This window comes from Hibiscus syriacus, unplaced genomic scaffold (assembly GCF_006381635.1).
Source record: "Hibiscus syriacus cultivar Baekdansim isolate YM2019G1 unplaced genomic scaffold, ASM638163v2 tig00110747_pilon, whole genome shotgun sequence".
NCBI lineage: Eukaryota > Viridiplantae > Streptophyta > Magnoliopsida > Malvales > Malvaceae > Hibiscus > Hibiscus syriacus.
In genome coordinates, this window is record NW_024062848.1 from 32,681 (window position 1) to 104,769 (window position 72,089).

General features: G+C 32.4%; 1 protein-coding gene and 1 pseudogene across 1 annotated transcript; both read right to left on the reverse strand.

Annotated features, from left to right (window-relative positions):
* Nucleotides 1-20,351: 20,351 nt before the first annotated feature.
* On the reverse strand, nt 20,352-26,186 carry LOC120139461 (annotated as a pseudogene).
* A 14,803-nt stretch (nt 26,187-40,989) lies between these two features.
* On the reverse strand, nt 40,990-44,530 carry LOC120139472 (TORTIFOLIA1-like protein 3). Its single transcript, XM_039154674.1, is given in 6 exon segments — nt 40,990-41,375; nt 41,729-42,028; nt 42,031-42,151; nt 42,606-43,126; nt 43,390-43,498; nt 43,649-44,530. Coding segments are annotated over 5 exon segments (1,833 nt in total). The 5' UTR covers nt 44,447-44,530; the 3' UTR covers nt 40,990-41,375; nt 41,729-41,744.
* Nucleotides 44,531-72,089: the final 27,559 nt, after the last annotated feature.

The window sequence follows — 72,089 nt, forward strand, 5'->3', positions numbered from 1 at the left end:
CTTTTTATTTCCTCCTGGATGTATGGTCAAAGGATTATAATAAGCTTCAAAAAGAATATCATTCTTCAATTCTTCATCATTAGAAATACAAAGCCGGCCTCAATAATATAAGCATCCATCAGATTTCAATTCAAAGTCTTTTTTTCACCTTTGTTCACTTGTTCAATTCTTGTTAAACACTTTTCTTCTTTATTTTAAAGATATTTGATCTAATCAACAACGCATTCATTAACTTTAACTTTGCAACAAGTGTACCATCTTTTTCTATTGATAATCGAGCATCCAAAACTCTTAAAGTAGAAAATGTCTTATGGCTGAGTGCATCAGCCACTACATTAGCCTTTCCATGATGGTAGTTGATAATCACATCATAATCATTTAGAAGCTTGATTTATCTCCTTTGTTTCAAATTCAATTATTTTTGAGTTAGTAAATACTTCAGACTTTTATTATCTGTGTAGATATAACACCGCTCACCATATAGCTATTGGCTCCATATTTTCAAAGCAAATATCATAGTTTCTAACTCCAAATCATGAGTTGAATAATTCATTTCATGCCCCTTTAGTTGTCTCGAAGCATAGGCTACAACTTTTCCTTCTTGCATAAGTACATATCCCGAGCCATTATGAGATGCATACTATAAATCACATAATCATTACTTGATTCTGGTTGCACTAAAATTGGTGTCTCTTTCAGAATCTTCTTAAGCATATCGAAGCTTTCTTGGAACATTTTAGTCCATATAAATGTCACATCTTTTCTGAGTAGCTTATTAAGTGGAAAAGCAATCATCGAGAAATTCATCACGAATCTCTGATAATAACCAACTAATCCCAAGAAACTTTAAACTTCATAGATATTTTTCAGAGTCTTTCATTTCACTATCTCTTGTACTTTCTTGGGATCAACTCTGATTCCCTCTGCTGAAATCACGCAGCCTAGAAAAGTAAATTTTGGCAACCATAATTCACATTTCGATAACTTGATATACTTTTTTTATTATGCAATTTCTGAAGTACAATATGGAGAAATGCATCATGTTCTTCTTTAGTCTTGGAATAAACAAAAATATCATCAATAAAAACGACCACAAATTGATCCAAATGAAACGACCGATTCATCAAATCCATAAATTGTGCATGAGCATTAGTCAATCCAAGTGGCATCACTATGAACTCATAATGACCATATTGGGTTCTAAAAGCCATCTTCAAAACATATTCTTTAATCTCTAACTGATGATACCCAGATCGAAGATCAATCTTTGAAAATTATGAAGCATCTTTAATTTGATCAATCATATCATCAATCCTCGGAAGAAGGCATTTATTCTTCTCCATCCCTTTGTTAAAATGATGGTAATCTATGCATAATCTCATAGATCCTTTCTTTTTTTTAACGAAAAGTATCGGTGCACCCCACAAAGATACACTTGGTCTAATGAAGCCCCGATCGAGTAGATATTACAATTGTGCCTTTAATGAAAAGCATAGGTGCAATACTTAAAAAACATCAAGCTTGAACTTTACTTCTCTATCTAGGGGTAATATGGGTAATTCATCAAGAAATACATCTGAAAATTCTTGAAATATCAGAATATTCTCCAATTTGACCTCAGATGCATGAATATCTATCACATTAGCCAGATAAGCTTAACAGCCTTTAGCCATCAATTTCTTAGCATCCACTGCTGCAATCACATTAAGCAATGATTGCGCTTTTTCTTTTATTACTATAATTTTAGAACCCTTTGCATCTTTCAGGAATAATTATTGCATGCTACAATCTACCCAACCATAATATGGATATAACCAATCCATTCCTAAAATGATATCGAACACATCAAGCGATAATTCCATAAGATTCACCAGAAACATAATCCCTTGAATCTTTATTGGATAATTTATGTTTATCAGCTTTACCATGTCACTAACTGGTGGATTTTTCACTATCATATCACTATCAATGGGTTATAATGGAATACCTTTTTCTCTAACTAATTTCCAACTAACATAGCAATGTGTAGAACCTAGATTAATCATAACAAATACATGCTCATCATAGAGATGGAAAGTACCTGCTATAATCTATGGACCATCACGATCCTCCACAGTGTTGATATTTTATACTCTGGTTGGAGCACGTACATCATACTAGGGAGTTATCTCTGAAAATTCCCTCTCTCTACATGTACCTTTACCTCACTAAGAGACTACTATAGACCTTTTTGTCTGTACTAATCTCTCTCCCGAAGCCATCGAATAATCTCTCTCCGGAAGCCATCGAATAATCTCTAATAAAATAACTAGTGTCTCCATACATAAAACAAGCTCTTGAAGCTTCTCTACATGCTCCAGGGTGAGTTTTACAGCAATTCTGACATGCTAAAAAACTGACATTCTGCCTGAGCTGATCCACCAGCTCTAGTAGTTGTTATCTGAGTCTATCGACCTTCATGCTTTGACCTCAAGACTTTTGTGACCAGAAACACCACCGTCAGACTTATTTTGGTACTGAGAACCCAAACCTCGACCACGTTTAGATTGAGATTATGATGATGGTCCTAATCTATTTGTTAATTATTTTCTTTGATCAGTCAAAACTCTTTCATTTTGAGTCATTTCCAAGTCTTTAAGCTTGTTTACCACTTCTTGAGAAGTGGATAGATTTGTAGTTAGCAAAAGCTCCTTTAACGTAGGTCGTAAACCCCGAATAAATCTTTGACAACAATCACTTTCAGTGGGAATCAGCTCTGAAGCATATCGACTTAGCTTATTAAATTCACACTCATTTTCATATACTGTTCTGTTTCCCTAACTCAGATTATAGAAGTCATGTTTCTTTTGCGTGATAAACTACTCTCCAATATACTTTATCTGGAATATCTCTTGAAAAACTGCAAGGTAACTTGCTTTGGATGGGCACACTTAGTTACATTAGTCCACCAAATATGAGTTTGCCTCAAAGCAATGAAATTATGCCCTCCAATTTATTCTTATCAGTATGGTGGAGACTGTCCAGCACAATCTTTACACCATTCAACCATATATCATCCGCTACTGGGTATTTATTCATTTCTCCTTTAAATTCAGGGGCTCCTAAAATTTTTAATTCTTTCGAAATTGGCACCCTCGAAGCTGGGGGAGTAGAAGAAGGAGGAGGAGGAGGGGGAGGTGTTGTTATTCGCTTTATATCGAGCTAAAATAGTCTCAAGAGCCTGAAGAAATGTCCCCTGATCTGGAGTGGACACTCTCTGATGTGCCTATGCTCCCTGTTGATTGGATTAAACAGGAGGCGCATGCTCAATTTCATTGTTGTCACTGCCAACCATACCATATAAGTAATTTCGACATCCTAGTGGTATGCACACATTTCCAACTTAAAAATAAAATCGGATACATCTCAAATTACAAGTTAAAGATGTTACATTAACCATTACAAACTTTCCTTGTATAAAAGCCCTTAAAATTTTGTTTCATTATGAAACATCCGTTTAAAAATTTTAAAACTATTTAACTAATCACTTATAATCATATATTAATAATTTCGTCTAAATACAAATCGATTTTAGGCAATAATTAAGCAGTTTAGTGTTGTTACATAATTTACGTAAAACTGCCTCAACGCTATTTAATTTAAAAACCATTTAAATATCTAGTTGAACCATTACACTATTCATTCATACTTTCAAATATAACTAATGCTAGCCAAAATAGAATAGTCCTAATTTACTATTACAAACCATTTTAAAGAAATCCATCAAAGCAAACATACAGATATATTATACATGCCACTAAAAAGTCAAAAGAACATTAGAGATGTCCTACTGATACTGATAGTAGGTACGGTCTTCAAAAATATGTTAGGGAGGCTCCTCACTTCGTGTCATTTCCTTTATCTGAACCTACACATAAAATCATCATTTGCTAAGTAAAACTTAGTGAAAAAGTAATAACTCAAGGTGAGATAGAATTTAAAAATATTATAAACACTCATGATAATCAATGTCATACATAATTATCATTTTATATTATTTTCCAGTCAGACACATTTTAAGAACTTTCATGTTTCTTTTTTATACCCAATGTATATTTAAGACAATGCAAGTTACATTAGTTAGACAGATGTGCACACTAAGCACTCCATGTGCTATCATCATAATTAGAATATGTACTCTAAGTGACATCATAATAATTGCACCAATGGTGCAATACATAAAATACACGAATGTACCAGATCATAATCAGAATTAGAATTGCTCAACTTCATAGCATGCCAAGTGTACCTACGACTCTCAATGCAATAAACAATGGAGTTTCATGTCTTATTATATTTATTTAATAATCAACATTTCCAAATCAGAATCATTTTCAACTCGTCATCTTAAAAATCATAACTTGGGCAGTTCATACCCTAAAATCATTCATAAAACCTTTATTTAAGCATTATGAAATATTCCATAATTAAAATAAAATCATACGTTAAAAATATATGAGGTTGACTTATCGTAAGTCTTCCTCGATTAGAATTAATAAATAAATAAATTGCACTCACTTTTCCCTCACTATCGAACCCTTTATACAATATCCTTTTAATCCCGTACTTCTTCCCTCCATGTTGTCTCACTCAGATCACTAGGTTTGTCGTAGTTTGAATAACATCATACAGTAACACAATATCCAACATATATGTTAGTATTATACTAACATAATCTAATTCTGATAATATAAATTCTATAAAATATAATCGATACAAAATCCAAATCAAAATCCATTGTAATTTCAACCTTTCCAAAATAACCATTCAATTTCATAATATCATTTCCAGCGTCAATCTTTCAACTTTTACAAACTTTGAATTCAAATCACTATTTATGAATTCTTTAGAATTCACATCATCTTTTCCATTTAGTTCAAAATGATCCTTCACCATTTTCATTTATCTCAAATAAAACATTAAAATTCCAACATGTAAATAATATACCCAATTTAACAATTTAACATTTAAATACTTGCAATTTCATCCTTAATTTTCCGTAACCTTTTTTAATTTAAGCATTTACTTTACCAACTTGCAATTTGATCCCAAGCAAATACTTAAACTTGAAAATCATAATTCAACTAATAATTTCCTTCATTGTATTATCATACTCATATAGTACCATCACATTTACAAACTTGTAAGTAAGTCCTTAATTTCCATGACCATTTGAATTCCACCCTTGTAACTTCATCAATTTTTCACTTTGGTCCCAATTCAACATTCTAACTTAAAATTAAGCATTCCATAATTAATTATTAAAATTGAATACAAATAATTACACAATTTCTCATCAATGTCTCATAATTTCCAAAACATGCAAAATGGTCCTTTTACCATCTGAAGGTTCTAAATTGTTCCAATTCAATCTCCAAACATGTAGAACGCATCTAATATTAAATTTAGACAATTGGAATTTTTTTAACATTTTTCCCCTTATTTTTCTTCCCATGGCTAAATTTCCATAAGCAACTAAAGTAAACTTTTCATTTAATTTAAAACATTAATTCAACCTCCTAACAACAAATTCATTATATTCCAATCATCCTAACATCAAATTAAATAAAAATTCAACCAACTCTATAAACCCTAGCCATAGTCGAATTTCATAAATGCGTATACAATTGATTTTAAACATCAATCATGCTTTAGAATTAATCAACAACATCAATAATATAAAAATTATCCATCAACTCTTCAAAACAAAACATGTTCTTCAACCACCCAATTTATGAAGCTCAACATCTAAGCATGATTTCCATGCAATTTTTATACCAAATGATAGAGAATTTTAAGAGCATTAATTCTCTATCTAATAGTTTAATACAAAAATCAATCATATAACTTTAAAAATCAAATTGAAAATAACCCTTACTTAGCTATGGTGAATTCGAAAGCTTGAAGAATATGGTTTTTTGTTTCTTGATTTTTCTAACAAAATATTAACATAATACACATGGCTTTACCTAACATAATTGAATTTAAAATTCAATTATTGAGAATTCCCAACTTTTCCATTAATGAATTAAGATAATTACAACTTGCCATTGGGATATCTTTCATTTTAATATTCCAAACTCAAAGATGGACCTATATAAAGTTGACTTTCATTTTAATATTCCATGAAATTTTCAAAAATTGTAATTTAGTCACTAAATTTTCCCAATTTCGACTAAATAGGGAAATTAACTTCAATTCACTGACACATGCTAAACTTTAATTTTTTAATTTTGGTCCTTAAACTTTTGCAAAGTTTATACTTTAACCACTAAACTTTCAAAACTTATATTTTAGTCACTAACCAAAATTAGGAGTATTACAGGGGTATTGTAATTCTTCATCTTTAGAAAATTCATCCTCGAGTAATCTGGAAAGGCTAATCTGGAATCGGTTCCCTATGAGCAATCTGGAATTTTTGGCTTTAAAATGGTTCGAAATACTTTGAAAGATTATTTTGAAATTGTTTTAAGATTAAAACTTAATTTTACACTTAAGTAAGGATTAAAAATGATTTTTGAAATATTTGGAGTAATGTTTTGATATTCGAATAATTATATCGAATATACTTAGAAAATCATTTTGGAAAATCTTAAAATTCATTTAACTTAATTTGTTATATCGAAATATCAAAATGTTTTCAACAATCTCCCCCTTTTTGATATAACAAAACATTTTAGTAATTTTAAGATTTTGAAATCAAGTTTTGAAATTACTCCCCCTTCTTTAACACTTCTCCCATTTATCATTTTAAAACACACTTAAAACACACAACATACTTCTCCCCCTTTTTTTTAAATCAAAAAGATTCAAAGAAACGTGAAAAACATTTAGCCAATTGATTAGGTATATGTATGCATAAGGTGCTAAGATCACAATCAAGAGAAACGTTAGCCATTAGTTCCATAATCAATATTCATAAACAATGTGATATGGTAAAATTGGTCATATTGCTAATAATGATAAATGATGCAATAATGAATAAATCACACCAAACATATAAGTTCACACCATCCATAAATCCAAACAAATTCACAATCCACAAATTCAAACATTCCAAAATATTCAAAATGTTAAAACAATAAGTTTGGAGTTCAAAGTAAAACATTAATCACATGTCCGGATCAGGAGGAGGAAAACTAGCTCGCATAGCGGCCATATCGTTAGTGAGGTCATTAATACGTGCGTTGGTTGCTTCATTATTTGCATGCATTTCCTGAAGAATTTCTAATTGTTGAGTTCCCATTGTGGATAAATGAGACTCTATACAATTAAAGCGCGAATCCATGGTCGCATATCGGTAATCAAATGTCTCCATAAAAGATTGAAAATATGGAGGCATTTGAGTTGATTGTTGTGCTTGCTCTTCGGGATGCTCCTCGGGCTGCTCAGGTTCATCTTCAGCTTCATCGATGTCTCGCATTAATTGCTCAAGCTCGAGATCTTCGTCAGCTTCGGGTGGAGCTTGTGAAGAACTAGCTCCCGGAGTAGTTGCAGAAGATCGAACCCATTCACCGGTTCTTTATTTTTGACCCATCCCGCTCTTGTTAAGAAAGAAGATTGATTTGTTTCTTAAGAGGAAAAGCGGCATCTAGACCAACTCGAAGCTCAGCTTTAGAAAAGAGATTACTAAGGATACAACCGTAAACTAGTGAAGAACAGAGTTTCTTATTTGGCACTAGGTTAACGGTTTCAACGATCTCAGCAAAGATAATCTCGAAATGGTTTTTTTTATGTTGTGTTCAAAACAATGCAACCACCAAAGGTCTAAAGCTCTGAGAGTATAATAACGACCCCCGGATGGTCGAAACCACCAAGTGATCATAAGATGAAGAAAACGCTCATGAAGATCTAGAACACTTGCACTATCATTTCGTTTATATCGTGAGCCTAAAACTTGTTTTTCATTTGATAAACCTTCATTATCCAAGCCTAAGGCATTCTCTATGTAAGCCGGATCAAGATGGAAATATTGACCTAGGAGGTAGGAACGTACTCCTATGGTTTTGGTTTTGTCACGATTTTTGATACAAACGGCATTACAATAGAAGATACGAACAAGTTGATGATAGACAACGGGTTCAAGTTCGAAAAGTTTATCAAATTTCCATTCGTGCAAGATAGGGAGATATTTAAAGTTAATAGCAACCATAGCTTGAAGAGATGGGATACGTTCTTCCCTAATCTTATACGAGTCAAAATATTGGTAAAACCAATAACGATAATCTTTAGGATCCGGTTGATTGAAACAAGAATTTTGGATAGTCAAGTTAGGATCAAGATTTGGAATAGGATTTTGAGGAATAGGAGGAGGATTTGGAGGAGGATTTGGTTGACGACTAGAACGACTAGATGAAGACCTAGCACGTTTAGGATTAGACATGGTGAAGGAAATCGAAATAGATTGGATAACCTGCAATTTTAAAAACAAATGTATGCAATTCAATTAATCCCAAAACTCAATTGAGTCCTCAATATTTCAAGGTTCTCTAAATCAATCCTAATGGGCAAAGTTTTTGAAAAACTTTTGAAAAATATGGTTTTGAGAAACAATATATGTATAGTTTTCATAACAACAACATAATCTAATCAAAACACAATAATTTGAAAAACAACAAAAAAAAATTTATTAATTTCGAAAATTTAAAATTTTTGGAAAATTCTTGTTTTTGATGAAATTAGTTGTAACATCTAGTTTCTAATCACTAAACAATCAATGTCCGATCACTATTTTAACCTAGAACTAATTAAAACTAATCCTATGTTCAAAATCAATGAAATAGAGAGTTTAGAAAAATTTGCCTTGAAAGATGAAGATTGCGGGGATTTAGATGTTGTTTGCAAGATTTTAATGATAATTGCAAGTTTAGGAGATGATATTTGAAGTGAATTCCGATTAAAATCAATGATTTGAGGAAAGAATAGAGATTTGAGTGTTTGAGGGTGAGAAACGGCGAAATAGGTTTTGGGGTTTTGGGGTGTTATGCCCGATTTTAACTGAACCCCAGGGGGTATCGATTTCCCTGTGGGGGAATCGGTTCCCCTTCAAAGGGGGAATCGGTTCCCTCATGGGGGGGATCGATTCCCTCTGCACCAAAATACTAAAATCTGACTTTTAAGCACACAAAATGCTAAATTAATCTTCTCTAGTGGTATAGGCAACTCATATATTGAAAAATAATTATGTTCAAACAATTAAATTAATCTTTAATCAATATTTGAACATAAAGTTAATTTTTCATCAAGAATCATAAACTCCCCCTAACTAATAGTAATGAATTCAATCAAAAAGTACTATTATGAGCATTTTTCAGTATTTATTAAAAGTGCTGAATTATTTTAAACACTAAGTGAAGATAGATCAGTTAAACCTAATTCTCTCCTAAGTGTCCAAAATCTTTCCTTATCTAAGGGTTTTGTAAAAATATCCGCTAATTGATGCAAAGTATCAACAAATTCTAGAACTACATCTTCCTTAGTGACATGGTCTCTAATGAAGTGATGTCTAATTTTAATGTGTTTAGTTCTAGAGTGTTGGATGGGATTTTTAGTGAGACAAATAGCACTAGTATTGTCACACTTGATAGGAATAGTACCTACTTCAATTCCATAATCAAAAAGTTGTTGTTTCATCCATAAAACTTGTGCACAACAACTACCGGCTAAAATATATTCTGCTTCAGTGGTAGATAATGCAACACAATTTTGTTTCTTTGAAAACCAAGAAATAAGTATATTTCCAAGGAATTGGCAAGTACCGGAGGTGCTTTCCCTACCTAATTTACATCCTCCATAATCCGCATGAGAAAAAGCATGCAAGCTAAGCTAGAGTCTCTAGGATACCAAAGTCCTAAACTAGGAGTGTCCTTAAGGTATCTAAAGATTCTCTTAACAGCTAGTAAATGTGATTCCTTAGGGCATGATTGAAATCTAGCACATAAGCAAACACTAAACATAATGTCTGGTCTACTTACAGTTAGATAAAGTAGAGATCCAATCATTGACCTATATAATTTAACATCTACATATTTACCTCCTTCATCTAAGTCAAGCTTTGTTGAAGAGCTCATTGGAGTGTCATGAGGTTTCCCATTTTCCAGTCCAAACTTCTTGAGCATATCTTTGACGTACTTAGCTTGATTAATGAAGATGACATATTTTCTTTGCTTGATTTGGAGTCCCAAGAAAAATGAGAGCTCCCCCATCATGCTCATCTCAAACTCACTTTGCATTAGCTTAGAAAATTCTTGGCAAAGAACATCATTAGTAGAACCAAATATTATATCATCAACATAAATTTGAACTACTAATAAATCTTTACCTTTATGCTTTAAAAACAATGTAGTGTCAACCTTTCCTTTTGAAAAACCTTTTTCAATTAAAAAATTTGACAATCTTTCATACCAAGCTCTAGGAGCTTGTTTTAAACCATAAAGAGCTTTTGTCAATTTAAGAACATGATCTGGAAATTTTGAATCTTCAAAACCTGGAGGTTGTTCCACATACACTTCTTCTTTTAAAAAACCATTTAAAAATGCACTTTTAACATCCATTTGATATAATTTAAATTCATGAAAACATGCAAATGCTAATAACATTCTAATTGCTTCCATCCTAGCTACGGGAGCATATGTTTCATCATAGTCTATGCCCTCTTCTTGAGTATACCCTTGAGCAACAAGTCTAGCCTTGTTTCTCACTATATTACCACTCTCATCAAGCTTATTCCTAAATACCCATCTAGTACCTACAGTAGATTTATTACTAGGCCTTTCAACTAATGTTCATACTTTACTTCTCTCAAATTGATTTAATTCTTCTTGCATAGCCATAATCCAATGTTCATCATTTAATGCTTCTTTAATATTCTTAGGCTCTATGCATGAAATAAATGCAACATAATTACAAATATTTCTAAGAGAAGATCGAGTTCTTACCCCTTTGGATGGATCACCTATAATCTCACCACCCTTGACATAGTTGTACTCTCTTGGATAAGATACTTCCCTTTCTTCAATGGTTGGATTCTCAAGAGGATCATGAGTTTCCTCATTTTTCGTTTCTTCCTTTGATGATGGTTCTCCAACTTCATGTCTAACATCATTTGTATTTATAATACCTACATCATCATTCACACAAGAATACTTCATTGGAAGGGGATTATCATCGAAAACAACATGTATAGACTCTTCTACAACTAAAGTTCTTTTATTAAATACTCGATAAGCTTTAGAATTTAAGGAGTAACCCAGAAAAATTTCTTCATCACTTTTAGCATCAAATTTGCCAAGGTTTTTTTTACCGTTGTTTAAAACAAAACATTTACATCCAAAAGGATGAAAATAGCTAATGTTAGGCTTTTTATTTTTGAAAATTTCATATGGATTTTTATTTAAAATTGGCCTAATCATTACTCGATTAACAACATAACAAGCAGTATTTGTGGCTTCTGTCCAAAAATATTTTGGCAAATTATTTTCACAAAGCATGGTTCTAGCCATTTCTTCTAAAGTTCAATTTTTCCTCTCAACAACTCCATTTTGTTGAGGGGTTCTAGGTGCTGAAAAATTATGACTAATACCATTAGAATTACAAAATTCAATAAATCCAAGATTTTCAAATTCAGTGCCATGATCACTCCTAACACTAGTTATAGAGTAACCCTTTTCATTTTGGATTATTTTTGAAAATGTGATGAACTGTTCTAATGCTTCATCTTTAGTACTTAAAAATAGAACCCAAGTATATCTAGAATAGTCATCTACCAAGACAAATGCATATTGTTTTCCACCCAAGCTAGTAGTCCTAGTTGGCCCAAAAAGATCTACATGGATCAGTTGTAATACTCTACTAGTTGATACGTCATTAATGGATTTAAAAGAAACCGCTTTTGTTTTCCTTTAGCACAAGCATCACAGATTTTATTATCAAATTTAAGCTTAGGCAACCCTCGAACTAAATCACCTTGAATTAACCGTTGCAAAACACTAATACTAGCATGTCCTAGTCTCCTATGCCATAACCAACTATCATGTTCATCTTTAGCAACTAGGCATAAATTAGTCATATCAAAAGAATCTAAATGCACCATGTAAATGTTCCCTATTCTATGACCAATAAGCATAATCCGATTAGATGCAATGTCAATGACTTTATAACCATTAATTTCAAATAAGACATTGAATCCTTTATCGCATAATTGACTAATACTCAATAGATTATGCTTTAATCCATTCACATATAAAACATTCTTAATTTGTATGGAAGAGGTATTACCTGTTGTACCAAAACCTTCAATGTGACCTTTTGAATTGTCTCCAAAAGTCACTTCTCCATTTTTGGCGTTAAGCTCAATGAACCGGCTTTTGTCTCCGGTCATGTGTCTTGAGCATCCACTATCAAGGTACCATGAATTTGAATTTGTTTCCCGTGCCTTGTAGCAATGCTCCTTTCCCTACAAACATAGATTAATTTTTGATTTTTGGTACCCAAATTCTTTTTGGTCCATATTCATTAGTTTCCAAAATCCTAGTCCCCTTAGGTATCCATTTGTGTAGGATATTTTTATCTTTAGTAGTAATGAGTTCTTTAGGAACCCACATACTTCTAACGATTTTTCCATTAGAGGTTCTTTGGGGACCTCTATGATTATAGTTTCTAAAACTTTTTCTAACAAAGTTGGATTTTGAATTTCCACCTTTTTCAAAATGTTTTGTTCCAACTTTATCAAAAGAAGTTTTAAGATCATCAATTTTCTTTTGATGATCATCATTTATCTTTGAAAGTAAATTTTGCAAATCTAAATTTTTCTTTTCAAAGTCTTCTAGTTTGATTTGCAAATCTTTGATTTTACTTTCAAGATCATTGTTGGTTTTGGATATGAGTTTGTTTTCATTTTTCAATTTTGAAACATCATTTTTATATTTTAAAAATAATTTCTCATAATCCGAAGCAAACCCATTATATTCCTCTAATAACTCATCATAAGATAAATCATCAAAATCAGATGAGTTAGAAGTTACCTTAGAATCTTTCCCAAATGCCATCAAGCACAAGTTAGCTACTTTTTGTTCCTCTTCATCGGAACTTTCTTCATCGCTCCATGTAGCCACATGAGCCTTGTGCTTATTCTTTGATTGACCCTTTTTCTTCAATTGTGGGCAATCATATTTAACATGCCCTGGCTTTTTGCATTCGTAGCAAATGATTGGGTCCTTCTCTTTCGGTTCATTTTTGAGGCCTTCATTTCGTTTGAATTTTCTTCCTCGATAAGGTCTCATCATTTTTCTGAACCGTTTGGAAAACAATGCCATTTCCTCGTCATCGTCATCGTTATTCGAATCACTCTCATCTTTTGTGGATTTGAGAGCAACTCCAATGTTTTTCTTCTTCTCCTTCTCCTTTGGTGTCTCGTCAATTTTTTCGAGGTCCACCTCATCTTCGAGCATCATTTCATGAGTAACGAGTGACCCAATTAGCTCTTCAAGAGTTAAGGACGTTAAGTCTTTAGACTCAATGATTGCCGTCTTCTTTGATTGCAACGATTTTGGGAGGGAGTAAACTAACTTCCTTACAAGCTTTTCATTTGAAATGATCTCTCCATATGATTTGAGACCATTGACAATCGTTGAAAATCTATCCGTCATAGCTTTGATATCTTCATTTGGTTTAATCCTGAAATTTTCATAGCTATGCGTTAGAATACTAATTTTAGATTTCTTTACCTCATCGGTACCTTCATGAGTGACTTGAAGTTTTTCCCATATTTCTTTGGCTATTGTACACGATGAAACTCTTCCGTATTCATCTGGTCCAAGAGCAAAAAATGATATGGATGGCTTTGGAGTTGAGCTGGAACATTCTTGTCTCTCCTACACTCCATAACCTTGGATGAGTGAGAGGTTTGATGTATCCTTCTTCTACAGCATTTCATGCTCCCATGTCAATTGCTTGAATGAAGTACATCATTCTATTCTTCCAATAAGCATAGTTAGCTCCATTGAAGAAATGAGGCTTGTTGACGGGCATCGAATCGAGACCGGAGTGGAAGTTTGAAGCGGAGGCCATTGATGACTTTGATAATTGATATAACTCTTCCTGAATCGACTCAAGAGGCGATTAAACCTTTAAATGAGTTAGGCTCTGATGCCAATTGTTGAGTTAATCAATTGACGATTTGGCCAAGAGGGGGGTGAATTGGCAATTAAAAATTTGGTGGAAGCTTTTGCAGAAAATTGAAAGTAATTGCACAGCGATTTAGAGTGGTTCGACTTTCTCAATCAAAGTCTACGTCCACTACCTTAGCAATCCACACTAAGGATTTCCCAACAAATTCACTAATTTGTTCTTTCTTTTGAGGCCAAAGAGATAACCTTACAACACCCTTAAGAATATACCCTAATTCTTGAGAACACTCTTTCTCAAAGAGAAGATTACAAATTTGCAAACTTACAAGGAAAACCTCACAAGGTAAGATGTTTGCGCAATTCTAGAACAAGAAAAGAACACTCAAAGATAATTACAAATGAGCACAAATGGTGTTCTTGAAAGCAAAATGAATATTGAAAGGAAAATTGGCTTGATTTTCACAAACTTGGTGTTTGATGCTTTCTCTCTTGTTTCTCTATGATTTCTTGTTGATCAAGGGCTTCAGAACTTGTTTAAATACACCTTGAATCACTTCTGAACGTTGGGGATAATTAATGAAGATAATATAGCCGTTTAAGTGTGAAAACATTTAATAAAAATGCTTGGAGCGTGGGGGAATCGGTTCCCCCTCATAGGGAATCGGTTCCCTAAGTGTAAAATTCAAATATTTCGACCGTTGAACAGGGAGGAATCGGTACCCCCTATGGGGGAATCGATTCCCTTCGAGCATTCTGGAAATCTCAGAGCCAAACCATTCAGGGGGGAATCGGTACCCCCTTGGGGGGGAATCGGTTCCCTATGAGCAATCTGGAATTTTTGGCTTTGGAATGGTTCGAAATACTTTGAAAGATTATTTTGAAATTGTTTTAAGATTAAAACTTAATTTTACACTTAAGTAAGGATTAAAAATGATTTTTGAAATATTTGGAGTAATGTTTTGATATTCGAATAATTATATTGAATATACTTAGAAAATCATTTTGGAAAATCTTAAAATTCATTTAACTTAATTTGTTATATCGAAATATCAAAATGTTTTCAACATCAACTATCACCCCAGATGGAATCCTTTTTACTCGGTGTCAATGGTAGCCCTATTATGAAATCCATCGTAACTCTTTCGCATTTCCATTGAGAAATGAAGATCGACTACAAAAGTTCTGAAGGCACCTAATGTTTAGCTTTCACTTGTTGACAAGTCAAGCACTTTGCAACAAACTCTATAATAGCTCTCTTTATATTAAACCTCCAACACCAACTCTTTAAGTCTTGATACATCTTGTTCCCGCCTGGATGCACAGTCAGCGGACTAAGATGTACCTTAAAAAGAATATCCTTGTTCAACTCTTTATCATTTGAATTGTAAACTCTATCTTTGTAATATAAACATCCATTGGACTTCACCCTTTTCCACTTATTCTATCCTCGATAAACACTTTTCATATTTTCTTTGCAACTCCTTTATTCGACCCATTAGTAAAGGATTTAAATCTAATTCAAAACTAAAGCATCAGCTTCCTTTAAAGACAATCGAGCATCTAGCACATACAATGCTGAAAAAGTTTTCTGGCTAAGTACGTTAGCCACAACATTAGCCTTCCCTGGATGGTAATGTATGATTGCATCATAGTCCTTGAGTAGCTATATTCATACCTTTTGTTTCAAGTTTAATTCATTTTGGGTCAACAAATACTTTTTTGATTGGTGAAAATAAAACACTTCTCAGCATATAAATAGTGGCGCCAAATTTTTAGTGCAAACAGCATCGTTGCCAACTCAAGATCATGCATCACATGATTTCTCTTATGTGGCTTAAGTTGTCTCAAAGCATAGGCTACCACCTTACCATATTGCATCAAAGTGCATCATAACCATTATGAGACACGTCACATAGTCTCTACCTGATTCTGGTTGTACTAGCACCAAGGCTTTTGTTAGAACCTTCTTCAAAATCTCGAAACTCTCTTGGCACTTCTCTGTCCAAATGAATGGCATATCTTTCCTTAATAATTTTATGAGTGGATAAGTGATCTTCAAAAAATACTTTTTGAACCTTCAATAGTATCCAACCAATCCTAAGAAACTTTGAACCTTAAAAACATTCTTTAGCACTTTCCATTCCACTATAGCTCGAACTTTCTGGGTATCCATCGAATTCCCTCTGCATATACTACATGTATGTGGAATACCACCTCCTATAACCAGAATTTACACACTTTAGATAACTTGGCATACAACTTTTTATCTCAAAGTGTCCGAAGAACAATGTGCATATGGGTATCATTCTCTTCTTTTGTCTTCAAGTAAACCAGAATGTCATCAATAAATACAACCACAAATTAGTCCAAGTATGGATGGAATATTCAGTTTATCAAATCCATGAATACTACCGGGGAATTAGTCAAACCAAACGACATCACTACAAAATCGTAGTGTCTGTACCGAGTTCAAAATATTATTTTTGGAATATTCTATTCTTTAATCTTCAATTGATGGTACCAAATCGTAGATCAATCTTCGAAAACACTATTGCACATTTTAATTGATAAAAAAATCATCAATCCTTAGAAGAGGATACTTGTTCTTCATTGTCATATTGTTTAATTGATAGTAATCTATGTATAATCGCATAGATCCATATTTCTTTATAACAAATAACACTGGTGCTCTCCAGGGTCATACATTTCGCCTAATAAACCCTCGATCCAACAACTCTTATAATTAGGCCTTTAACTCCCAATGTTCTATTAGTGCCATATGATATGAAGCCATTAATATCGGCGAAGTACCTTGGAATACTTCAATTCTAAACTCTACCACTCTATCGGAAGGTAATCCTGGTAGCTCATCTGGGAAGACATCCCGGTACTATCTAACTATTGGAATATCTTCCAATCTAACTTCAGAAGTTCGAGTGTCCACCACGTTAGCTAAGAATACTTGATACCCTTGTAGTAGTAGCTTCTTAGCAAAAATAGTCGATATCAAATTAGAAAAGGGATTCGCCCTCTCTCCCACTACTGTCACCTCTGAGACTTTCGAGTCTTTCATTATCAGTCCCTCTAAGCGACAATCTACCATGGCATGATAAGAACATAACCAATCTATGCCCAAAATAATCTCAAACTCCTCAAAAGGCAGTTCATTAGGTTTCCCTGGAATCCAATTCCGTGAATCTTTACTAGGCAGTTTCTAAAAAATCGAGTAACTCGCGCACTCTGCCCAATGGGTTCATTGCCACTATGTCACTAGAAGTAGGCTCTAAAGGAATCCCTGTTCTTTAATTAGCTTTGTACTAATATATGAATACGTACAATTATGGTCTAGTAAAACAAATACAAATGCACCATAAAGATAGAAAGTATCTGCTAACATCCCTGGATTATCTTTGTCATCAATAGTCTTGATGTTATACACTCTCATTGCAGTACATCTCTCTAATTGTGTGGTAGACTCGAATAGTCCTCTAACTCTGGACTTGCCTCAACCTCTCTTTGAAAAAGTAGTAGATCGCTCTGTCTTGACTGGTCCCTCAGTCGTAAAAGGATAATCCTTCATGAAATGGCCAGTCTCTCCATAATGAAAGAATTCCCCGTAAAAAAACTTAGTATACCCCCAAGTGAGATCTACCACAGACCCCACACAATCGAAAATCCCCCTGAGCTGATCTGCTATAACTCACAGTACTGACTGAGATTGTTTGTCTTTCCCAACACTAATGTACTTCAAATTCACACACAAACTCATAAACAGTGTAGTTGCCTTACTTCAAATTCTGGAATTTCTACTTCATTTCCCTAATGAACTATTTACCAATGTACTTGTTATTGAGTTCCTCCAATAAAAATGGTTAGTCACCCACTCTAGAAGTGCATGCATCATGGTGTTTATCCACCACATCCTAGCTGGACCTCGAAGTAAAAAAACCAATCCATCTAACTTTTATATATTCAAATAATGAAATATGTCTAGAATAACCTTTACATCTTGCAACCATAGATCTACTGCCACTAGACCTTCCTCAGCTTCTCATTTGAATTCAGGAGCTTCCAAACTCTTTAATTCCTTTGTTATCAACATCTGAGAAGCTTGAGGAGCATGGGGAAGTGAAATCTTATATCGCTGTAAAATAACTTCTAATGCTTGGAGAAATGTCCCTTGATATGGTCCAGGCACTCCTTAAGATGCATGTGCTCCCTGCTGTTCTGACAAGCATAAGGTTCAGTATTCACTTTATTGCTCGTTGTCCCTTCTGAAACCTCTTACCGCTCAGTATATCTCCTCGATGTTTCCAATTTAGACATTACTACACACATAAATACCTAGATTAGTAAGGAGCAACATATAAATATCATATAGTGACTTTTTAATATTCTAGTGGCATGTACAAACTTTAAACAACTTATAACTTCAGTTTAGGTCGAGAATCGGCTAAACCTGCAGCTCTAATACCAATAAATATAACACTCTATCCGTATATGTCCCCGAATATAAGCTAGAGTTGTCGCATCAATCGTATAAAACATATGTTATTTAAAAATCGGTAAAAAAATTGTTTTTTGTTTTTTAATCAACATTAAAATAATTGATTGCATTTAAAAACTATAATATACAATTTTAACTATACATAAATAAAATAATATCTATATATAATTTAATCAAAAAGAAGTTTAGACAGATTTGAATCAGAGCATCAAAAGACATAAATATATACATGCAAACAAGATTAACTAAAACATTGAGAGGATGTCATATTGATTCTGGATGTCTAAACTTGTCTGTAAAATATAGGATGTCGAGCATGGCTCCTTACTCTGTCTATTTTGCTTTACCTACGTTTGAAACAATCACATGCTAAGTTTCCACTTACTGAGATAACATAATAAAGTAAATAAAATATAAAATAATTAAAAACCATTATTTAAAATAAATCATGCATAAAATAAAAACAATTAACAAAATTCTTTACTTTAAATATGTATCAAATCTATATTATTCTATTTGATTGGTATGGTTTCCCGCTGTAATATCATAAAAATATATGGTATGCAAGTCAATTATTGAGTGTTCTATGCTATGTGCAGTATAATTGCCTGTGAATAAATTGCACATAAAGTGCCTTGTGATTCTACCATAGGTGCCCTGTGAATGTACATGTACTATAGAACACAACAACATTGTACATATGAATCCCGAATATATAAATGTATTCGGTAACTATAATATACATAATGTACCTCTATGTGATCGATCAATAACAGTCCACCTCATGGCATGTCAATTGTACCACTAACTCTCAAGTTTTATACAATGGGTTTTGTTTGAAAATCATATAATCTTTTGCATATAAAATAACCATACATTCTAATATAATAGCATTTCAATAAATACTATATTGGGCAGTTCATACCTAAAATGATCATATGCTATAAAATAAAATAAAAATAATAAAATCAATGTTATTAATACTATTTTAAAACCTTTTTCTATAAAAACGGTCGAGGTTGACTTATCGCAAGTCTTCATCCACTACTAGAAAAAAACCCCTTTAATGATGCTCATTGTGCGTCATCTATGGGTACAGATGACACACAAATGCGTGTCATTGAAGCCACCGACATAAATCTCAGATGACACGCAATTGTGTGTCATAAATCTATGACGTGCATTTATGACACGCATTTATGACACACATTTATGACACTCATTTATGATGCGCATTGAGCGTCATTGAAGCCCCTTCATAAATAAAGATGACAGACATTTGTGTGTCATAAATTAATGACACGCATGTATGACTTACATTGCGTGTCATTGAAGCCCCCGTCATAAATGAAGATGACACACATTTGTGGGAATTTATGAGTATATGCACTCAGTTGCTTTCCCATAATTATCAGTATAAATAAAAGAAATTAAACACCTTTTAGTTAAACAGAATCAACATAACATAAGAAACATGATAATTGGGGAATTTACAATGTAAAAGGGACAATCTAACCAACTGGTAGTTGCAAATCAAAGAAAGCCATATGTTCTTCAAATTTGATCGTCATTGTTCTTAGACTCTTGGAACATAGAAACATGGTCCAGTATTTTACAATAAGAATATGATGGCTAAATAGAACAGAACATGATACCATTTAGGTTGAAGGATTTTGTTACTACATCCTCATTTTTCTGGGAGTGAAGAAACCTAGAATCTTTCTTATTGTCTCCTATTCACATAACTCATAGACATAGTATCCAAATATAACATGTTCTGGTGGATAAACAAGCAAATTCTCTGCAATAAAGAAACAAAAGGAATAGTTAATGGAATACAGCAGCAAATACCAGAAAATAGAAATAAATATAGCTTCCTAGTTATATTTATCAAAAACAACATTAAATATCCATTCTTGAGGGGAAAGTTGACACGATAATTTAAGATATTGATAAAGATAACCAAGGATGTCAAATATGTGCAAGGAAAAAGTGAAGCACCATTAACAGTTGTGGCTAAAAAATACAAAATTCGTGAATCAACCTTAAAAAATATAAGCACATACAATATAGAAACACAAATACAGAAACAATCACAGTAGAAGTAACTGACTAGGTACATTTTATTATAAAATTGAGCTGCCAATTACAGAAACACAAAGAGAAGATAAAGAAAACCAATATCCTCCTAGGAATTTGAGATGTTTTTTTCATGCACATTTGAATGGAACTATATGTAATACGACATAAAATGAAAAACACTAAAGAAGTTTTAGCCACTCTTATTTGCTTAGAAAATGAAACAACATATGCTACCTTTTCCAAACCACAATTTGTAAGATGAATGGACATGCTAAAGATATAAGCTACAGAAGATCAATGCATTCAATCATCTGAAACACCGGCAGATAGAGAGGTTATCCATCCCTTAGCTTTGAGAAAATAATGAAGGCTTTCTTTGCCCTCTGGAAAAAGAAGGGAGAAGAAGATATTACATTTGTGCTTTAGTACACATGACAAAACATATACAACATCATGGTTTAAGCAGCAAAAAAATTTCTCAATGAATTAACCAGAAACTAAGATATAAGCATTGTTTAACTCTTATACGGTTCTAAACAATAAGGGGATAGTAGCAATCCTATTAATTTCAGGGTATTAAAATATGATATAATTATAATAGTAGTACTAGTAGTAGTTAAGCATATTGAATAAACTTGAGAGGTTAAGCAATTGAAATTGAAGCAAATGAAAAACACTATCTACATTCCACAGACTAATCAAGAATCACTTATCATTTATAAGGCATCAAAGTTGTGGACCGTTCACATTTTCTTCATATATGCATACGCATCCTTTTCTTTGTTATTATTACTTTCGTGAGCAACCTCCTACTTAATCATTAAGATAATGCATAATTATATACCATGACCAAGAAGATGAGCCAAATAATCTTCCGGTTTCTTCAGATACTCTTGCAAAAGACAATGTAGTGCCCAGCTTAACTCAAGGATATGGACATCCTTCACTGCCTCAAACCTATAAAGTTTTCCAGCTCTCTAGACAGGACTTTCCACCTTAAACTCTGGCTTCCCTTGAGAACCTTGTTTGACACCCGAAAACAATTCAGTAACCCATTGCTGAAGTACATCCAAAGGCTCTACACCATCAACAAGTATTATCACGATTGCGTTGTTTAAGTAATGTAGACAAATATTTTAGACATTAATGACACCATAATTTTCTTCCAACAGCCACATGTATAATAATTACTGAAATTCCTTCAAAAATTACAATTAATGCTTATATATGATATGTTTAAGCGTTTTATGGACAGACTATAAAGTTCATAATCAGCAATCTAAAATCTAAATAAGGCCAAATAGGTAAGAAAAATAAAAAAAATGGATGGAAATGGGGGAAAAGGCAGTGAAAATAAATGTGAGCATTGTTTAAAGCACTTTTTTCCAGCAGAGACTAGCAATAGAGAGAGACTAAACGATGGCCACAAATCTAGAGAACCACAAAAGAGTAACTTACCACCACCAATTACTACTAACTTCATCAGTCCACCATGGTAATAATCTTTATACAGTTCTAGTATTTGTTTGCGTAGATCAAACCCTCTCTCGGCATCATCAACCAGGCTCTTCTTGTTTCCTACCATTTAAGAAAATCGAAATTCCCATTTTCATACTGGTAGACATAAACAAATCATTCAAAAAGTGAACAATAATGACAAGGATCTCACCCCAAAAGAATCTATTAAAAGGGTGACCGTGTTCAGATGTATGGCACTGGAGTTGCTGAAGGCGACAAATATCATTCTACAAAACCTGGTTAAATTCTACAATTCCATTTTAGTAGAAATTAGAGTTCCACTCAGAAATCATGAATCAGTACAGGTAACAAGTGTAAACTAGAAAGAGAACAAATTTCCTATATTTAGAAGAAGAAAAACTAGAGAAGGGGGATGCATGAAAACAGATAATAGACAGAGATCCATGGGGCAAACCAGAATCCACGGCAAGCACCTCTCGATCCATTACTTCAAATATTACAAGGGGTGAAATAAAAAACTGAGAGAATCTGATAAAGACAAAAGCCCAACATAAGGATCAAATTCGGACGATTTGGGGAACCAGTATATAAAACAAAAAACAAATTATTACTCCATTAAAAACTTCTATAACAAAGCTCGAATCGAGAAATGAAAAAGGAGTGGAAAAAGTAATTCAACAACTAAAGCTCCTTCCTTTTATAGTTTGATCATTTACCTTCTCAAAGCACCCTTGAGAAATTCTTTTCCAACTTCAAAATGATAACAAGTATGCTCAACTTCTGTTTTTGCATTTGATGAGCCTCCATGTTTGGATAAGTAACTATCATACTAGCAAGAAGAGTGTCAATGTTGGTACGACAAATAATTATAACATAATCAAATAATAAACGCACTGTTTAGATATAGGCCAAGAAAGAATGCACTGTTTAAATTAACAATAGAAGAAGCTAGTAAATAAAATATTTCTTGTGGATATCAAGAATAGTAGTAGGAAAGAACATGGATGAACAAACCTCGTTTTCATCAGGAATTTCAATACTTCCCATGAATAGCATATGTTCTATGATAAAATAAAGAAAATTCACGAATATTAAGCAGAGCAGAAATTAGTGCAGTTGAGCAGAATGAATAGAGCTGAAAGTAACAAAACCTAGAAAATGAGCGAGACCCTGCGCTTTAGGAGGGTCAGAAAAAATGCCAAATCCTACGCGCAATGCTACCTGCAACCAAATTCACAATCGATGAATCAATTTAATGTTAGGACTTCAATCAATATAAGAAAGGGAGAAGACAAACCTTTTTAGACTGAACAACCTTCTCTTCAATCTATTTCTCATTGTCAGTGTCCTCTTCTTCTTCGTCATCTCCATCCTCATATCCATTTCCATCATCATCTTCATCTTCGCCATCGTCTTCAGTTCCACCTTCATTCTTAGCCTTATCTAGCAAATGAGAACCTTCAGGAAGTTCGTTGGGGTAAATTTGGGATCGTGGACCAGCAAAGCGACGAGGCCATTGTCAAGCTCGATTACCATGTAGAGTCGGCGGTCGTGAATAGAGAACGAGGAATACCTGTGGAAACCCTTTAATTTTGACTCCCTTCGTCTGCGTTGTGGTGAATGGAGAAACCAGTGGACTGGTGCAAAGAGAAAAAGGAAAAAAAAGAAAAAGGGGAAGCATGCGGCGTGAAATGATTATCGAGGGAGGAAGAAGCGATAAAGAATGAAAATAATGGGGGAAATTAAAAGATACTTTTACATATGACGCACAATTAAAAGTGTACTCCGTGTTTTTGCAAATTTTTTAGATTATGACTATTAAATATGACAGACATTATTGTAAGTCATAAATCGTTCAGATTTTAAAAAACATGACATTTTTTATGACACTTTTTTTGTAAGTCATAAATTAGTGTATGTCATCGTTCGTGTGTCATTAAAGGTATATTTTCTTGTAGTGCTCGTATTATCTATTATAAAAAGTTTAGTTCCATTCACATGTTGCCACACTAACGCTTAATTGTTATTTTCACTTGTCCTTCATTTTTGGTTCACTTTTCTCTCGATTACAGTTAATCTACACGAGAATCGATTTCCCGACATAAAAAATTTTAAACACGTTGAATTCGAATAAAATTTCTAAAAATACCATCAAAGAATATTTGATACTTTTTTCTTTCACCACATCAAAACTAACTTTAATTCTATCAAAGTAACCATTTAAGTTTTTTAATTAACAATTCATCACAACCATTCACTAACTTTTCAAAACTCCACATTTAGTCACCAATTAACTATTCTTTACAATAGTTTCGATATTTTCAAAAATATTCAAATTTTTAATACCCAAAATTCTGGTTAGTGACCAAAATGTAAATTTTGAAAGTTTTATAGCCAAAGTATAAACTTTGTAAAAGTTTAGGGATCAAAAAAGTACTTTTTAAAAGTTATATATTTTGGCCCGTAAATGAATAGTTTATTACAAAATTGAAATTTCTGTGGGAATTACAATTTTGATTCAGGATTTGTATTAAAAGTTGTAAAGCAGTAAAGTCCGATTAGAATTCTGATAATCAGATTGAACGAGAATTTAACGAAAATTTGAAGAATGATAGAAAAAGGCTGGAAATATTATTTCCATGGTTTATAAAAGTGAAATTTAACATGGATCAGTAGAATTAAGATCAATTTTCTGTGTTAAGCCAAAATAGTGAAATTATGTGACTAAATTACAATTTTTGAAAATTACATGGGAAAAGGTGGAAAGTTAATTTTTGTTGGTTCATCTTTGACTTTTAATAATAAAATGGAATACATTGCAATGGCATGTTGAAATTATCATGTTTCATTAAGGGAAAAATGATAATTTCACATTAAATGAATTTTAAATTCATTTATACTAGAATAAAAACAAGTGTATTATGAGATAAATGATAGAAAAATAAAGAAATTTCAGCTTCTTCTCCGTTATTCAATCGTGACCTCCACTGTTATAAGGTAAGGATTTTCATATTGATTTTTAAGCGTATTCGATTGATTTATTGGGTTAAGTTATTAGATAGAGAATTAATATACTTGAAACTCTTTATCATTTGATATAATTATTTCATGGAAAACATGCTTGGATGATGAAATTCATGATCAGGGTACATGGAGAACATGTTGAATTTTGAAGATTAAAGGATGCTTATGCTTTTTTATGTTATTAGTGTTGTAGATTAATTTCCAAGCATGTGTGATGAATAAAATCATATAGAATTGCATATACACAGTTTGGCCATGACTAGGATTTTGAGGAATTGTTGAATTATGATTAAAATTGATGTTAGGATGATTGGAATTGCATGAATTTAATCATAGGATATTGCATTCATGCTTGAAATTGAATGAAAAGTATACTTTGTTGCATTTAATAGGTTCGGCCATGGGGATGAAATTAAGGGGAAAATATACAAAAATTTTATATGGTTTATATTTGATAATTCTACATGCTTTGGAAGTTGATTTGGATCAATTTGGAACTTTATGAAAGTAAAATGATCATTTCACAAGTTTAGATAAATTTAGGGGCTGAAGTATAAATGTTCAATTATTAATGTAATATGCTGGAAATTTGTATTCTAATTATGGATGATTTTGGGTATGAACTACCCAATGCACTAGTTTTGATAAATGAGGTTTGAAGATGCTACTGATTGGAAATGTTGGATTTATGAAGGACTTGAATTTATAGTAAAACCCATTGTATGCTACATTGAGAGTTGTATGTACAATTGGCATGCCATGAGGTGGAGTGATCGCTGTTTACTGATACTGATATGGTACATTATATACATTACATGTGGCCCGTTGGTGCAAATTTTATGAGGCACTTGGAGTGTATATTACTATTTACTGATGTTAGCACTTGGAGTGCTTATTGCACACACTCGTCTAACTCACGTACCTTGCATTCTCTTTAGATATACATTGGGCTATGAAATTGAAAAGTGAAAACATTGAATATGAAATGTGAAAATTACTTATTATGAGATTTGAATATGTCATCGACTGGAAATGAATATTCATTGATTTATGTGATTTGACTGTTATGGTTTTTTTATAAAATCGTGAGATATTAATTTTTTTCAGGTTTATTGACGAGGAAAATGGTTTATTTAAGTCGATTTGGAAATTCAATTGTTTTATTTGAATTTAATTTTTATCGTTTTGAATAGTTATGATATTTTTATATTCTATCTCACCTAAAATTGTTATAATGTCTCACTAAGTTATACTTAGTGTGTGATGATTTTCACGCGTAGGTAAAGAAAAGGGATAAGGACATGAAGTTAGGAGCACTGCGAGCATCTCTTCTTGGAAAACAATACCAATCCACAATATCAATAAGACATCCTTGATATTATTTTTGGCTTATTAGTGGCATGTATATTATGATTGTTTGGTTGCTCTGATAAATTAGTTTTAGAATGGTTCATAATAGTAAATTAAAATTTCTTTAATCTGGTTGGTAGTAGATATAGGAAGTAGTATAAATGAATAGTATTTTATAATATTATACTTTGAAAAGTTGATCGGTTGATTTTTAAATTAGGCAGTTTTTAGACAGTTTATTTTATAATATGAAACAACATTAAACTATCAAGTTCTTTCTTAAAACTGATATTGTTTTGAATATTTAAATATTATATTTTTACGTTACATGATTTAAATTGTTTTATGGAAAGGATTAAATTAGAAAAAAATTAAAGGTTCAAATTTGTATTGGTTTCTACTGTGGAATGGTTGTAAATGTAATGTGACATCTTTAACACGTATTCGGGAACGTATACGGATTAAGGGTGTTACAAAACTAGTCTCTTGGTATTTACTTTAATCCATAACAATCACCATACTCAACCAATTTCACAATACTTCCAAATTAGTGCATTAACCTTGCACTTTTGTAATTTCACCACTAACTTTCCAAAAACTTGCAAATTGATCCCTAGGAATTATTCAAATTTCCAAATCAACCCAATTCAATATTTCATCATTTCAACTATAATTTCATGCATAGTACACTAATTTTCCAACATTTACACTTTAATCTCTTAATTTATCAATTCTTTCAAAAAGGTCCATAAAACTTAACCAAACTTCAAATTGATCCAAAACACAATTCCAAGCTCCTTGGATCATTCCTATAACCATTATAAGCCCTTAGGAAATTTTTTCAAAATTTTTCCTTAATTATTTCCTCATGGCTGAAAGTTTAGGGATTAATTTCCCATAATCTCAACTTTGATTCCAACACGAATTCATCACCTAAAAATCATTTTCATTCAATTCTAATCATTCTCAATTAATTCAAAACCTAAACAATCAAATTCAACATTTTCCATAATTTCCCTATAGTGGTTGAATCACTAAAAAAGTCCCTATAATTGTTTCCAATCAATTTTCATGCTTTATTCTAACTCTACAACACTCCTAGCATCTTAATTCAACCTTATTTCATTGAATTCTCATCTTCCCTTCATCCACCATTTTTACAATTCAATCATGAAAACATGAAATAATTTCACCAACTTGTAGAGAATTGTGTAGGTAATTTTTCTATTTCACACTTTAGTCCAAAATCCTAATAAAATGGATAAAAAAAACTCACTCACCTTGCTAATGGAGACCCACGGAAATTGAGAAAAAAGAAGAGCTTTTCTTGAATTTTCTATGCAAAAAACTAGTTACACTTTGCTTAAATCTAATTTAAAATGAATTCAAAATTCATTTTAGTCCAAAAGTCAAACTTGCCCTTAATGAATCATGATAATTACCTCCATGCCATCCTTTTATCTCTATTTTAATAATATTAAATAAATATAAAAATCTCATTTACTAATTTCAATATTTGCCCTTCCAATTTTCCAAAAATTTAATTTAGTCACTAAAATTCATTATTCCACTTTAACACAGAAATTCCATTGCTCCAAGTTAAATTTTACTATTTAAAAATATCAAAAATAATATTTCTAACTTCAAACTACCTTTCTTTAAATTTTTGTAAACTTCCGATTCGATCCAGTTATTCAAATATTTTAACGAACTTTCTCTTAATAGATTTTTATATAAATCCCGGATCAAAAATCTAAAACCCATGAAAACGTTATTCTTGGGGTTGAACTGTCCATTTACATGCCCAAAATATATAACTTTTAAAAATTATACTTTGGTCCCTAAACATCTACAATTTTATACTTTGATTACCAAACTTTTAAAATTTATATTTTAGTCACTAAACAAAATTTGAGGTATTACATTATCAGTAATTCTCTTACCTTTGGCATCAATACTGCAAGAATAGTATCAATATTATTCACGTAGTATCGATACTGTAAGAACAATATCGATACAACTTACCTATAAAACTATTTTGTGGAGTTTGAATTATTTTTTGGAAACTTTGAATAAATTTAATCCAGTCCAAAAAGCATTTTTCCCTTAGTTTGTTATGTCAAAATAGTTTCAACAGTTCCCCTTGAGGTTGGTGTCTAGGGGGAATGATATCCATTGAAGCATTCAGGAGAGATACCACTTGCTTTTGTTAGCGTCTCTCCTCAGTGTTAAAGACCCATTATTCCTTCTCTCTTCGAAGTTTCTTTCTTAACGCTGGGAGATCAGCAGCTCTTGGAGAGTTCTTTTGGATCACCTCTTGTTGCTACTGATTTTACTATTGCAACTACAACTAGACCGTATGAGAAACTTGGAACTACACCTACAGGTTTTGCAGCTCATTCTGTAAGTTTTAGACATGCAAGAGACTTTGGTCATGGGAGTACACGTATTAGTGGTACGGTTGTTTAGAGTATTTGTAGCCATTTTAGTTGTAGGAACCTTGGTAAGTCTGGTAGTTGGTCATTTCATACATGCTTTGTTTCTGTTGGTTGGAAGAAACCGCACTTCAGAGGAATATTGAGAAGAGAATGGAATATTAGTTTGGTTGCTTTGCTCTTGCAGGATTATTTTGACTTATTCTTTTGATTGGGAAGTAACTCTATACTGATCACACTAATTGTTGATGGTAATTGTTGATGGTAAAAAGTCAATTGTGATTACTGTAGGTAATTCATTTTTTTTCATTTAGGCGGAGAATCACAATTGATGGTTTTTGGTAGCATGGTGAGCTAAGGCAATACATAGTATAAGAGAAAAAAAGAGAATAAGAAAGAGGCCCCTTCTCAATATTACATGATAATATATATATTGACCCTTAGAGTTAATTTTAAACGTCGAGTTATCATGTTATTCGTAGCCTAATAGAGTAAATGAATGTGACAATATATTTATATGCGACACATCTGTTGGATCTATTAACTATCTTTTCAAGGACTTATGGCTGATCAGAAAATATGAAATTTCGAAAGTTTTAACGTGTGGAAGAGTTCCCCACAAGTTTAGATAAACGAAACAATTATTGTGAAGTTGTGACTTGCGGAGGAATACCTCCGAAGGTAAAATAATATTTTGTCAATTTTATATAATTTAATTTATATTAAAATAAATTTAATATTTTTGTATTATATCAATTTAACTGTATTTTTAAAAATTTAATAAATACAACTTTTTATATGTATAAATTGTGTACTGCAAATTTTTTATGAATTTTTTGTATTTTTAATTTATATGAAAATAAATGTAATAATTTTATATTAAAATAATTTAATTATAATTTTAAGATTTTAATAAATATATTATATGTATTAATTATAATTTATATGTATTAAATTTTTTTATGAATTTTTTGTATTTTTTGTATTTTATAATTCGGAGGTCTTCTACGGAAGTTGCTCTCAATCTGGTATTGAAAACAGTCTACTATCTTACCTCCCCTTACTCATTACATATGAGAACAAGGAACAGCCATTATATGTGTAAATTATATATTAACTTTTTCCCCAAAAATCCGCGTCTTAACCTTTAAAAAGCAAAAAGAAAAGGCGCCTCGCGGAAGGACATATAGTGTCGGCAAGAGAGCTGTCCGGCCATCACTACACTGGTCCCTGTCGGCAAGATTTGTATTTTATGCACCGCTATTGATTTTACATATTATATATTTAATTATTTAGGAAGATATATTTTAAAATTTAAAAGATAACTGCAAGTTTATAATAACATATTATTATTAAATATATAAATTTATTTTTTAAATATATATAATACTATCGTTTGATATTATAAAGGTAATATATTTAAATTATTATAATATAATTATTTATTATAAAATATAAGAAAAATACGATTCAAATCAGAATATATTGAATAAAATACAAATGGAACTCCTAGATCAAATAACGATTTAACCTCAAAAAGAGGACTAATTTGCAACAAACATGTGGGTGCGTAATTCAGACTTATTTCAGACTCAAACAAAAGACTTCAATAATATTAAAGAATTATTTAGGTGTTGTAAAATAGTGTTCGTGGAAGACATTTTTAAAATAGTGAATCATCTAACTCTTCTTTATATTAAAAATGGATAAAACTTATTTATTATAAAATTTAAATTAAAAAGTAAACAAAAATTAATTTCTATAAACATAGTTAATTATTATAAAAACAAATTGAAGATGACTCAAACTAAAATAAATTGGAAAACTCAATTTATTATGAATTTTAAATTAAGATAAAATTTGATAAAATTTAATATAATATATATAACATAAAACTCAAATATCGACCGACACTCAAAATCTCATGACATTAATCTACCATATAATTTAACACCTTTTTGGTTTGGATTTAACATTTTATTTGTTAACATCTCATTGACATGGATTTAATATTTCATTTGAGATTATTCGAAAAAAAAAACTATTTTATTTGAGAGAACTTGAAGTTGTAATTTTTTATTACCTTACATAAATATATTTATTTCATTTATGTATCATATTTTTATTATTTTACATTGATATATCTATTTTATTTATGTCATATTTAAATTATTGAGTTGTTTGATGTTCGAGTAAATTTTTATTTTCCCTATTGAAGTTTCAAAAGTAACAAATTGGTTACTAACGTTATCGATTTGTAGCAAAATGATCACTCTACCGTTATCTCCGTCAGTCAAATTGATGACATGGCAAAAGAGATTAATATTTAGTTTTACTCATAAAAACTGTTAAAATATCAAATAATCCCAAACAATATTTTATATCTATTTTACCCATAAAAAATTCTAATTTCCAATTTTTTCTTAAGTCCCTAAAACTACACAAAGAAAAACATCAAACAACTCAATAATTTTTATGCAAACTTTGTCTGATTGTGCATATAATTTGTACCATAAATGGTAATAGCCTATTTTCAGCCTCCTGAATTGCTTGTTGGCAGATAGTGCAGCAATGCCAGAAGAGGGAAGATCCAGGACAAAGCTTTATTAGTTTTGGCTCATTCGACTAAAGAAATGGTTGCAGAATATTGTTTGTTTAGCATTTTCAAACAATAGTACACCAACAATTGGATTTGTAACGCCCCGAATCCTGGGTTAGTAGTTTGGGTGAACCCAAAACCCATATTTAGAGACCAAAGGACCATTAGAATAGCTTAGACCAAGTATAGTGATAGTGGGCTTGAGTTGGGTCTAAGAGAATTATTGAATGGTAAGGAGTATTTTATGAAATTAAAAGTAGAGGGACTAAAATTGTAAATTTCCCCTTGTTGTTTGAAAGCTGAAAACCCCTTCTCTATTATAAGATTATGTGAATCACTTCCCGTAACAGCCCACTAAAAACTCTTCCTCTTCCCTTCAACTCTTCCTCTTCCTCTTCCTCTTCCTCTTCCTCTTCCTCTTCCTCTTCCTCTTCCTCTTCCTCTTCCTCTTCCTCTTCCTCTTCTTATTCCTCTTCCTCTCCAAAGTGAAGATTTCAAGCATTTCAAGGTTAGTTCAGTTTAACCAAGGTGAGAATGTTAATCCCCATCCTTCTAGCTTTAATTTAACCCCAATTTCTCATGTTTTACACTTAGTTCCAAAAATGGGTTTTTGGGATATTTAAGAGAATCTATGGATTCTAGGTTGTTTTTAATAGATTCAAGTTATATGAAGTGTTCTTATCTTTAATCCAACCACCTAGCGGATGTAGTAATTCATTTTTCTTACCTTGATTAGTGAAAGAAGTGATAGAAAGCTCAAGAGCAAGGGGAAAGAGAAATTACCTCTTGAGTGGTTTTAGGGATTTATTAGGACCTCTTAAGATCATATAAAACTCTAATAATGGTTGGGAACCCCAATAGGGCAATTTTAGGTGGTTTAAAGAGTCATTTTCATGTCTAAGTAAGGCATGTTTGGCCACGAGTATTGGTAATGGAAGAACAGTACCGATACTTTTCTTCAGAGGATAAAATATAAAGGGGTTTGTAAGCTAGAAGTGTCAATACTCAAGCAATGGGTATTGATATTGTATGTAAGGTATCGATACCCATAGGGTGATATCGATACTAGGATAACTTAGTAGATTCTAGTAGCCATTTTTTATATTGATACTCATGGGAGTATCAATAGCATTGTTTATACTCTCAATAGGGTATCGATATCAAAGCATTATTTCAAACATCGAACCCAATTTTAGTATTGATACCTCATATGATATCGATATCATAGTCGTGAGTATCGATATTGTACCAACAGTTTCTATACTGGACCAGCAGTATCGATACCAATCACCTATTTTCAACTTGTTTTAACCTTAAGGTATCAATATCCAAGGGTGAGTATCGATATTCTCGTACTTTTTTAGGCAAGAAATCCAAGAGATTTTAAAAGGTAAATTAGGTTTCCTAAAAGCTTAAATTACTCCCAAATAAGACAACAAGCGAGAAGAAGAATAATGTTTTATTTCATTAAAAATGAGATTAATTATGGTGACATAAAACTAGCCTTGTCTGAATACTGGGAAACAATATGGACACTTGGGTTATTTTAGAAATGATACTAGTATCGAGAAAGTAGTTTCAGTCTGGATATCCTTAGGTAGTGCGCAAGGCACTTTAAACTGACTAACTAGGGTGCAAGGTCCGACACTCGCAAGGGGTGATTTAATTGAGGGTGTTGTGTTCAATGTAGAGATTCTGGACCATATCCTCGTAGACTAGAGGGTTGCACTCCGAGATGTAGAACCATCAGTCGTACCAAGATGTCTACCATTGAGTAGAGAGTGCAATATACGAGTATACTCACTGATGTATATTATGTGATAGCTTGAGCATTCTATTGAATACATTTAGTATGATTTAGTTGTTAGTGTGACACTAGCTAGTTAGCTCAGCATTTGGAATTTGTTTCATTATGCAGGTTAGTGGATGAGCAATTGAGGAGCCTTTTGTTCAATTGAGATCCAGACCGAGTGCAACAGAGTACATCTCGAGTTCTTCTATAGAGGTCATGTATATTTGTGAACCTTTGCACTTGTTGAGTCATAACTTTATTTAAAATATTGGCATGTATATTTTGAATTATTATTTTTGAGAGCTCCTGATGTAAACTATTTTATATAAACATGGTCGATTTATTTTATCATAAGCACTTTCAAGAAAACCATGTTAATTAAGAAAATTTTTGGTTAGCCACTCAGTGGCTCAGTGTAGAATTCAAATCGATGATTGTGTGTTGTACTGGTTTAGGGTGTTATATTTAGTTGTATTAGAACATCATGTTTAGACGTTTCTAGGGCCTACGGGTCATAGTCAATGAGAGTTTATGAGTATATATGACTCTAAGAATGTTAAGAGTACTTATGGGTTTAGAATAGTGAAATTAATTCCTCGTTATTATTAAATTTCAGAATTTTAGCTATGGATGAGAGCCCATGCCATAGTCAGGAGGGTAGAAACGAGAGTAGGGCTTCCCTCACGAGTGATTTGGGTGATGATTTCGTCCTAGAGACATATTTTGATGAGCATATGGATGCAGAGGTCGAGGAGACAACCTTCTTTAGAGATTTAACTGTGACCTTGAGACACATTGCTAGAGTCATTCCCAAGTCACTAGTTACCCCATCTACCCAACCATCTCCCCCAGCCCCTCTCGTCGTAGTGCCGTAGGAGTCCTCGATTGAGAGGCTCTAGAGGTACCGAACCATAGGTTTCTTTGGCATAGGATATGATGACCTTATAACGACTGATCAGGGGCTAAGAAAAACCTTTACGATCCTTCATCAGTTACACCTCATCCCATAAGGTATGCTAAAGTGTATACCTCCCTGCTAAAGGGTGACATTATCGATTGGTGGGAGACATTCGAGATGTGATTAGAGCCTGAGTGACCCAATTGGGGTCTCTTCTTAGAGGAGTTTCGTAAAAAGTACATAAGAGAGGCTCATGTAGATGCTTTGAGGGACCAGTTAACTCAATTGACCTAGAGGGACCAATTTGTATTTGAATATAAGGTAGAGTTCCTCCACTTGAGTCGGTATATATTAGATCTAGTGTCATCAAAGTATCATCATTGTAGGAGGTTTAGGGAGGACCTCCGTCTAGACATCCTAACATAACTAGTTGTTGATCCATCGAGAGTGTTCACTGAGTTAGCCCATTAGGCGAAAGTCGTAGAAAGGGTTCTAGGAATAAAAGCTGCTGAAGTCAAGGTTACTCCTGATCAGACCAGAGGAGCGATAGGGTCATCATAACCTTCCCAGCCATCCAAGAGAGTGATTTATTCTCAGGGGTCTTGGAGGGCTCTAGCAGGCCAGTCTAGCAAATCTGTGCATAGTACAAGCAGAGGTGAGGTAGATATGACCAGCGCAGGAGACCATTGACCATCGCATCAGTAGAGAGTTCTGGGGATTCATCAAGGGAAAATTTCGACCCATTTGTCCCATCTACGGAAAGAGGCATCTGGGGGCTTATCGATAGGGGTTTAGGGGTTGTTATAATTGTGGTTCCCTAAATCACTACGTTAGAGATTGTCCAAAGGCGTAGGATATGAACCCATCATTGACTCATAGGTCAGCACTATCGTGTAGAGGGTAGAGGACCCCAGAGAGGTGGGAGTTATACATCTGGTTAGACCACTAGGGGTGCAGCCATATTTAGGGCTAGTGTTGAGCCCAAAGTTATCGCTCGTTAACTAGAAGTCTGAGCTTAGGAGGATTGTGATACAGCCGATGTGATCTCAGGTATTTTTACAGTATTTTTCTATTTCGGTTACTACATTAGTCGACCTAGGATCCACCAATCCTATATCTATTATGATCTAGTTCAAGAGAGAAATTTTCTAGCTAATAATCTTGAGATAGGGGTTCAGGTGTCTAGTCCTTTAGGATTAGATGTTCTAGTGGATAAGGTATGTCGTACATGTTCGACTAAAATTTAAAGTGAGACATTCCACGTTAATCATATGGAGCTTCCTTTTAGGGAGTTTGATTTGATTTTAGACATGGACTGGTTTTTGGAGCATGATGTCAGCTTGAGGTGTAAGCTTCGATGGCTTATACTCAGGAAGAATTATGGGACTATGATCGTGATGTTTGGTGAGAACCCTAAGTGTGTAAGGGTTATGTCACCCCTTAAATCACAAAATATGTTAGAGCAGGGATGCAAAGCTTTATTGGCCCATATAGTCGATACTAGGGTTGTAGTTATGAGGTTAGAGGATATCCAAACTGTCTGAGAATTCTCAGATATGTTTTCGGAGGAATTACCAGGGTTATCGCTGGATCGAGAGTTAGAGTTTAGTATAAAGATAATGTCATGGTCTGCTCTAGTGTTCATTTTTCCCTACCGTGTGGCATCGACAGAGCTAAAAGAGTTGAAGGTTTAAATCTAAGAGTTTCTATAAAAAGGGTTCATTCAACCAAGTATTTCTCATTGGGGAGTGTCGGTTCTCTTTGTCAAGATCAGTTGAACAAAATAATCATCAAGAACCGTTATCCCCTTCCCAAAATCGATAACCTCTTCGACCAACTTAAGGGAGCATGTGTTTTATCTAAGATAGATATGAGATATGAGTACTACCAGTCAAAGGTTTAGGAGGCAGATATAGAAAAGACATCGTTTAGAACAAGATACGGTCATTATGAGTTCCTTGTAATACTGTTTGGACTCACCAACACCCTTACGACATTCAGACCTCATGAATCAAGTTTTCCACCTATACTTGGACTAGTTCATGGTGGTTTTCATTGATGATATTTTGGTATACTCGCTATCAGAGGAAGAGCAGAACCAACATCTCCGTATAGTTCTTTAGACCCTTCAGGATCGATAGCTTTTTACCAAGTTCAAGAAATGCAAGTTTTAGTTGTCCAAGGTTTTGTTTTTGGGACATGTTTTATTAGTGAATGGTATTCAAGTTGATCCACAGAATATTCATGTGGTACTTGTGTGGGAGCTACCAAATAACATAATATAGGTGCGTAGTTTCTTAGGTCTATAGGCTACTGTCGTTGATTTGTAAAGGGTTTTACGATGTTAGCAGCCCAATGACTAAGTTTCTTCATAAGGCAGTGTCGTTTTGTGTGGGTTGAGAAACAATATAGAAGTTTCGAACAATTAAAACCCCTTCTGACCCAAGCTTCAATTTTAACCCAACCTAAGTCAGGGAAGGACTTCACCGTGTTTAGCGATGCCTCACTAAACGGCTTAGTATGTGTGTTAATGCAAGAGAAAAAGGTGGTGGCCTACCCGTCCCGTCAGATTAAGCCTCATGAGAGGAATTACCCCACCACAATTTAGAGCTTGCAGCCATAGTCTTCGCACTAAAGATTTAGAGGAACTATCTATTTGAAGAGAAGCGCTACATTATTATAGATCACGGGAGTTTAAAGTATTTCCTCACCCAAAAAGAGTTAAACTTGAGGCAACGTAAATGGGCTAAGTTGTTAAAGGATTATGATTACATTATCGATTACCACATGGGAAAAGAAAATATGTAACTGATACGTCGAGTCGAAAGTCGATGTCAAAGTTAAGAGCATTGCTAACACGCTTGAGTATATCTAGTGATGGGGATTTGTTAGGCGAGCTCTGAGTAAAACCCAAATTAGTAAGTTGGGTCAAAAGATTAAAAATTTAGACAGTCGTTTAAGGGCTCGCATGGAGCAAGTCCACCGAGGCGAGGCCCCAAGGTTCAAGTTACAAGATGGTGAAGTGTTGTTCTTTAAGGGTCATTTATGTGTGCCCGATGTGGAATAGTTACGTACTAAGATTCTTCACGAGGCCCATTATAGTACACTTTCACTTCACCCTTGTAGCAACAAGATGTACCAAGAGCTTCGACCTTTGTAGTTTTGATCGGGCATGAAGAGAAAAGTGTATGAATTTGTCGCAAAATGTCTAGTGTACCAAAGTGTTAAGGAAGAACATTAGGTTCCCTCGGGGTTGCTCCAGCTGATTCAGATATTGCAGGGGAAGTGACACATAGTAACTATGGATTTTGTGACTAGGTTACCGACGCAAACATGACACGGTTTGGGTGATAGTAGATCGATTGACCAAGTCCTCTAACTTCTTACCAGTTATAATGGACTCCACCTTGGAGAGGTTAGTGCAGCTCTACATCCGCAAGATAGTAAGATTGCATTGAGTCTTGACTTCGATCATTTCAAATAGAGACCTTAGGTTCACTTCACGATTTTGGAAAGCTCTTCCTGATTCCCTAGGCACCAAACTCCATTTTAGCACCGCGTTTCATCCTCAAACAAATGGTCAGTCAGAGCGTGTTATTCAAGTCCTCGAGGACATGCTTAGGTGCATCGTTATTGATATTGATAGTAGTTTAGAGGATCACCTACCTTTAGTGAAGTTCGCGTATAATAATAGTTATCATTTGAGCATTCAGATGGCCCTGTATGAAGCTCTGTATGGACGTAAGTATAGAACTCATCTTTTTTTTAACCGAGCTTAATGAGTGGAAGATAGTGGGACTAGATATGATTAGAGAAACTGAAGAGAAGGTTAGGGTAATTCATAGTAGACTAAGGGAGGGTATCAGATAGGCAGAGGTCGTATTAAGATTTGAAGCGCAAGGAAATTGAGTTTTTTGTGGGCGACAAGGTATTCTTTAAGGTGTGTCTGTGGAAGAAATTACTACGATTTGGACGTTAGGGGAAGTTGACCCTATGTTTTATCGGTTCTTATGAGGTGCTTGAGAGAATCGAACCAGTAAACTATCAGTTAGCCCTACCCCTAGAGTTGGAGCGCATTCATAATATGTTCCACATGTTCATGCTCAAGAGGTATCGTTCTGACTCTTCGCATGTCATATCCTTAGAGCAAGTTAAGTTGAGTCCTGACATGACCTACAAAGAGGAACTGATTTAAATTCTAATCAATGAGGGGAAAGTGTTAAGGAACAAGTAAATTCCCTTAGTAAAGGTTCTTTGGAGAAATCATGGAGTCGATGAAGCTACTTGGATAATTGAGGAAGACATGCAACTCCAGTATCTGCGTCCCTTTTATCCAATTAAAATTTCAAGAATAAAATTTCTTATTAGGATGGGAGAATTGTAATGCCCCGAATCTCGAGTTAGTAGTTTGAGTCAACCCTAGACCCATATTTAAAGACCAAATAACCTATTAGAATAGCTTTGATCAAGTTTAGTGATAGTTGGTTTGAGTTGGGTCCAAGATAATTATTGAAAGGTGATGAGTATTTTATGAAATTGAAAGTAGATGGACTAAAAGTTCAAATTTCTCCTTGTTGTTTGAAAATTCAAAACCCCCTTCCCTATTATAAGTTTTGCTTAAACCACTTCCCTTAACACCCACCAGACACTTTTCCTCTTCCCTTTAACTTTTCATCTTCCTCTTTCTTTCCAAAGTGAAGATTTCAAGCATTTAAAGTTTAGATCGTTTAACCAATGTGAGAATGTTAATCCCCATCCTTATAGCTTTAATTTAAGCCCAATTTCTCAAGTTTTACACTTAGTTCCAAAAATGGGTTTTTAGGAGGTTTAAGTTAATCTATGGATTCTAAGTTGTTTTTAATAGATTCAACTTATAAGAAGTGTCATTATTTTTAGTCCAACCACCTAGTTGATGTAGTAATTTCTTTTTCTTACCTTGATTAGTTAAAGAAGTGGGAGAAAGCTCAAAAGCAAGGGGAAAAGAGAAATTACCTCTTGAGTGATTTCAGGGCTTTACTAGCATCCAAGAATTTCAAGATAACACACTTACAACTTTTTCATACCATTTGGGGTCACTAGAAATGCAATGTAGTTTAAGGGTTAGTTTAAAGCATGTTGAGTGGATTTCATGGTAACTTATATGTTTAGTATTATTGCATGTTTCTAAGCCTTATTATGACCCCTTAAGATCACATAAAACTCTAACAATGGTCGGAAACCTCAATAGGGCGGGTGGTTTAAAGAGTCATTTATGTGCCTAAGTAAAGTATGTTTGGGCAGGAGTATTGGTACTGGAAGAACAATACCGATATTGTTCTTTAGAGGATAAAATATAAAGGGGTTTGTAAGCTATAAGTATCGATACTCAAGCAATGTGTATCAATATTGTAGGTAAGGTATCAATACTCGCAGGTGGTATCTATACTAGGATAACTTAACAGATTCCAGTAGCCATTTTTGGTATCGATACTCATGGGAGTATCGATACCAGTATTGATACTCTCAGTATGGTATCGATACCAAAACATTATTTCAAACATCAAACCCAATTTTAGTATCGAAAACTCATATGGTATCGATACCATGGTCGTGAGTATCGATACTAGACTAATTAGGACACCCGAGTTACATAAAAAGTAGACATAAAAGTATACTTAACAAACTTAACCAATCAGGACACCCGAGATACCATAGTCGTGAGTATTGATACTAGGATAACTTAACAGATTAATTAAGGTGACATAAAAGTAGATTTTTTTAATACTCTGGAAACAATCAGGACACCCGAGTTACATTAGAAATTATACTAGTATCGAGAAAGTACTTTTAGTCCGGATATCCTTAGCTAGTGCGCAAGGCACTTTAAAATAACTAACTAGGGCGCAAGGTCCGACACTCGCAAATGGTGGGTTAGTCGAGGGTGTTGTGCCCGATGTAGAGATTATGGACCACAACTCAATAGACTAGAGGAGTGCGTGAGCTCCTAGATGTAGAACCCTTACCCGCGCCATGATGTCTACCACAGAGTAGAGGGTGCAATATACGAGGATACTCACTGATGTATATTATGTGATGGCTTGAGCATTCTATTGAATACATTTAGTATGATTTAGTTGTTAGTGTGACACTGAGCTAATTAGCTCAACGTTTGGAACTTGTTTCCTTACGCAGGTTAGTAAAGGAGCAGTTGAGGAGCCTTTTGTTCAATTGAGTTCCAGACTGAGTGCATCAAAGTAAGTCTAAGTTCTTCTTTAAAGGGCATATATATTTGTGAACCATTATACTCATTGAGTCATAACTTTATTTAAAATGTTGGTCTATATATTTTAAATTATTATTTTTGGGAGCTCCTGATGTAAACTATTTTATATAAATGTGGTCGATTTATTTTATCATGAGCACTTTTAAGGAAAACATGTCAATTAAGAAAAAATTTGGGTTAATAACTCCAGTGGTTCTGTGTACCATTCAAATCGATCGATTGTTTGTCGTACTATTTAGGATTTACAGGATTCACCTTCAAGATTTTGATCCACAATAATATATATATTTCTTTTTTGAGTAATTTGATCCATAATAATATTACACCAATAAGAGAGTTTTTATGTAGAGTGGGACAAAGGGTTAGGTCAAATAAGCAACTTTCTTGTTTGCATTAACTTAATCAGACACCCACACCCATCATTATTATCAAACAACCAACATTGGATGCTCATCACTTGTGTAAAGTTATAATGATTTCACACGATTTGTAAAGCCAAGGAGAAATGTAGAAAAAGAAATATAAAGTGTTCCGAAAACATTTAAAAACCCATAGACATTTTCACTATATTTATTAGATGATACCCTTCCCGTGATCTCTGTGGAGGATATGAGACGGTAGACTCTCGGAGGTGAATTACCGTCTCTCGGAGTTGCATTTATAACGAACTGCCTGAGAATTCAAGCAAGCATATTGCTATTGGCTGCTTCATAATATGGAAGATATAAGTGAATGATCACAATTGACTGATAACCTTGCATTTTCTATGAATTCCAGGTCCCAAATATGCAGCAAGCCTACACAAAGTCGAAATGCAAATCAGAAACCTGTTAAAGGTAGAAACTAAACCTTAATCATAAAGGTTCAGAAAGAAAAAAAAGCATGTCTTATGACTTACGTCTGTGATGAGAATACAAGGATATTAAAAATATAAGCTCATGAGAATACAAGGTTGATTATTGGGTGGCAAAATATATAAGTAGCACCTGTAATTGTAAGAATGAATGTGAAGGACATATTAAATAGCAGTTCAAGTTTCAACTGAACATAGAGGTACTGTCTAGAGACATTCAATCAGGTTCTACCAAATGAAAATGGAATTAAAAGACTAACGGTAAAATTTAAGGTTAAATACCTACTGCTTTGGGTGGTCACTGATATGGTATCTCAGAGACATGCCTTGAATCACTAGGAACTTCTGCCAATGGATTCATAATAAATCCACCGCCACCATGAAGTCGTAACCTATGGTTCTCAGATGTTTCATTGGAGTTTCTGTAAGCTCTATAACGTGTGGCAGCCATGGATTGGGTGCCAATGGATGTAGAAACCATAGAGGTATTGTATTGACCACCATCTGTATTCATCCCTGTTTTCCTCCAGAACTTGGATCTCAAAAACCCTGCAGCAGGAAATAGGCAACAAGTAGCCCGCTGGAGGTAGACATTCTCCCAGTTGAGACAGCCAAGTTATATGAGATCTCATCCAAAGCCAGTTCTAGACCGTGCACGCGAGTCTCTAGAGAATTTATTCCAGTCTGTGAGCTACCAATGAATCTCTAGACAAAAAGAAAGAAAAAAAATCAGGTGATATAAAACCTTGATGTGATAATTAGCATAATTAAAGTACATGCAGTAGTAATGCATAGGGGTACCAACTATTATTGTATTAAGCTCAAAACATGAAAATCAAATGTCAGGAGTACCAACTATTAATGCATAGGGGTACCAACTTTCTTTCAAGTTCAAAGAGATTGGTCGGAACCAGAAGTCTAGGAGATTTTAAATATCGGTGTATTTCAGTACAATTGATGATGCCAATACTCAGAGAGTTACTAAATCAATCCAAATTCAGTAATTTAGTTCATTTGCTTGTGAGTTAACTGTCACTTCAATAATGGAATGCATAAGCACCTTATGTTACTGAAAAAAGTTATCTTCAGAGATATATCATTATGACCCTCAAATTACAAGATGGTGAGGATATTTACTTTTCAAGGATTGGAAACAAACCTGCAGGAGATCTAGTAGGCTAGATTGCTGCTTTTCTATCTGAACCAGTTGGGTGCGGATCAAGGATAAATCCTCACAGTCTTTGTGGTTTGCACAGAGATTTTCAGAGGCATTACTAACCGCAACAGCAGATTCTGGGATTTCATCTTGACAAGGAGCAACACGAGATCCAGACTTTGAACCACCAATTTTTTGTGTTTTGTCATTGGAAATCTTATTACTGAAAAGGGACCGCCTTACTTGAGACTTTGCATATCTCGGATTCTCATTATTTCTCCTCTCCTTGAAACCGTCCTCATGAACCCCTGTCACAGTATTAGCAAACTCAACTCTCCAGTCTAGGGGCTTCTTGCCATTAACTTTCTGAACGGTTTCCTTTAAAATGGTTCTCTTCCAAGCTTTGGTTGCAAAGGAACTATCGGGTGGAGTTGACCTTTTCGTCAAAGAAGGTTTCTTAACTGCAATATCCGCATTGGAAGACAATTTAGCACCAGGCGAACAGTGTCTATCACTTGCATCCTCTGTTATGAGAACAGAACCAAATCCAGTAAAAATTCGTATCTATGTTACCAAAATGTTAAATATTCAATGAAAATGATCACATCATATCATTAATCTTCCCTGCAACTTGCAAAAAACAATTACAAAATAACCAGCTCATGGAAAAGATTCATTGATTCTATGCAACATTTCTAATTAAGATCTTCTTGAATCAACCAGATAAAATAGAAGGCATTAGCCAAGGTATCGAACTTCAATCAAGCAGAAGCAGATCATCATATACCTCTCGATGAAGACCGTGATCGAGGCGGTGGTGATGCCTCTTCTGAAACATCCGGAATCTGCTTCCAGGCCTCTAACATCTGACTCATAACCTCCCTGGCGGCCTTTACCTACATGGTAAACCAAAATATAAATGATCTTACTAGAATTTAGCTAAAAAAAATAATCTAAAAACGACTAGATTACTACATGCATGTGTTTTACATCATCATAATCATAACACTAAGAATAATAATAATAATAGATAAATGAATAAAAACCTTATCAAATTTTCTAGCCTCAAAGATTTTGATGCAATCAGTTTTGAACTCAGCTAATGAATCTTTCTCAACCACTGCTAACTTCCCAAGCGCCTCTGCCGCCGCCTTCCTCGTTGCCCAGTCCTCACTACTCAAGAACCCGATCAAACACCCCACCAATCCTTTCATCATCTTTTCACCCAAATTCGACGCCCCACCTGATCTGATCACACTCCCGATCACCACCAAAACTGCTGCCTTCGCCTTACAAGCATCACATTTCACGAGTTTCTCCAGCTTTGTTATCATCTTCCCCAGCCTAACCGGATGCGGGTCGGGTGATCCATCGATCGCGGCCGCCAAACACAATGCCGCCCCGATCTGCGCGTTCGGTTCTTGCTCCGTGAAAACCGCGTCGCTCAAGGGCTTCAGAAACGAAGATGAGAAGTTGCATTTGGTGAGGTTGGCGGAGAGAGCCGAGACGGCGTCGACGCAGGCAGAGCGGACGGCGGAGTTGGGATCCCTCAGACGGCGGAGGAGATTAGAGAGAATTTTGTGGAGGAAATGAGCGAGAGAATTTGGATAAGTAACCGCCAAAAAAGTAATGAGTTTCACGCATTGCTTACGGACCCCGCTTTTATCGGAGGAATCGACGGCGAGGATACAAGAAAGGAAAGTCGGAAGTGACGTGGCATCCAGGTTTCTAGCAACGGAGTCGAGCTCAGCAGCCGCGAGAGAGAAGGTGTCTCGGTCGCCGAGCTTGCTTAAAAGAGTGTTAATTTTGAGCTTAAAAGATTGCCCCAATTCTTCTCTTTGCATAATTTTCCGAGAGCAGCGGAGCAGCCGGCGGTACGGGTGGCGGTAACATTGGGCGATTCCCCAGCGATGGGATATCTCCGAGATCCGTCCAGGCCTTTATAATTTTAAGGTGAGGATGGAGAGTCGTTAAAAGAACTCCATAAAAAAAATGAAACGGTAGCGTTTTGAGTATTTTGGTAGATTTGTTTTTTTATCTACTTAATTGCATTACAATTTCTCAAAGTATAACCATCATTTTAAATTGATTCATAAACTTTAAAACATTTTAATTTCATCCTTAATTATGAGTATCTTTTAAATTAGTCCTCAAAATTTTTAACATTTCAATTTCATCCTTAAGTTATGACATTCATTTTAAATTAGTCCCCAAACTTTTTGAACATTCCAATTTCATTCCAAAATATATGTATATACTAATCACATCCATTGTTAATAAAATTACCAGGCCAAGTTATATTATTATATTTTTGAAGAAAAAACAAAATTTAGGTTAGTCTATGGTTAAAAATAATTATATATTTGGATGAATTTGGGGATAAAATAGGAATATTTAAAAGTTTTGGGACCAATTCAATAAAAAGGTTATAGTTTAGGGATGAAATTAAAACATTTAAAAGTTTAAGGACTAATTTAAAATAAGAGTTATAATTTATGGATGAAATTAGAATATTCAAAATTTAAGGATCAACTTAAAAATAAATATTATAATTTGAGGACATGTAATACAATAAAAAAAATTATTTAATTTTTGTTGTTTTTTTACTCTACTCAAGGTGGGAATAGGATTGTCAACATTCAACAATGATCAGGGAATAAGCAGATCTGACAAATGGCAATTCTTGCTTAGGATTTAATTAAATGTTCTCTCACTAATCAATTAATTTTAATTTATTCTTTTTAAAGCTCTTTATAAATATACAAATTTCCAATGAAAATATGATACAGTTAGAAGGAAATATAGTTCTTAGTTCCTTTTTCATGTTTTAAGTTTCTTTTGGAGGTTGAAAGATCTTTTTCATCACTAAATTTTCAATATTTGCCCATGAAGTTACCGACTAGATATCATATAACATATTTAACAAAGAAAAATTGGTGCAGCTAAAATCTAAGCTATTCAAATTTAGATTAGTGTTTGGAATGTGTCTCCAATATGAACGTATTTTAAAAAAAATGAATTGGAACATTTAGTTAGTTCTCAAGGCAGATGCTCTCTATATAATGACACATTTTATTTTTATTTTGTTTTTTATGCAGAATCTTGTTTGAGAATTTCAGATATAAAAAAAAAACAGTTGATATTACCAATCCAAGATGCAGAGGAAACACCATGGCAAGTTTGAGAATTTCAGATTTTGTTTTGGATATTTGTATACTTTTATTTTCGAATGTTTGTTTTCACATACTTTGATTTGATTATTTGTGTTTTGGATGATCATAGATTTCAAATGATTTTATTTGGATACTTTTATGTTAGATATTTTATGGATATTATAATTTTACGCATCTTATTTTTAGACATATTGATATTTGATTATGACATTGTCTAAGCATTTGACAATATTTTTTATAATTGGCTAACTTTATTATGCAATTTCATCTTGACAGCTTTATTTAAATTTTTATTTAACAAGTGAGATTTTTAATATTTTTTGATATTTTGTTATAACGTGGAGATTGTCGAACATACTTTGATATTTTGATATACCAAAAGTAATTGATATTTTGAATAAATTTTAAGATTATATTTGATTCAATCATTCGCATATATAAATTTTTTAAGGTCAGAAACTCCATGGTCCTTTCTTTATTGAAAAATTGAGTCATATATTAAAAATAATTTTGAAACAATTTTTCTAGGGGTTTTAAACTTCAATCGAGTCAAAAATTCATTTTAAGAACAATAGTACTGATACTACAAAAATAGTGTCGAAATTGTTCATGTAGTATCAGTGCAGTATTGATGCTAAAAAGTTAAAATACATTGTAGTGCCAATACAACTAATGTAGTACTGATATTCTCTTTGGTTTTGCAAAAACAATAGGCAAATTTAGTACCGATACTACCTATCACTGTAGTATCAATACTCCGACTGATAGTAATGATATTACCCTTATATTTTTCAAAATAACAAATTTCAGTAAGCAATTTTGATATCAATACTTATTCAAGTTCGATATTACTTATAACAATAGTACTAATACTTATTTGATGCAGTACTGACACCTTTTTACTCCAACTACTATATTTTGTAATTAATACAATTATTATGAGCAACATTTATTGTAGGAAACTTCATCCCAATGACTCTATTAACACTCACAACTACCCAAACAACTAGAATTGAATGAAGGGATATAAAAACAACATTGCAAGTCATATGTGAAGACAAGAGATCACAAAGAAAGCCAAAACAACATAGCCAAATTCAAGTCACTATTCTACAACATCCCTTTTGCTTTCAAAGAACACTTTTGTACTTCATTTGTATTTATTTCTCAAGGGTTCTTATTTGTTCTAGAATTTTGCAAACACATTCCTAGTGAGGTTTGCAACATGTAATTTTTCTCTTTGAGAGAATCTCTCAAGAATTTAAGGTATAATTCATGAGGAAGTTGCAAGATTACACCTTATCCTCAAAGGTTGCTACAAATTAGTGAATTTGTAAAAAATCCTTAGTGTGGATAGCTAAGGTAGTGGATGTAGACTTTGGTTTAGAAAGTCAAATCACTTTAAATTCTTGTGTTCAATCTTTTCATTTTTTTCTTTAAGCTACCACTAAAATTTTTATTTGCTAATTTACCCCCTCTTGGCTATTTTCTCCATTCGACCGACTCAACAATATATCCACATATTTTTACTTGTACATGATTTCTACCTAAATGGTGTATTAACCATAACTGCATGATTTCTAGTTTACATGCTTTTTAAAAAAAAATTAAAGCGAGTAAGGATTAAGGTTGATTTCTCCTTTGTGTACATCTATTTAGGAATTTCCTAGGGTTTCAAAGTGGTTTTGAACCATGTTAATTTTTACAATTCATTATAAGTATGATTTCAACTCTAAGGATAAAGGTACTCAAATTATCCTTGTTGTTGCCCATTTGGCTCAATAGACCCTCGTTCCTCACCCATTATAGGCTTATATGGATTGAGTTAAATTTGAGGGGATGCACCTCTCTATGCCTGACATGGAGAAACATATCTCACAAAGACATGAGGTGTGAACCCTAAAGGTTACTTCCTAAGCCTGACACGGGGAAACATTTCCTACAAAGGTGTTGCTTTCACCCACATTTTAAAGGGACAATCTAGGTATATATCTTATGTCATGCAAATGCAGTGTAGTGTGTGAGGAGAAATCTACCAACTTTTAAGACACATAAACTAAAAACACAATCTTTAGAATTAATCCATAAAACTAAAGGATCTAAAACATATTAGTACTAACAATCACAAGTGTGCACATGTGAATGCAATTAAGGTTTAAAATGAATGCTTATCAAGACCAACAATCAACCAAGGGATCAAGAATTAAATTAAGTTGATTCATAATTTCCATTGCACCAACAATAACTAATTAGGTAATGGCTCAACTTTCTAAATTTCTCAGCTAAGTCGTCAAGTTGTCATAACGTCCTGTAAAATTGAAAAAATAAGTTTAAAGTTCATTTTGAATAAAATTGGGGTTTTCTTTAAAAATAAAAAAATATGGTTGAGGGAGCACCATCAATCTTTGTTTAGTTATTGGATCCACAAAAAAATTTTGTGTTATTAAAATTATCTTAAAAATTATTAGAACAACTTCTGATCTACTTTAAAAAAGAGTTTAGGAATCATTATGTGTGGAGAGTTTAGCACCCTCACAATGCCCAAAAATCGGTACTTAATCTATTAATTTATTTTCTTTACAATGGAATTTATGAATTCAAATTTTAATTCCGATTGGTTAAATACAACGTTATTTAATTGAATAAGGTTCTAAAGAGAAAAGTCAACAATTCATTTATTTAACTGGAGAGAGTTAACTCCCAAATATAAAATAGGAAAGTGGTCTCTCATTTCCAACCATAACAGTGAATTACCAATATTTTTCTCAAGAACTTTAAGGAAAACGACAACATTTTCTTTTTCCCTTATAATTAAGAGTTGTGTTTAATCTATTAAGACTGCAAAAAAATATATTAATAAAAATAAACTACAAACGATGTTCACCTTTGAGTAAGGTTGAATGATCTATCCTCGTTAAATTTAAATATAAGAACATTTCTCTTGCTACCCTCCTGATTAATATTAAAGTATCATTATTTTAATTAGTTTCACTAGAGGATTTTTTTTTTGAATAACTAGAATTCAACTACCAGTTAGGTTAGAACAACCCTTTTCTATAATTTAAAATAAACAAATATTACCTTTTAATTAATTATGAAGAGTATCATATTATGCACGTGAGACTATCATGCTTTTCAATTAAATATAGATGTCATGCAAGCAAAAAACAAGCTTTATAGAACATTATTAAAACGTAAAGTAATATAATTCATTTAATTAGCCATGCTTGAGTTATAATACTAAAAATAAACATCAATTAAATAATTAAACAAAAATTAGGGATTAAATTGAATTAAAATAAAATTACAGGACCAAAATACAAGAAAAATTGTATTACCCCAAATTTGGTTAGTGACCAAAACGTAAATTTTGAAAGTTTAGTCGCCAAATTATAAATTTGGTAAAGTTATGGGAACAAAGTGGTAAGTTTCCAAAAAAGAAATTTTATTCCATAAATGAATAGTTCACTCCCAAGAATAGAGTTTTCGCGGGAATTAGATTTTAGATCTAGAATTTGTGTTAAAAGCTATAAAATGTTAAAGTCCACTAAAAATTCAGTAAACCAGATCGAATTAGAGTTTTGAGAAATATTGAAGGATGATAAAATTAAGCTTAGAAATATTATTTCCACATTTTAAAATGATGGAAAATGATATAGGGCATTGGATTTCGGAATTTATTTCCATGTTCATTTTGGACTGTTAGATGAAAAATGACAAGATTGAAATTTTTGAAAAAGTTCATGGGTAAAGTTGTAAAGGGAAAATATAATTTGTTCATCTTTGACTTTGGAAGATGATAATTATTATGTATCAAGGTATGAATGTAATTATCAAGTTTCATTAATGATAAAATTGTCATTTTCTATTAAATGAATTTTAAATTCATTTATTCTTAATAAATGACAAATTCACATGAAATTAACTAGAAATTTCATGACAATTCTTCTTCAAAAACCAGCCATGGACATGAGCTTCGCAAGGTATGGAGGAAAATTTTCATTTTTCATTTTTGAGCGATTTCCTTCAGTTTTTAGAATAAAGTGTGAAATAGGAAATTGTTCTATTTGAAGTTCTCTATCATTTGGTACCATTATTGCATGCTAATCTTGCTTGAGTACTTAGATACCAAATTTTAGGGTTTAAGAACATATTAGGGTTTTATGAATTGATGATGGATTTTGAGGTTATTGTTATTTTAAAATCATTTTCAAGCTTGATTGATGATTAAAACCACCTAGATATGCTTGTGTTGATTTCAGCCTAACCCTAGATTTTGGGGAAATTGATGGTTTGGTTAAACTAAGTTAGTGGTTTGATTATGGAGGTTTTGAAATGTTGAATAGAGGCTGATTTCATTATTGAATCAAGTGAAAATCCACAAACCCTAACCCATATACTATTCAGCCGTGGGAAATAAATTAAGGGAAAATATGGAACCTCTAATCTTATAAATGATAAAAGATTCTACAAGCTTTAGAATGTTATTTGGACCTATTTATAATTTTGTTAAAGTTGGGGACCTATTTAGTAATTATAGAAAATTATGAGATCAATGTATAATTGATCAATAGTTTATGGACTATACTGAAAATTAATTGAATCAACTGAAAATCCGCAAAACCTAACCCATACTATCAGCCATGGGAAAAAACTAAGGGAAAATATAAAACCCCTAATCTTATAAATGATATTTGAAAGTTAGAAGCTTTAGAATGTTATTTGGACCTATTTGTAATTTTGTTAAAGTTGGGGACCTATTCAATAATTATGTAAATTATGAGATCAATGTATAATTGTTCAATAATTGATAGACTATACTGAAAATTAATGTTAGAGTGTTGAAATTGATTTTAGAGTACGAAATTGGGCCATTTTGGAAAGTTGGTAAAAGTTGATGATCAAATCACAAATATGGAGAAGTTTGGAACTTAAGTGAAAATGTTATGTGAAGTTTGGATAAATTTGGATAAAAAGGGACTTGAATGGTCAGCTTGAAGTGTTAAAGTCAACATTTATGTTGTGACATGAAATTTGTATCAAATGAGCATCGGAAGATTTAGGAATTTTTTTTAATGCGTGCCTATGTTAGTAAGATTCTAACATGTGGTTTGAATTGTATATGTTTTGTAAGTGGTTTTCATTTAGATTATGATTGAAATCAAGATCAAGAAATATTAAAGCTAAGGAACTTAAGATGAATGTGAATTTCTAAGGAAAGTTTGCAAGCTAAGGACATTAGGTGAGTGCATATTTAATTTGTACTTATGTTATTGAACAAACATTGGCGTGCGATAAGCTAGTGACGGAGAAACTAAGGTAAGAAGTGACTCCTAATGTTGTGTGACTTTTTTATTCATGCATATATATTCATTTGGTAAGCTAATAGAATTATGGAATACACTAAGGATGCAAATTAGTGAAATCTACCTAATTTGTGATCTAAGTAGTAAATTTAGAAAATCACCATAAATTCTAAACAAATGATTAGAGAATAATTTTTATATAGTTAGATTCATATATCAATATAGTTTTGTTTAAAACAACGTATGTTGATTTTTAGAGTATACAAAAGGATATGAATTTTTAAACGAGGATAGGTCAGAAAACATGACACAAATTCTGCTCAAAACAGCTTCTGTAAGCAACTTTGAAAATTCACTAGAGATTGTAAAACTTCAACTAGAATAAATTCATGATATGTTTAGATTTTTAATCGGGTCTAGTTTCTAGTGGTATAAACATAATTTTTTAAGTGTGTATATTAATACAGAATAATATTTCTTTGAAGGTAGTATAAGCTGCCATAACATAAAATTGTGATAAATTTTGGGATCGAACCAAATCGAAAGAAAATGATCAAGTTAAAGCTTAGTGAGGCGTATATTTTGATAAGTGAGTGCAATGCATGCATAATATTATCGTGGATGTTTATATGTTATTAGAAGACTTGCGATGAGTCTACCTTATTTATATTGGCAATATATATGTTATTTATTGTATATTTGACATATTCTAAATATGTCAAAGGTTGAATATAAATGCATTGATTATTGGTTATTATATGATGTTATGAATGATATATATATGATGTGTATTACGAATGTTACTTCAGGTATGAACTGCCCAAATGCTAAATTATATTGATAGACATTACATGATGGAAAAAAAGACTATATGCCTAAGTAAGTCATTGAGTGATAGTATAGTTGGCATGTCATAGAGTCCAGTAGTAGGTTGTATATCCGGTTTTGCATTAGTGTATACCCAAGATACTTAATGCAACACTAGAGTTTAAACCCAATACACTTAGTGCAGATGGTGGACACGAGCTTATGTGTCATATTCGGTTTAGCACTAGAGTGTATATCCAACACACTTAGTGCATATGGTGGGCACGAGCTTATGTGTCATATTCGGTTTAGCACTAGAGTGCATACCGAAGACACTTAGTGTGTATGGTAGGCACAACCTTATGTGTATTAGCACTTCGGTGCATATTTGACTCGCATACCCAGGGTCCTCAAGGTTTAAATTGGGCTTTTGGAATGAATGCTAAACATGTGAATAAGCTTATTAGCTTTTGGAATGAATGACAAGTATATTGGTAAGAATTTTATATGTGATTTATATCATGCTAAAATATGGTAACATGGTTGAAATACATGTAAAGTGATCGTAATGCATTGAGTAATATTATTTATTTATGTTTTTGTGCATTACCATGAATATTCTATTGATTGCCTCACTAAGTGTATACTTAGTGTGTGATAATTTTCACGCGTAGGTAAAAAATAGCAAGAGGAGTAAAGACTAAGTCTGACATTAATCATCAGGAATATTTACAGGAATTAGTAATGACATCCTATTATGTTCTAAATTTTCTAGTTGGCATGTATACGAGTAAGAGATGTCTGCAAATTATTAATATAATCAACATTAAATATAATTAATAGTATGAATAATTATTACGATATTAAATTATATTTTAAATAGTAATGAATTGGATTTTAAATCAGATAGCTTTTAAAAAGTTTTATTTATGATTTGAAAAGAATAGAACTGCCTAGTTGATACCTGAAAATCGGATTTGAAATATAAGTTAGAATATTAATATATTTTAATTTTTAATGATAAATTATTTTATAATATTTGTTATTGTAAATTTTTGAAAGGAACAAATTTTACCCATTTTAGTTTTGAATATTTAATGTGACATCTTCGATTCGTAATAGTACACGTATACGAATTAACAGTGTTACAAAAATAATCTAATTTAATAGTCCATGGACTAAAATGAGAGTCTCCTAAAATTAAGAACCACAAGCATAATTAACCCAGAAGAAGAAAAAACACACGGTCCTATCCCCCTTGGATTGAATTGATTCACATGAATCGCTCCCCTATTTAAGTCATCAACCTTGTTTTTATTTTATGGGTAAAGGATATAAATGGTCACTGAACTTTTCAAATGCTTGCATTTAGGTCCCCTAACTTTTAAAACTTGCAATACAGTCACCAAACATTTAGTTCGTTTGCAATATTACCCCGACGTAACGTCCGTTTCACTATCATTAGGGTAAATTATATAAATGGTCACTGAACTTTTCAGGTTCTTGCATTTAGTCCCCCAACTTTTAAAACTTGCAACATATTCATCAATTACATTCTAAACCCCAAAATACAAAATACTTTAATTACATTCTAAACCTCAAATTCTAAAATACTTCAATTACATGCCCAACCCGAAATTCATAATTCATTCTCAAAAATTGGCATAACAAATTGAACTTGAAGCAACAAACCTAAACTCTCAAAACATAATCGTTTCGAAAAAATTTAACCAACTATAAGTGAACAATAAGTTATTATGTTGGGTTTAGGGTTTAGGGTTATGTTTACCTAAATACTCAATTCAGTGTATAAAATAGTTGACTCGAAATTTTTTCGAATTGAGTTTATAAAATTTAAATCAAGTCGAATTGGATTAAATTTTTGAGTTTCTTTTTAAATTTAATTATAAATATTTACCACATTACAATATTATTTGATTCTAATTCAGTTCAATTTATAAAATAGTTGACTCAAATTTTTTTCGAATTGAGTTTATAAAATTTAAATCAAGTCGAATTGAATTAAATTTTTGAGTTTCTTTTTAAATTTAATTATAAATATTTATCACATTACAATATTATTTGATTCTAATTCAGTTCAATTTATAAAATAGTTGACTCAAAAAATTTTCGATTTGAGTTTATAAAATTTAAATCAAGTCGAATTGAAATGAATTTTCGAGTTTCTGTTTAAACTTAATTATAATATTTATAATACTATATTATTATTCTAATTTAATATTTTTTAACCATATACAATACATATTTCTTCATATTTTTTCCATATGTGATATACATATCATACAGAGTCAAGGTGTAACATCCTCAATACCAGGTTAGTGACTAAATTGAAATATTTCAGAATTTGTTGATCGAAATAAATAATTTGAAAAGTTTAGAGATTTATTTAGAAATATTTTGTGAAGGATTGTTGGTAATTATTAAATGAAGTAAAGGATTATTTGGTCTTTTCACAAGAAAGTTTTTTCCTTCTTTTATAAGGCATAAAACACGTGGGATTGGAGAAAAAAGGAAAAGAAAGGTCTGGAGAGTTAAGTTCAACTCTTTCTTTTCCATGAGCTCAATTCAAGGTGAGTCTTGGTAAGTTGATAATTTCTTGAGTTTTAAACTTATTTTTTTATTCTTGTAGTATTAAGAAAGCTTAATGAGAGATTAAGGTGTGTTGAAACTCAAGATTAACAAGTTAGGTTAAGAAAAAGGAGTTTTTAAGTAAAATTTTGAATAAGATGGTTTAATGAATTTAGAAGTTGAATTTGACTTGTCATAGGTGTGAATAAGAAGTTATAAGTGTTAGAACTAAATTTGGATTACATGGAAAAGTTAGTAAATTTCTTATTTTCAAGAATTGGAATGAGATGTTTCAGTTTACAAGGTGTTAAGAAGATGAATGGTAGTTATAATGGTTATAGTTGAGTTGGTGGTATAAAAGGGGCTTTAAATATGGAAATTTAGTGAAGTGTTGATGATTTTTCGGGTTCAAGAAGTGATTTCTGGGCAAGGGGTATCAGTACCCATTCAAGGTACTGGTACCTCAAGAGTAAAATTCAGGAAGATATTCAAAGGGTACCGATACCTTAAGGATGGTATCGATACCCCCTTGAAATGAAAATTATCGAATGTAATTTGGGTATCGATACCCCAGTAGTGTACCGACCCCCTCCTAAAGGGAAAAATATGAATTTTGCTCATTAATTAGCTCAAGTTATTAGCATCGAATTAAAATGTTCAGGCTTCTAATATCGTCTTGGAAATAATTTATGTAGATATTGACCCTAAACAAGTTTAGAAACGACTATCAAGTTAAGATTCGATCGAAGGAAGGAAATCATAAAAGTGGATTTGGAACTTAGTGAGGCCAAGGTGAGTGCATATTCATTGGTATATGATATGTATGGAAATAAGACTCGCGATGAGTTTATATCCAATATTTGATTGCATGATTCTATGAATGTTAATATGGGTGATAGGATTATTATGTATGCATGAATACATGAATAGAGTCATAGGTGTTATATTTGATTTCGTGTGCTATGGGTATAGGTAATGGTATGATGACAATGTATCAATATGAATTAGATTTAAGCGAATAAATAAAAGTGAGATAAGCGAAGTAGGGTTGACCTATATGATAATATAAGAATATGAAATAAGTTATATGATAGAGATTGAACATGTGATTTAAACTACAAGTTAAAGAAATTATGATATCTATGAACTTAAGATAATCAAGTGTAAGATATGTGATACTGTATAAGTGATTATGGGAAACGTTATGAGCTCTATGAGCTATGTGAAAGAAGCTAAGAGATTATTTACCTATGTGATATGTTTATATGAATATGTGAAACGATAAAGATAATGCCCATGTTATGTGTCATGAGAGCTATAGGTATAGTTGGCATGCCAAGAGTCGAGGGTTCTACGTGGTCCTTCGAACATATGTGTTCTACGTGTCCTTCGACATATGTGCTCTATGTGGTACTTCGGGACATAGTGGTCCCTCAGGATAAATTTTACGCGCCCCTAGTGGTAATTAGACGAGCTGTGGTGACAACATATGTGCACAACCTCTACATACTCACATATCTTTGGTTCTCACATGTGTACATAGGCTAAATAAGAGATAACCCTGAATATAATGTATAATATATATATATATATATGATGTGTGATATGAATTGTATGACATGATATATGTGTTATGGAGTATTGTATCTGTTATATGATATACATAGATATATGTTAATGTATATGTGAATGAGTATAAATGATTTACATGATTATATAAGAATTTGTTATAGGATATATGATATTAACATAAGAGATCATATGAACAAGAGATAAGAGATATGAAAGATAATAGTAAATGAGTATCGTAAAAACATAAATGATGACATGTATGTATGTAAGTAATTGTTACATGAAAAGTATATGAGTTGTATGATTCGATAGCATAAAATTCATGACTGGTTAAGTAATTAAGGTTTCCTTTATGAGTTTAATGCCTCACTAAGTCATCGACTTAGCGTGTGAATGTTTCACACGTAGGTTACGAGAAGGTTAAGGAGAAAAGAGGAGCAAGACATGTCAGCCTCTCCTTACTATGATCAGATCAGACAAGATTTTTTAAATCATATGTATTTTGTTATAGAGAGTAGTTGGCATGTACCTAATGTTTGAATTATAACGCTCTGATCAGTGTTAAAGATATTTTATTTGTAATCATGAATTATGAAATTTGTATTTAATATAAGTGGAAACTTTTCATAGATATATATCAAGTATAAGTTTGAAAAGTTAATGTGACATCTCGGACTCGTATCCGGGTCGGGGGTGTTACACAAGGAACTTGACTCAAACTTAAAAATTAATCCACTAATTACTTAAAATTTGAAATATTCGAGTTGTATTTTACAACTCGATTTTAACATGAAATTTTTTAAGTTGAGTTTATGAAATTACAACTCAAAGTCGTTTGTATCAAATTTTTTGAATCAATTCAAGTCAATTTTTTTTCGAATCAAATTGAGTATTGTTCACTTATAGTTGGTTAAATCTAAATTTAAATCTTAAACCCAAATCACTTATTGTTATGGACCCAACATGAACTAAATGTTGTTGATTATGTTGGGTTAATTGGTGGGGAATTTAGCTTTAGGGTTATGTTTGAGGGTTTAGGGTTGTGCTTCAAGTTCAATTTGTTATGGTAGATTTTGAGAATGAATGAATTTGGGGTTGGGCATGTAATTGAAGTATTTTGGAATTTGAGGTTTAGAATGTAATTAAAGTATTTTAGAATTTGGGGTGTAGAATGTAATTGATGGTTGTGTTACAATTTTTAAAAGTTAAGGGACCTAAATGCAAGCACCTGAAAAGTTTAGTGAACATTTATATAATTTACCCTAACCGCAGTGAAACGACCGTTACGTCAGGGACCATAATGAAAACGAACTAAATGTTTGGTGAATGTATTTCAAGTTGGGGGGGACCTAAATGCAAGTATCTAAAAATTTCAGTGACCATTTATATACTTTACCCTTATTTTATTTATAAACCCCATACCTAAAAAACTAAAAATAGTTCTCTCAATACTTTTTCTATGACAACTCACCGTCGATGAACCCCAACCCAGAACACGATGAACTTTTACTAACAACCTAACCTAACCTAACCGCCCTCTCGCCACCACCCACTATGGTCGAAGACTTAAAAAATTATTATCCACCGAACTCTCTTCTCGTCCTAAACCTAAATCTACCCTCCAAATATCCAAATAAAGGACCATACAACCTAGATCTATGCGAAAAGCCCTCAGGTCTTACCTTCTCTGGCATCTATACGTCTTTTCTGGTGGCCTCTCGTGTTCTAAACAGTGAAAGCCAAGTATCCTCTCTCTTTCTCTTACTCTTTGATTTGGTGGTTTTTTTTCTTCGAAAATTCTCACTCAAAAATCATCCCTCTCCTTCATTTTGCAGGTGTCCTTGATATTGCTCGATGAGATTTTCTTTCCAATTCTTTGTCGATTTGGGAGGATTATTTTTATTAAAGGGATTTGATTCCCTTTTTGTGTTGATTTGTTTAATTTAGGTTTGTTACCCTTTTTTTTTCGTGATTTGGTTGTGTTTTTTGTTGATACTTTCAAAAGCTTTCAAATATTTGAAAAAGGATTTCTTTCCTTCTGGGATGACATGTGGTGGATTTGGCGTTGGCACCTGGTCCTCACGCGTCGTGATTTATAAGTTGTCCTTGTTTGATGCCTTTGATGAATTTTGGGCTGTTGAGTCGTTAGGCTAGATCCAACGACCACTGGTTAGTGCGTTGATGATATAAAATTAAGGGTTTTAAAACCCTAACCCCTTATAATATTGGTCATTGATCCTCCTTCAATCTAACGACTCTCCTCAATGCTGAACCGTTCAACATTCAGATTGTTGGTTTCTCACCTCTGAATGATTCAGTGCTGACTGATTCAGCAAAACAATGTTGAATGATTCAGCACAGAAGTACATTCTAAATGATTCAGAGTCATTATCAAACAACATGTCACATTCAGAGTTAATTCATACAGAGCCTCTGAATCATTCAGCATTTGAATCATTCAACGCTTAATCATTCTGAAGTAAACAATAGCCCTTTAATGATAAAACTATATCTGGCTTGGACTAGAACGACCCTTCGTTATTGGGCCTCAGGTAAGCATGTTTGCGGGGCTATTCAACTTGGACCTTAGCCGGACATTTGTATTGGTCCTGTCCAACTAAAATGGACCATTAATATTATTATGTATAATAATACTAAATAATATATATATATATATATATATATATATAACGTATAAAATAAAATACTAATAATATATGACTATATAATAATACAATATTACAATAATAATGCTATAGTATACACATAATATAATATAATACTAGATATAAATCGTATAATAATACTATATAATTTATATATATGTAATAATTAACGTAGTACATTATATTATGTAATTAAAAATAAAATGAAAAAAATACAAAGATTAAAATGGTCTCAAACGAAAATATGTCTACATCAGGTTCATAATTTCTTAATCTTCCCGGAAGCGATCTGGTTATAAATCAAAACAAGAGATGATATTAATACTTTTTTTTAAAATTCCTGACAACAACGTTAATTTGACAAGTGTCAAAATCATCAAATAAAAATATTCTAGAAAAATATATAATGAAAGTAATATAAAGAAGTAGAAGTTGATCCACAAAGACTAAGAAAGTGATTAATCTCCTTGTTTCGATCCTTTGATTTTAACAGTAAAAGTAAAAAACAACCGGAGAGATTGAGAAATAAAAAAGTAACAAAATAAAATATATAGGGTTAACTATACTAAAGATCATTTGTTTATATTTTGTTCACTTTGTCACTGATTCAAGAAAACATAAGATATGGTCACTTTCGTTTTTATTTAATTAAGATATGGTCATCACTGGTTAATTGATGATAACAATTAAGAAATACGTGACGTGATAGTGATATAATCAAACATTTGGTCCCTATTAATCACATATCCTCTTAATTTAGTCATACTTTTAAATAATTTTTATCATAAATATATATTTTTTTAATTAAGTTACTAATAAAATATATTTAATAGTTAATATAAATATTTAAGTTAATAATATATATATATATATATATATAATATAATATGAATTTAAGTATTTATACACTAAGATAAAAAAATATACACCCAAGTTGTTTACTTTAGACCAAATAATGGTCTTGGAATGACACGTGGTATGATATGTGACATCATTCGATTGGAGGACTAATTTTGTTTTTAATTTATTAAAAGTAGGATTAAATTGAGAGAATATGCAAATAGAAGGGACCAATGTGTGATTATATCAAATATTTAACTGTCATTAACGGCAATTAACTTGGGGTGACCACATTTTAATTAAATAAAACGAAAGTGATTGTATCTTATGTCTTTTGAATCAATGACCAAAAGTGGACAAAACACAAACATAAATGATCATCCGTGTAATTAACCCAAATAAATAATGAATGAAAAATGATGATAAAGTAAACAAAAGTAAATAGGATAAAAGAATTAAATTGAATTGACAAGCATTAGGCTTTTCTTAGCTTGAATTTCAATCGATCGTTGAAATAAAAGTTTTCTTTTGGGTTACAGTCAACGGAGCTCAATCCTCGCAACTAACTCTTCTCTCTCGATTAACTAAAATTTCCAAGCCTATCTCCGAAATCCAATCCTTGATTGTCTAACCACGTCTACCGCTGTTAGATCCAAAAATAACTTTGAGTTCTGGAAGAGTCTGACACGAGTTAAGCATCTCACTGAGAATAGAACTCAATCTTGGTTCCCTTAGCAGATCACTGCAAAGGTTGTTCACTGGAAATCAAATTACGATAAACCGATTTGTTTCCCCAACCATAAAAAAAAACTACATTCAAACTAATGTCGACTTTTTGATATGAAAGTGTAGTAACTTTAAAGGAATGATCGATTGTCACTTATAGTTTTTAAAAAAAAAGATGCCATAGTTATGAAGAATAATACTCAATTCCCACAATTTAGAATTGAGCTTCAATAACTTTAGGCTAAGTGGAGTTTAGCTAAGTATGAATTAGATCATGCTTAGCATTTTCATAGAAAAATAAAAAATAAAAGTTAAAAAGATAGAAAAGAAAAATAAACTTCTAATCAAAGAAATACAAAATCCAATATGTCTTCAAGGATTGAACCTAACAATATTTATACACGAAAATCCTAAAAGATAAAACAACTAAAAAATGGAAAATATTTAAAATAAAATCATAAATTTAAATTTAAAGGTTTATCGCAAAAGATAAAGGTCAAATATTTAATTTTTATGGTTGAATTACGTCTCATCTTTAGATAATATTGTGCCAGATATTTATCTTCAAATAACTTCGAATTTAATCTTCAAAATAATACTCATCCATCTTCTAGAAGATGTTGATTGAACCTCCTTCTGGAAGCGGATATCGGATCACCGGAATTTACCACATCGAATTTAGAAAACTCATGTCCCAGGTCATGCTCATGTCTCTTGTCATGACACCAAAAAATTCAGAATATGCCCTTGTACTAAAGTGTTTGGATTAGCTTATTGTTTGTATAATAGCCGAGTATTAGTTGGGAATTTGTTATTATACTTTTGGTTGTTATTGGGTTGTTAGTTATGAGCTATAAATACTAATATTTATAAATGGATTTAATTTGTAATCTAAATTAGCCATTTCTTTTAATAGAAAAATCAGAGATTTTCATCTCATTTTCATCTCTTTGTTTTGTTACAACGGTCTTCACTTCTTCACACATTCCGGTCAGCGATTGTTCTTCGTTCCATGCCGTCAATGGCACCTTTCTCACATGGTTGTAACAAAACAAAGAGATTGAAAATGAGAGTGAATTCTCTAATTTTCTATTAACAAGAATGGCTGATTTTAGATTACAATTAAATCCCATTTATAATAGTATTTATAGCTCATACCTAACAACCCAATAACAACCAAAGTATAATAACAAATTCCCAACTAATACTCGGCTAATTATAACAAACAATAAGCTAATCCAAACACTTTATTTCTAACATTCTTCTTGCTTCTTCAAATTCTTGATCTTGTCTCTTCACCTTTCTTGAAATTCATCTTGTGATTTGAGAGTTTCGAACAACAAGTTGCAAGCTTAGTGAACTAGAACTATGAGCTAGAATTCACGTACATGGCACAATTTTCTTGTTGAAAAAAAAAGTTTTTTTATAGTGTCTTTTTTTAATCTTCACTGTCATTCTTCGTCTTTGGAAATATTTTTTAATTGAAGTAAGGCAGTTAAGATACGCTCCTAAGCTAATTATACAAACAATAAGTTAATCCAAACACTTTATTTCTAAAAGCCCTTAACTGCTGATCTATGCTGATTAATTCAAATGAAGTTCCCTCACAAAAATAAAAAATAGAATTAAATCAATAATATCTTAATAAATGAAAAAAAAGCAATTTAACAGTTATCAATATCCTAGGTTTTCCAAATGGATGGAGTCAATGACTTTGGTCATCATAATATCGAAATCTTGATCTTCTTTCTTGATCAGATACAAGAAACCTTTGCTATAATTTCTCGATGATTCACCAGTGGCTGCTGCTTCCTTTTCCTTCCACTGCTTGACGATCCAAGAGAACTAATCCAACAACAAGAGATAGTCTCAGACTTGTTTAAGAATTATTCATAAAAAATATGTATATATACAGATTTGTTCAAGCTTATATCTCTGTTTTACCTGGAAATTATTATCTAGGATAAATGTTTTCTGCTTCTTTACACAAACTTCTTCTGTAGTACAGCATATAATTTCCTGGATTTCCCTCTTGGTTTTGTAAATTCTTCTTTATGTTCAGAAATTCCTCCTTTAATTTTTCAATGGTTATACCTTTCAAAGATGGAAATAATCAGGAACTAAAAAGAAAATGGAAAATATTCCTGTGAATTTTATAAAATTAAAAAAATAATTCAATGTTTATGTTATAAATATAATTTTAATTTAATTTAATTTACATATAATTAATTACCATTACAGTTCACTCTATATATTTATGTTTGTAAAATTATAACAATTGAATAAAATGGTCTAGTGATTAGGCATTTAACATCCTTCCTTCGGAAATGAGATTAAATCTCAATTCAATCATTCTTTGTTCTTTCTATCCCATTGTTTTGCTTTTAAACCATTTAGATAGTTAGATAGTGTCACGTGTTAATATTTGATTGGTTGCTAATTAATTTAATAAAAATTAATTAATTAATTTAAAAATATTTTTTATTGATGTGACGTTGCACGTGGACAAGTTACGTCAGTATTAGAATCCACGTGGATATGTCTAGTCAGCAGGAAGTGTTAACCATCAGTTAACTAACAGTTTTCATCCATTCAAGGGTATTTTACCCCAACATGAAACGTTAGAAGTCAAAGTGTTTTTAAAAAAAAAAGTATAGAGGCTAAAGGCCAAAGTGAACATTTTGTCAAATATTATATACTATTTTTTCATTATGTTAAAAAAGTTTTTGTTCAAATTTATTATAAGATAGATGTCACTAAAGTGGTGGATGGTGGTGGTCTGTGGAATTTTACATCGATGGGCTCTGCTAAGTAGGCCAGTTGGTAGCTATGTAAATTATGAGCTGGAACAATCAAGGCCTTGTAAACTTGAGGTTGTTAATGCTCTTAGAGAGTTGGTTAAACGTTAAAGACTTGTTGTGGTGTTTTTGATTGAAACTTTGGTTAAAAAACAAAGCAAAACAAAACAAAACAAAATAGAGAAAGTTGGTGTGCGATTGAAGTTTGATAATTGCTTCAATGTGGATTGCGTCGGAAGAAGTGGCAGGCCAGTGATTTTATGGTGGAGTTCGAAAATCTACAAATCTATTGTATTCTCAAAACTTGATAGATTGCATCGTTCTCACTCGAGAGGATAAGGAATGACATTTGTCTTGTTTTTATTGTTACTTGGAGAGGGACCAACATCCAGCCTTGTGGGAACTTTGTGAGGTTCATTTGTGTTAATAATGATTTACTATGTTCTATAATAGGTAATTTTAGCGATCTTCCTAGCAATGAAGAAAACTATAGTGGAGGTGTGCATCCAATTTACTTAATAGTTTTTTAATAGTATTTTTAGATTGTGATCTTAGTGATGTTCAATGGCTTGAATATGGTTTGATATGGAATAAAGTAGAGGAATCGACATATGGGTTTAGGAAAAGCTTGATATCTTGTACGTATTTGAATGGTAAGGTTTCGGTGTTGGTGGAAACCGTTTTCATTTTGAAATTGATGGCTCCATAAATAAGATATTATGGAAGTAATTCAATATTACTCTGGTAATCAGGTAGTAGGGTCATGAATAAAAAAATGTTGTGACTAGCTAAAAATGTGACGATATAATTTGAAGAACGAGGCTAGGGAGAAAAAGATTAAGGCCGTACAAGATGTCAATGATGATGGGAATGAGTCATATGATGATTTTTTTCATAGGTGACTTACTAAATGTTTCATTATTTTGCTAATTCTGGTAAGAGGAATAAAATTAAAAGATGAGAATGATATTGTAACATCCTAAACTTGATGTTAACTTATCGTTGAATTCATAAGTACCATATTCGATCATCGAAATGGCCCTAAACTTTACAACTCTAGTAACATGAATTACTCAAAAAATTTAAACAATTTATAAAAATATAAAAAAAAAATTACAAATTAGAGCTCATTTATTAAAAAAAAACTCCCTAAACACAAATAATACATTTACAAGACGATACTCACAATAAGGTCCTTTCTTTGACCTTAGACTCTTTTCGCTCTATTATGTTAGTCTCAATGACAAATTAGTCACCAAATCAAGTTGACCTTTTGTTTTAAGTTCGATATCCCATGTTCCAAAAGGTTTGAACTCAGCGCTTGAAGGCATTGGAATTCTCAATGGAATATCCCTAGACTCTAGCATGATACTCACATAAGCCTTGATGTTATACCACTTTGAGTATGGAGGTTGCAAAGGTGTGATTGTCGTAACCGATTTTATAATAATCTTTTCCAAGAATCCATGATTAAATAATTTGATTCAACAAAAATAAAAATTAAGCCAATTAATCAAATCATATATTTAATTAGAAAATAAGGGACGTTTAATTATTAAAAAGATCATGATCAAATCCTTAATAAAATTAGACATTGTCTAGACAAATTTAAATAAAGAACATTTTTTCCGTTTAATCTTGATTAATTTAAGCATACTCGATTTTAGGGTTTTCTATTGATATATTTTTTTAAAATATCATAATAGGGCATCTAGTTACTTTAAGACATTTTTCTTAATATTTATGAAATCGGTCGAGTTATGCTTATGAGGCTTTCATATATTCAAAAGTCTAGATCTATATGTACAAACAATTTACATGGAAAAGGAGGAAATTTATGTATACGTGAATTAACAATCTATCTACTATGAATATAACCAAAGTAGACATGGATAAACTATTTTAGAGCTTAAATATATTAGACAAGTGAACAAATATTGACAAATTTAATTAATCATTCTAGACGATAAAGGTTGGACTTTAATGGCAAAATATATACAAAAAAAGCAAGACCAAAATAAGCATCACAAATATAAGTGGTTAAATAAAATAAATTAAATAAACATAAGGATCAAAATGCAAGATAACAAATAAGGCATTCAATGTGATAAAATATGAAACAGTATATATATATTATACTAAAATAAAATAAATAAAAATAAATGTAATATAAAAGGACTTAGATTAAGTTATGAAAACAAAGACAAAATAACTAAATAAGTAAAGAATTAAGTAATGAAATTAAACAAATAAAAAGTAAGGGAAAAAATTTAAATGTACATAAATTAAATAACAAAAATAAAATACAATAAAATAAAATGTTAGCGCTAATTTTTAATATTTAACCCGAACTGTAAATAATGTGAGTCCTACCCCAGGGTGGGTCATCACAAGGTACTATGGTTTGAACATAAAATAAATAATAAATAAAAGCTAGCGGTTAGTGGTTAGCGGATACGATTAGGGTCATGTTAATAGATGGACCATAATATATGGATCGTACCCTGGATTGGGTTACCACAAGGTCGATCAAATATCACAATAAAAATAAATAACAGTGGTTAAAATGCAAAAATAAAGTTAGTAATTGATTGAAATATGAGAAAATAACAAGTGACCATATTATAATAAGCAGAACATTATAAATTAAATAACAAAATGTAAATAAAAGGGTACAAATATAAATAACAAAAGCACACATCAATTTAAATAAATAAAATGTAAAAGTGACCAAATAAAATGAAGCAATAATGAGCCAAAATCGAAACAAACAAAAAAGGATAAAATGGGGACTAATCAGTAAATATGACTAAATAGGGAGGACCTATGTGATTAGCCAATTAGTGTCCAAAATGCATAACACGAAAAAAGGGCCTAAATACTATTTGACCCTAAACTTGAATATAAATCTAAATATTACTAAAACATAAACTAAACCTTTTTTATCATCTTTCTTCCGTGATCTCAACCCCCTATTCTTCAAGTCGCCGTTCGCGCAAAAAAAAAACCAAGTGGGTCTTTCACGACCAACCACCACACATGGACATCAGCATGCCCCCACTCCGATCACTGTCGCAGAAACAAGGAAGTCTCAAACTCTACTCACTCTCATTCTCCCTCAAGCTTGAAAATTTCCTAGGCCGAAACCCAAGGTAAATTACCCCTCCCATTTTTCTGGTTTGGTCAAATATCAAAGGAAAAAAGAAAGCATAAGACGTAAAAATGGAAGCTCACTGTTCTCTTTATCCTATTTGAATCGCCTTACAATAAGATTTTGATGGGTCCTCCCCCTATTATCTTTTATTTATGGGTTATATACATTTATTACAATAATAATAAGACAAACCCCTTGTTTGACAGTTCTTTTTTTCTTTCTTTGTAGTGGCGAATGTATACCTGACATGGCCATAAATGTCTCAGATTTCACATGATTATACAACGACTTGTGTGGCGGCGACTCGACTTTGGCTTAGCTGAGGTGGCATGTTGGATGATTTTGGTAGGCATGGCTGTTTGAAATAGGTAAAAATGATGATTATAGCTGCCCTCTTTGCTCGCGATGTGGAACAGGAATGAACAAATATTTAAGCACCATTTTGGCCTGAACTGTTTAAATTCCCGAGCTACAAGTTCTTCTCATTATGAATTTATTCTCCTTTTTTGAATGAGCTATTCTCATTTTGAACTTATTCTCCTTATTTGGATGAGTTTTTCTCATTATGAACCCTTCCATTAGAATACTGATCCTCTCCTAGTGTGATTTGAGTAAAAGGTCGAACAAGTTCTTCTCTTTCTGAACTTATATTCCTTTGATTATACTGGTCCCCTCTTCTATGAACTCTACAAGAATGACAATATTGACCACCTTCTTCTGTGATGGATTTGAGTAAAAGGTCGAAAGTTCTTCATTATGACTCTTCTTCCTTTGATTATGATGATCCACCTCTTTCTGTGATGAAATCTAACAAGGATGACATATTGATCCACCTCCTTCTGTTATTGATCAAACAAAAGTTGAACAAGCTCTTCTTTATGAACTCATTCTCACTCTTCAGACGAGTTCTTCTCATTATAACCATCCATTGGAAATGATGATCCACCTCATTCTGTGATGGATTCAATCAAAATGATGATGCTGATCTATCTCCTTATGTGATAGAGTCGAGAAATGGGTGAACAAGTTCTTCTCATTATAACTTCTCACTCTTCAGACGAGTTCTTCTCATTATGAACCCTTCATTGGAAATGACGATCCACCTCTGTCTATGATGGATTCGATCAAAATGCTGATGTTGATATATCTTCTTCTGATAGAATTCATAAAAGGGTGAACAAGTTCTTCTCTTATGAACCTCTTCTCCCTCTTAGTTGAGTTATTCTTATTATGAACTCTACTTGGAAATGCTGATCCATTTCCTTCTACGATGTGTCAGTAACAATTATGTTTGAAGTACCTAAAGGTTCTCGAATCTTTGCTGAGATCCATTTTTTTTTTAAAATTGAAAAGTTGAATAATTCTTTGCTGAAATATTCTTCTTCAATAGGGAATGGTGAAATCTTTGCTAACTTTGGAATTCTTGTTAAATATTCAACATCTGGATGTAAACGAATAAGAATTTGTTTTCAAGAGAAGCTATCTCAGGTGAGATAAATTTTTTTCGAGTGAACAATTTCAAATTTGTGTTCAAAGGAAACTGTCTCAAGCGATAAGAAATTGGTTTTAAGAAAAACAATCTCAAATGAATAAATCTTATTTCAAGTGAAGTAATTCCAAAACTCGTGCTTCAATGGAAAATGACTAATGTGAGACGAAATTGATTTTAAGGAAAACAATCTCAAGTGAGATAAATCTTGTCATATCAAATGAGAAACTTTGAAAATCGATTTTTCATTTTTCTAAAAATGTCAAATGAAAATATCATGCATGAAGGTCTTACAGATTTATTGGAAATATTTACTAAGTAAGAACTTTGGAAATCACTTTCTTACTTTCGAAAAATTTTCAATTTGGGAAATTAAATGAGGAACTTTGAAAATTATTTTCTTATTTTCGTAAATCATGTGTAACATTTTAGTGGTTGGGTAACATGTCTCGCTTCCAAGTAATGACTTTTTTGTGGATTGGGCTCCTCATCTCTTGAGACTCTGTCATTCCAAACTTTATTCCTCTATTGAGGTTTGAATTGTGACTTCCTCTTTACGAGGTATAATGTCACAAATCTCTTTCCTTCTTAGAAGATGTGAAGGATCATGCGTCTATTTATGAAGATGTGAATGCAATTGAATGTAGCTAAATTTAATGCATTTCTCATGCAATGATGTTCTCATGGATGCAAAAATGTTGTTTTTTTCTTTTTGACTTCAAAGTGGAGAACTCGATCTTCCTTCACTTAATCAATCTTTGTTAGAGCTTATACAACATTAGCATGGTGATTTATCAGTTCGAGCAAGCATTCTCTGATAAACAATCTCATCAACTTGTGTCATAATGTCTCCTATCTCCTTTCTTTTTTTTCTTCATGAAAATCTCAGAATGATCTCTTTAATTCTTGTTACGGTCAGATAAATGATCTTGACACTTCCGTCTCTACCCAATGTTCTATCAAGCTATTTCTTCTAGAATTTTATTCAATGAAGCATGAATTGTTTGCTTTTCAAAGTAAGCTCTTCTTGTCTCTATATTTTTCCCTTGATACTCCGAGCAGCGAGTTTTATTTTCATACATTCTTGATTGAATCTTATTATCCCATATGATTTAGTCTTTGGTCATACCCCAATGTGGGTACCTCTGAGTTCTTGAACATCATTATCAAAACTTCTTATTTTCAACTTGCTCAAAAAGTGATCAATACATCTAATACAATAATGCCTGAACATTTATTATGACTTGAGATGCTAGAAAATCATAAAACAATACATGTCCCTTTCTTACTAAGGCGATCGCCTGCTTATGGTCAGTTATTGATGACGTCACAAAAAAGTGTGAAAGTTTTAATCTTGGTCTTATGATCTTTATACTTCATTGTTCCAAGGATCGAAGAATGTGTTCCTTGCCCTTGCATTTCTATTTGAGGAAGAAAAGTCTCACCAGCTTCAAGGATCTCTATCATTCTTGAGAAATCATCGTGTTTATTGCTCCAACTCTCAACATCTTGGAGAAATGTCTTTGATGTGGGTTAATAGTCGTCCCAACATAGCTAGTTTTGAATTCAACTCAAACATCTTTCCTTGACATACATTTTTTAACAAATGAAAATGAGTGTCAAGGTTTTGGGCTACTTATGATTTCCTGCATTTGAAGATTAATTTAAAGTAATACCAAGAAATATTTTGTTTTCTTTTGAACTATGTTAATCTACTTATAATGCTTGTAAATGAACAATACTGGGGTTTGAAATTAGAAAATTATTTTTACAAAGTCATGGCAACCATGGAAATGATAAAATCAGGAAATAAGTGAGATGCCTCAAGCATCACTAGCATGAATGTTCCTGAACCAATCGACTTGATATAATTTGGAGCATGAGGTAAGCTTATGTTTAGAATCCAAATATTGCCAAAATGTTTGTAGATGTGAAGCTCCTCTCAAAATATATGGCTCTTCTAAGTCAATCAACTGAATACAATCTCGAGCGTAGAGGTAATCTTGTGTCTAAAGGACTTCAAAATTACCAAAATGCTTGCAGACGCAAAACTCATCCCATAGAACCAGAATCTTGAGTGGTTTTATTTGTTGGATGACTAATATCAAATGCATTTGAGCCACCCTACAAGTTTTCAACTCAAATCCTTCCTTTCGTTTCAAGAAGACCTTTGCGGTCTCGTCTTGAACCCTCCTTTCATTTCTTTTTTCTTTTTTTTTATTTTTCTTCTTTTTATTTCTCTCTTTTTATTTTTCTTTTTTCTTTTCTTTCTTTTTTTTTTATTTTCTCTTTTATTTTTCTTCTTCTTTTTTCTCTTTTCTTCAGGTGTAATTCTTCTCACTTGAATCTAAATTTATTGACCACTTAATCAAACTCCTATGAAATGACCTATTTGATAATGTGGTCGTTCCTAATTAGGCATCCATTCTCACGGAAATCTTTTGATTGAAGATTTTTCAATCACTACTCACTCATAGAGTTCTATAGCGCATCATTTGATTCTGACACCTCTGTCCATGGCAGAGCTTTTAACCTCTTTCAATGGAGTTCAACTAATCACATCGTGCTTCAGCTTCGTCATTCTACTTGGTCGAAATTTGTGTAAGAAATCTTGACTGCGATGAGTAGTCTACTTTACTCCAACCTAAGAGAAGCTGTTGCCCCCCATCATAACACATACTAAGTTTACATTCATATATGACAAAGGATAATTTTTGTGATATTTTCTCTATCTTAATGTTTGATAGACTACTAACGATGAACTCCCATATTTTTCAATGCTCAACTTTCTTTTCTTGATTGTTCTTATCATCAAAGAACAAACCTCAAATTCTTCCATATTGTCAGTGTAAAAGAACTCTAGTAACTTGTAAAAGAATAAAACGTTTTCTGAATAAATTATCACTGCCTCAAATTCTTATCCCCAAAGATTAAAGTTTCCAATTTGTCTCCTACTTTAATTTCTTTTCAGCAAAGACACACAATAAATCCTCTGTAAAATTAAAACTGAGGGCTCATAATCATCTGATGCACGACTGGCCAAAAATCTGCTACGACACTTCATTTTTATTGTCTTTTAGCTCGCATACACAATGTCATATTCTGATAGCAACTTCTTCTAGTTAATGATGGTGATTGCTAAGAGAATGGAGTCTAGACTCGTCCAACCAGTAATGTACTGCCTAAACATTCGGGTAACACATACAAGGCACAACATATTTTTGAATTAGCGGGTATCAGATATCTTAAACCATGAACTTCTTGTTAATATTATAGATGGCTTTGCCATTTTTTCTAGACTCATCATTCAGTCACAACACACTCTTAGTAAATTTCAAAGGCCGTCAGATAGAGGTTAATAGTTTATCAGGAACTTGTGCACTATTACATCTGTATTCAATCCTGGCATGCTTTGATAAGACCAGGAAAAGATGCCTTTGGAATCTTGAGGTAACTCTATCAGCTCTCGTATTGTTTCATATGAAAAGAAGTGACAATCTTGATCTCTCTTATTTCTTTATTCACATGATTCAGAACCCGACATCTTCTTATGAGATAAAATCTTCTATCTTGTTTTTCCACCAACCTTAATATTTTCCTTAGAAACATCACATTCTACCTCATTTTTGCACACATAGATTTCTGCTAAACACAGACCACTCAAAATTAATCTCATGATTAGAATTTAAACATTCAAGTTATTAATTATTAGAGCAACTGTAAAGGAAATTGGAACGAATATACATTTGGAAGAGTGATAGACAATATATGAAATGAATGAAAGAATAAAAAAGTCAAAATCAAATAAAAGAATATAAAGAATGATAAAGAATGTAAAAGTTATAAATGATTGCCACTTGAGAAATGAAGGAAAGCATTTCAATTGCATAAAAAGTAGAATTAACATAGAAGCCCTTCACAAAAGATTCCTTAATGCTCGAGGCAAAATCAAAGGGCTAATTCTGATTATTACTATAAATTTCATCTAAAAACTACAAAGATCCTATTTAATCCACTGTTTAGTTCTTCTTCGGGAAACATGGTTAGATTTCAGTGCGAATTTTCCAACCTTAGCATCTTCAGGCATCATGTTTATGTGCATCTTTTGATTCTTCAACTTTCTTTGCATCAGTTGCTTCCACAAATGTGGATTTCATTAACTTTTCCAACTGAAAAGTTCTTCGTATGCCCAAAAAGACTGACTTTTCTCTTATTCTGCTTGTTAGCTCTTTCTTCCATGGTTGGAAATTGAGCCCAAATTCTGATCCAAAACAATTTTCTTGAAGATGATAGTCTTGGTTAGGTTTTGAGCAACAATTGCTGCAGTGATTGGTGGAGTGTTTATCAGGTCTTTGAAATGTCTAATA